Source organism: Ictalurus punctatus, chromosome 9, assembly GCF_001660625.3.
Source record: "Ictalurus punctatus breed USDA103 chromosome 9, Coco_2.0, whole genome shotgun sequence".
Classification (NCBI taxonomy): Eukaryota; Metazoa; Chordata; class Actinopteri; order Siluriformes; family Ictaluridae; genus Ictalurus; species Ictalurus punctatus.
This window is the reverse complement of record NC_030424.2, coordinates 11,509,327-11,567,500: the sequence shown is the minus strand read 5'-3', so window position 1 is coordinate 11,567,500 and position 58,174 is coordinate 11,509,327. Positions and strand designations below refer to the sequence as shown.

General features: G+C 39.1%; 6 protein-coding genes across 11 annotated transcripts; 4 read left to right on the top strand and 2 right to left on the bottom strand.

The window, feature by feature from the left end:
* The first annotated feature begins 1,660 nt into the window (after positions 1 to 1,660).
* Positions 1,661 to 8,946, top strand: si:dkey-13p1.4 (transmembrane protein 151B). Of its 2 annotated transcripts, none has more exons than XM_017475499.3 (2): positions 1,661 to 1,912; positions 6,255 to 8,946. In XM_017475499.3, the coding sequence occupies exons 1-2, from the start codon at positions 1,808 to 1,810 to the stop codon at positions 7,809 to 7,811; spliced, it is 1,662 nt and encodes a 553-aa protein (XP_017330988.2). In that variant the 5' UTR covers positions 1,661 to 1,807; the 3' UTR covers positions 7,812 to 8,946. The 2 variants fall into 2 exon arrangements, 1 of the variants encoding a protein (XP_017330988.2); XR_001813492.3 differs by having other exon boundaries at positions 1,831 to 1,912; positions 8,041 to 8,946.
* Positions 8,947 to 10,053: 1,107 nt separating this feature from the next.
* Positions 10,054 to 20,631, top strand: heatr4 (HEAT repeat containing 4). 3 transcript variants are annotated; one of them, XM_017477048.3, is made up of 17 exons: positions 10,054 to 10,201; positions 10,929 to 11,693; positions 12,327 to 12,514; positions 12,766 to 12,924; positions 13,065 to 13,271; positions 13,923 to 14,072; positions 14,362 to 14,538; positions 15,037 to 15,206; positions 16,908 to 17,012; positions 17,120 to 17,238; positions 17,349 to 17,529; positions 17,670 to 17,739; positions 18,105 to 18,294; positions 18,535 to 18,607; positions 18,736 to 18,883; positions 20,242 to 20,289; positions 20,509 to 20,631. In XM_017477048.3, the coding sequence occupies exons 2-17, from the start codon at positions 10,942 to 10,944 to the stop codon at positions 20,541 to 20,543; spliced, it is 2,772 nt and encodes a 923-aa protein (XP_017332537.1). In that variant the 5' UTR covers positions 10,054 to 10,201; positions 10,929 to 10,941; the 3' UTR covers positions 20,544 to 20,631. The 3 variants fall into 3 exon arrangements, with proteins under 3 accessions (XP_017332537.1, XP_047013549.1, XP_047013548.1); XM_047157593.2 differs by having other exon boundaries at positions 13,068 to 13,271; positions 20,242 to 20,631; XM_047157592.2 differs by having other exon boundaries at positions 20,242 to 20,631.
* Positions 19,897 to 23,905, bottom strand: haus2 (HAUS augmin like complex subunit 2). 3 transcript variants are annotated; one of them, XM_017477052.2, is made up of 7 exons: positions 23,628 to 23,905; positions 23,292 to 23,456; positions 23,089 to 23,184; positions 22,915 to 22,984; positions 22,687 to 22,819; positions 22,453 to 22,561; positions 19,897 to 20,785 (listed from the first exon to the last, which is right to left on the bottom strand). In XM_017477052.2, the coding sequence occupies exons 2-7, from the start codon at positions 23,376 to 23,378 to the stop codon at positions 20,681 to 20,683; spliced, it is 600 nt and encodes a 199-aa protein (XP_017332541.1). In that variant the 5' UTR covers positions 23,379 to 23,456; positions 23,628 to 23,905; the 3' UTR covers positions 19,897 to 20,680. The 3 variants fall into 3 exon arrangements, with proteins under 3 accessions (XP_017332541.1, XP_017332543.1, XP_017332542.1); XM_017477054.3 differs by having other exon boundaries at positions 23,884 to 23,902; XM_017477053.3 differs by having other exon boundaries at positions 23,535 to 23,645.
* Positions 23,906 to 24,153: 248 nt separating this feature from the next.
* On the top strand, positions 24,154 to 29,327 carry adprs (ADP-ribosylserine hydrolase). The gene is given in 6 exon segments (NM_001201119.1): positions 24,154 to 24,472; positions 27,024 to 27,120; positions 27,221 to 27,428; positions 28,076 to 28,263; positions 28,404 to 28,504; positions 28,663 to 29,327. Coding segments are annotated over 6 exon segments (1,164 nt in total). The 5' UTR covers positions 24,154 to 24,288; the 3' UTR covers positions 29,049 to 29,327.
* Positions 29,328 to 39,981: 10,654 nt separating this feature from the next.
* cinp (cyclin-dependent kinase 2 interacting protein) lies at positions 39,982 to 45,065 on the top strand. The gene is made up of 5 exons (XM_017475381.3): positions 39,982 to 40,128; positions 41,456 to 41,615; positions 41,719 to 41,851; positions 44,283 to 44,412; positions 44,733 to 45,065. The coding sequence occupies exons 1-5, from the start codon at positions 40,122 to 40,124 to the stop codon at positions 44,933 to 44,935; spliced, it is 633 nt and encodes a 210-aa protein (XP_017330870.1). The 5' UTR covers positions 39,982 to 40,121; the 3' UTR covers positions 44,936 to 45,065.
* Positions 45,066 to 47,318: 2,253 nt separating this feature from the next.
* Positions 47,319 to 57,943, bottom strand: znf839 (zinc finger protein 839). The gene is made up of 7 exons (XM_017476909.3): positions 56,800 to 57,943; positions 54,855 to 55,772; positions 54,497 to 54,685; positions 54,137 to 54,229; positions 52,255 to 52,401; positions 49,904 to 50,020; positions 47,319 to 48,728 (listed from the first exon to the last, which is right to left on the bottom strand). The coding sequence occupies exons 1-7, from the start codon at positions 57,676 to 57,678 to the stop codon at positions 48,054 to 48,056; spliced, it is 3,018 nt and encodes a 1,005-aa protein (XP_017332398.1). The 5' UTR covers positions 57,679 to 57,943; the 3' UTR covers positions 47,319 to 48,053.
* Positions 57,944 to 58,174: the final 231 nt, after the last annotated feature.

Below are 58,174 nucleotides of genomic sequence, written 5' to 3'. Positions count from 1 at the left end.
GAATATGCATTTGTGTATTTTTTCTTGATGACTGAATGACCGTGGCATCCACCTTAATTTTAGAAATAGTATATACTTTTATTTTTTGTAACTTCAATCATGTCTAACATAGGAGATATAATTATTTTATCAGACAATATATCACTAATAATATGTATTATTATAATATTATTAACAATAATTAGACATAATATTAGTATTATAAAACTTTGAGGTTTCTTTATATCTGGGAAATGGTAAAAACTTTCAGGGCCATTTGAATATTCTTTTATATTCTTTGGATTTTTAATTATAATGACTATTATATTTGAGCACACGTTCTCCTCACACCTCCAGGGTTTGGGGTTCGATTCCCGCTATGGCCCTGGGTGTACGAGTTTGCATGTTATCCCCGTGCTCCGGGGGGTTTCCTCCGGGTACTCCGGTTTCCTCCCCCTAGTCCAAAGACATGCATGGTAGGCTGATTGGAATGTCCAAAGTGTCCGTAATATATGAATGGGTGTGTGAATGTTTATGTGAGTGTGTCCTGTGATGGATTGGCACCCTGTCCAGGGTATACCACGCCTTGTGCCTGATCCTCCCTGGGATAGGCTCTAGGTTGCCCATAACCCTGTAGGATAAGCGGTATAGAAAATGGATGGATAGATGGATGGACAATTATAATTTTTAAATATTATGTTACTCCGGTTTCCTCCCTTAGTTCAATGACGTGTTGTAGACTGATTGGCATCTCTAAATTGTTCATGGTGTGTGAGGGATTGTACCCTGCAATGGGTGTCCGCCCGCTTTGTGCCTCGGGTCCCCTGTGATAGGCTCCAAGCTCTCTCTGTAGGATAAGTGGTAGGCTACAGAAAATGGGTGGACTATCTGTGAGACAAGTTAGACCCTATTATCACTTACATCAGCTAAACAGTCATTCCCTCATCAGCCTCTCTTTTCTCTCTCTCTCTCTCGAGGTTAAAAATGTAGACAAAAAAGACAAAAATGTAGCTCGTCATATTATAGACAAATCACAAAGAGCACATAATAGACTCTCCTGTGGTGGAAAAGTTACTAATAGTTACAAAGTGCTGACACTGGAGACTCCTTCCATAAATGTGAAGGAAAGCTTCACTACACCAATGATTACAATTTATTTTTATCCATTTATTATTAGCTTTAGATTTGGGCTATGTGCTGCACCACCTTATAAGTCCCTGTGAAAGAGTTGTTATTATTATAGAAGCAGTAAATTAGTAGAAATATAAACTTGTGGTTTCAATTGCAGGTTACTACTAGGGCTGCTATTAAAGAAAATGAATCAGCATCTTCTGACCAATCAGAACCGAGAATTCAACAGGGTTGTGGTGTTAACATAATGGGTAACAACTGCTGTGGTCATCCTGTAGAAAGAAGCTTGTATATAATTAACTGTAGGTTAACATAACCTGTTGCAGTGGTACATTATTATTTTTTTTTATCATGAGGAGTTCATCAGTTTGTCTCTACTCGAATGTTCAGTTATTTAACATCTAAGTTAGCTTTTTACGCCGGTTTCCATTCAGGTGATATCTAATCCGTTGTAAGTGAAAGTGAATGAAGTTCTGAACCCAGGCAGGAGTGTGGGATAAAAGCACCCTCACCTCCTCCTCTCCCCCCTCCCTTTCTGACTCAATGGGATCTCCCACAGCGGGATCTCCGCGCGCCTTGGCTGATTTCCCGCCATTCCCGCCCTGTGTTGCACAGCAGTGCGCGAGGAGCTTGTTTCCCTGAGGAAAGCGGGGTCTCAGAGGTCCAGCAGGAGAACTGACTGAAATGTCAGCTCAGGATGATGTCGACAGACGTGGAAGCTGATAATAGTGTGGAGGACACCGCGCTGAACAGGCCCAATGATGATGCGGAAACCCCGGCCAGCCTCGATACCATAGAGGAGGTGAGATAAGCAGCACGCACCGTTCCTTCTGTTCAGATTTACTTCACGTGCACTTTATAGTGGTGGATTTTTGTTGTTATTATTGTTGTTGTATTGTTTCTACAGGACGCTGCCTCACGGCAATGTTGAGAACGATTTTGAGTTCATTCTCTTTATTGACTCTGACTTGTACTAAAGGCTCTTAAGCTCCTCTCTTCTCTGTGATAATAAACTGCTAGCATTATTGATTGTCATTGATGCTCAGACCTATTTTAGTCCTTTGCAGCACTCCTTTGTGTCACAAGATCAAACTGGAGGCCTCTTAAAATCTCTTAATAAGCTTGTTTAAAAAAAAAACAAAAAGTTCGCATGGTTCACAAACAAACATTATTTGCATGTACAATGACAATCCAGCATGACTTTACAAGGAAGACAGGATCCACTCTGAACATCTACATTTTAAATCTGGGCTCCTGCATAGGTCTGGTAAGTACTAGTGATGTGTCTTTCATGAACCATCCGTTCATTTTGAACGAATCTTTAATATGACTCGGGAACAGCGAGTTGTCTGAGAGAATGATTCATTCATTTCTGACCGCGCATGCGCTGCAACATCCCCATAGGTTCCGTACCAGAAACAGAAATGATTAGTTCAGCACTCGAGTCTTCGGGTTCGAGTCGTTTGTTCTACCGGTGACCACCGCATAGGCAATGCACCATGCAATACCGGAAACGGGATGAACGAACGACTCGGACCCAAAGACTCGAGACGTATACTGATCATTTCTGTTTCCAGGAAACAGACCTGACAAATGTGACATGACAAAAGAAAGAACGACTCGGATCGGGAGGTGAGGTGAACTAAGAGACTGCATAGCCTGAAGACCAGCTAAGCAATTAATGAATCATTTATGTTTCTCATAATTCGGCCTTGGCTGCGTTGGCCTATAGTTTATTTTATAGTTTATTAAGTACTAGATGTGTTGGGGAATTTAACATGTAAAATTTTAATTATATTCCTCGGAAATGAACGAAATGACTCGAAAAAAAGATTCGTTCATTTTGCTGAACGAGAGTCAGTAAAATGATCCGGACTTCCCATCACTAGTAAGTACATTCACATTTACTCTTGGTGCATTAAGCACTTCTGACGTACGTAAGTGCTGTGTGTTCTTCATAAACACATCCTCATGCTAGGTACAGTAGGCCAGTGTCCAAGAACATCATCAAGCTAAATAGTGTTACAGAGAAGCAGCAGGTTAAGGTATTTTTTTTTTATATTAAACGTGCTCGTAGAGTGTATAAAGTATAAAACCATGAAAATGAAAAACGTTTCGGGATAAGCATGTATATTTGTTTAAAAATAATACACTTTTACACCAAGACACTAAGATTGTAGAAATCTGTTGTCTTTAGACATTCCTATATTCTCTGCAGTGGTTCTGGTTCTGTAATGCATATCACATTTACTCTTTGCCCTTTCATTACACAGCTAATGACCTTTACAATCAGCAAGATTGTAAGAACTGAATATATAAAGGACAAACTCCTGAAATGCAATAAAAAAAAAAAATTCTGGTACAGAAAAGGGCCAGAACCCTATGCAGGATCTGACAGATATACAAATGCTGCAGACGTTTACAACAATATTAGTTGAACACTTGAATATAATATACAGTGCATGGCCACATTGAGTACACACTCTGGCTGCCATTTTTACATTACATGCACCAGATGTGTGTGCACCGGCATTTTCCAGAATTCATCACTGCAAATGTTTTTGATAATGCTAAAAATTAGATCATTATTTGCCAGTTGAAATGTGCTTTTTACAAAGCTCATATTCTGAAAGTTGGGATATTGTCTTGCCTATATCTATTTAAAAAAAAGCACTTCCAAATTTGTGGTTTGTTTCTAAGTTTCTTTTGGCCCCTTGACCATTTTCAGCATAGCTGATCTGTCAAAATATTTTTGTTAGGTAGAACTGATTGCTGAATATGAATATGAGAACTTTAGATTATATAAATAACTGGAGCATGTGGCTGGACATATTGCTGTAACATGAGCCTAACCTGATTCATTAGTAATACCTAATTGAGTTGTGTTTTGGGATGCATGGAAGGCTTTGTCAAAACTGTATGTTTTATCAGTTATCTGATAATAACTATTTCATAACCACTTAGCCATGGACAAAGGAAGTAATGTAGTATTTTCCACACTGACCATGTGACTTGCTCACTTCCATGTCTGATCTTCATTACTGAGGGCTCATTTTCTGCTTCCTTAAAAGCCTCTCAGCCCTTCAAGTTATCAGCTGGTTAATTTCACAGACTGCATGACATTGCTCCACTGCTAAACCTGACAAGAAGATATTCTATTGGTCAGTTAGAAGTGATAGGCTTTTCTGCATGTGATCAAATGTGCAACTGTCAACTCAGTAATATCCTTTAATATCTTCTGAATATACACCAATCATTCATAACATTAAAACCACTGACAGGTGACGTGAATAGCATTGATTATCTCGTTATAGTGGCACCTGTCAAGGGGTGGGATAATTGGAACCAGGAAAAATCTGAAAGCGTAAGGATTTGAGTGACTTTGACAAGGGACAAATTTTGATGCCTAGACGACTGGGTCAGAGCATCTCCAAAACGGCAGGTCTTGTCGGGGTGTTCCTGGTATGCAGTGAGTGGTACCTGCCGAAAGTGGTCCAAGGAAGCACAAGCAATGAACACGCAAACAGGGACATGGGTGCCCAAGGCTCACTGATGTGAGTGGGGAGCGAAGGCTGGTCTATCTGGTTCGATCCCACAGAACAGCTACCGTAGCGCAAATTGCTGAAAAGGTTAATGCTGTCTGTGATAGAAAGGTGTCAACACAGTGCATCGCGTGTTGCTGCGTATGGGGCTGTGTAGCTGCAGACTGGTCAGAATGCCCATGCTGACCCCTGTCCACCGCTGAAAGTGAATACAATTGGCACGTGAACATCAGAACTAGACCATGGAGCAATGGAAGAAGGTGGCCTGGTCTGATGAATTATATTTTCTTTTACATCATGTGGACAACCTGGTGCATGTGCGTAGCTTGCCTGGAGAAGAGATGGCACCAGGGTGCACTATGGGAAGAAGGTAAGCCAGCAGAGGCTGTGTGATGCTCCTGCCATTAAAGTGGATGTTACTTTGACATGTTACTTTGGTTTTCCCTAGTGGCTGTGGCCTCTTTCAGCAGGATAATGCTCCCTGCCACACTCCAAAAAATGTTCAGGAATGGTTTGAGGAACATGACAGAGAGTTAAAGCTGTTGACTTGGCATCCAAATTCTACAGATCTCAATCTGATCGTGCATCTGTGGGATGTGCTGGATAAACAAGTCTGATCCATGGAGGCCCCACCTCGCAACTTAAAAGATTCTGACTTAAAAGATCTGCTGCTAATATCTTGGTGCCGGATACCACAGCACACCTTCAGAGGTCTTGTGGGGTCCATGCCTCAACAAGTCAGAGCTGTTTTGGTGGCACAAGGGAGACCTACACAAAATTAGGCAGGTGGTTTTGAGGTTATGGCTGATCGGTGTATTTATTAAGCTGTCTTTCCAGTGGTAAAGAAATTCCAAGGACCCTATTGTGATCACAGCACATATTTCATGTTAAAGGGATAGTTCACCTAAAAATGAAAATTCTGTCATCAGTTACCCACCCTCATGTTGTTCCAAACCCATAAGACTTTCATTCATCTTCAGAACACAAATGAAGACATTTTAATGAAACCTGGGAGATTTCTGTCCATCCATTTACAGTCCAAGTATCCAAAACTTTCAAACTCCAAGAATTCATAAAGGCATCGTAAAAGTAATTCATTAGACTCCAGTGGTTTAATCCCAATTTTATGAAGCGATATGAATGCTTTGAGTGCACAAAAAGCTAAAATTAAGTCTTTATTCACAAAATATCTTCACTTCCACATAGATCTCTGATGCATGTTCATGAGAGAACCACAATGCATATGTGTTGTGTTGACACAAGAGCAGACACCATGTTTTCCATTAGACATTTAAATAATGTAACATAAAAGCCATTGCAGATCTATTGGCGATTCTCAATATTATCCTCAGTTAGTCGAAGCCTAGCATTAAGGGACATGCAGTCCTCATATGAAACAGAGCCTGGTTTGTGCATGCTTTTTAGCTCAATGGAGTCAAATTCCTGGAGGGTCTGTGATAATCTAGTGCTGCCTTGTGAGTTTCCAAAGAGATCAATTCTATCCTTGTCTTGCAGCTTTTTCCAGTTCATAACACTTGAGCCTGATTTAGATGGCTTAAGGCATCTTCTGCATTCTGTCTCTCATGTCTTCTGTTTCTGCAGCAAAGGCCAGTGAAACAGTCCCTGAGCGCATCTATGCGTCGTGAGACACACTGGCGCTGTCTCCTCCTCTCCTTGCTCATGTACAGCTGCCTGGGTGCTGTGGCCTGGTGCCAGTTCACTCGTGTCACCAAGCTGAGCTTTGATTCGTCTAGTACCTCATCCTTGACTGCCCCTGCAAAAACTCTGCGAGGTGGAAGAGGGCGCTCCATGATATATCATGACAGCCCCTGCTCTGACGGCTACTTCTACATCCCACTTACGTTTCTGCTAATGCTCTATGCAGTCTACCTGATGGAGTGCTGGCACTGCCGTGCCCGCAGTGAGCTCCAGTACAAGGCCAATGTAGACAGTGTCTATGAAAGGGTGGTACGCATGCGTGAGGCTAGGCCATGTGTGTGGTGGAAAGCCATTGGATACCATTTTGTACGGAGGACACGGCAAGTCACACGCTATCGGAATGGAGACGCCTACACCACTACGCAGGTCTACCATGAGCGTGTCAATACACACATGGTGGAAGGTGAGTTTGACTACAGCCGTTGCGGAATGAAGGACATCTCACGGGACCTACGTGGCCTGGAGAGTCATCCAGCTACAAGGTTACGCTTCACCAAGTGCTTCAGTTTTGCAGGGCCAGGATCTGAGAACGCCTATCTCAACCAACGGTCCAGATTTTTCTCAGAGGTCGAGGGCTTGGACGACTACATGGAGGCACGGGAAGGCATGCAGCTGAAAAATGTTGATTTCAGAGAACACCTTATAGCTTATGTGGATCCTGATCAGCTACCCTGGTACTCTTCTCAGGTCGCCTTTTGGCTGGCTGCCGTCCTCATGTTATCCTGGCCACTGCGGGTTTGGATAGAGTATCGGACAGCCTACGTACACTACCAAGTAGAAAAGCTCTTTGGGCTGGAGTACAGTAACAGCAGCCCATCTTCAGATGAACTTCCATCTACAAGGAATAGTCATTGCAGTATCCCAAGAGGGGAAATGGTAGACAGCACAGAGCTGGAATGGCATATTCGCTCGAACCGCCAGCTTATCCCTAGCTACTCTGAAGCCATGCTGATGAACTTGGGGAACTCTAGGCCTGGACAAGGTGACATCAGAGCATCAAATGTCTTCCTATTAGATGATTCCCTAACCCAGAGCTATGGCACCATGCTACAAGACTGTGATCGTTGCTGCCAGCTTGAAGGAACGCGTCGGGCCACCATCAGCTCCAGCTGCTCCTCCATCTTCTCCCGGCACACTTTCCATTCATGCGTGTCTCAAGACACCTCCCGCTTTTCACTGTGCCGAATGTACGGATCTAGGCGCACAGTGGGGCTGTGGAGGAGCCATAGCAGCACACTGACTGAACGCTGCTGCCTGGATGAACAGTGCTGCAGGTCGTACTCCAGCCAACTAGCACTTAATAATAGCCCTCCCAATTACCAGGATGCCCGCTTCTTCCCTGTCCTTATAGTGCACAGGTCCGAGGGATGCGGAGATCCTTCAGAAGTGAGGAGATACTATGTCCGTAGAGGTTCTCTCTGTTTGGAGACTTCCCTTTAGAACTGTATGCATCCTGGTTTTACTGATCAAATATGGTGATCTGAAAGAGCGCATAATGACTTTCTGAATTATTGCCTTAGTAGAACTGGGAAGGAAATATGCAATGCCGGTCTGTTTACTGAATGTGATTATAACCCAAGTGCTTGATGTGAATGATAAACTGACTAAAAGCCTTAAACTATTTTAAATATATGTGTATATCAAATTTTGCATCACAAATTATGTACAGGTTGATTGGAGTAGCTTGGAAAAGGACTTCATACCCATTACTGGCACATCATCTGCAGTGGAAAATCATCACATTTGAAGTCTATAAAGTCATCCAAGAAGAATTGAGTGAAAATATATTGAAAGAATGACTGTATATTTAAAAGAAATGTTATGCATTGACCAGATACATCAAAGGTTCAGTTTTCACACTCATTTCACATTTAGGTCAAATTAATCTGCCCTACATCATTTAACTTCCATACATTTGTAGTGTTTCCTGTGCAGAAAACAAATAGTCAAATAAATATTGATGAAAGGAAATATTGGATAACCAAACAAAACAATAATTGAGAATTCCATTAGTGATGCACCGATGTGAAACTTCCAGGCCTTAACTGAAGCCAAAATGCAGGATGTTGCAAAAATTATTTTTATTTATATTGTTTTTATTTTAGTGCAATATATGTCCAAGATACAAAGATGTAATACCCTGAAATTATTTATGTATATATATTTACTTAAATATTTACATATATATGTAATATCCTGTTTTGGTATATTTCATACCCAATTTTAATATGAATATGAAATATGTAATATGCAAATGAAAAAAGAAATAACATTTTCATATGAGTGATGATTAAAAAATATAACTGACACCTGATTTTCAAAGGTTCAAAGCAATATTTCAAAAACTGCATTATAAGGGTTTTTAAAAAAAACAAAAACAACAACAAACAAACAAACAAAAAACACTTGTTAGACTTTCTTTACATTTCAACCAATAAAACTGATACTCTAAGAAAAAACTGAAAAAGTCTACTTTCTGTGACTGTCCCAGGCTCTGTAATCAGGAGCTCAGAAATCACATTAAGACTGAATGTGCTGACCAGTAGCACTTGGTGTTCTTGCATGCCTGACTGTCAATTATTTTGTGCATACACTGCAGTCATTGGGAAGCAACATACTGGAAAAGAGCAGTTGTGGGTTACTGTGAAAGCAGGACTTTCAAACTTACACCGTGGTAATTAATAGGTCAGAATGAACAGTTTCTACCCATTTCTCATGAAGATGGCATTGGAAATGGTGTGCTTGCAAAGTCTCCCTGTGAAATCAGTGCAGAAGACGGATTAACTTCTCATGGGAATAACAAAAATACACCATCAACCATCAGTGCAGCACCAGAACCACTTAGCACATTGCAAATATGCCAGTGTAAATATATTTCATGTGTTTCAGGGTGAGGGTTTTCTTTAATGGTGTGCAGTGGCAAAGTTTATTTACTGGCACTAAAAATGATTAGATTCACTATTATATCATCAGTACTTAAAACCTGCCTAAAATATGTATAGGCCTAATTTTTGGCAGCTCAAATAGACTGAATTAGGAATAACATTTACTGAGTTACCTAACCACATAGGCTCGGTCATAAAGTCTGATATTTTATCCATCGGTTATGGATTTGTTCAGTAAGAACTGGAATATTCAAGAATGCAACCACTGTATTCACCTGTTTTGCTTTACATGAGAAAATGTAGGAGAAAGAGAGATTGTTATTCTAGCCTACTGTGTGAGGGAAAAAGTGAAGGATGTCACATTTTGTCATCTGTAGATAAAGCTATAGTCTGGGAGGTTTTGGGGATTATTTTGTGGTGATTCATTGATATGGTTGTCTAATGTAATGAAGTTCACACATGGCGATCACATTATTGGATCATAAATGTATTGATGGGAAGCATAATAGCCTACTGTGTTATATGTGGATATAAAGAGAAACATAGTTGCCATTAGGATGTAAGAGACAGGTCGATCAGACTGTGAGGTCGCGCGCTCTTTTTGATTGCTGTGCGGTCCACCACACAAATAATATTAATAATATTTGCTCAGTGGGGGTCCTCTGGTGGATTTTTTCCCGATAGGAATATCAAAGAAAAATGTTAAAAGGGTAGGCGACTATTTTTTTTTGGGGGGGGGGGGGGGGGTTATACGCAAAATAAACCTTGTGTAGTTTGTAACCGTAAATAGGCGTGGAACTCTGTCGCGTGCGTTTTGTCGCCATGGAAACTTCTGTCGTGGACAAGTATAAATCGTTGAACGAGCCTGCTTTAGCATTAGCCGACTTTAACCGCGAAAAACATTTTAATGATCCAGCGACGTCGTGAGGTTAACCATCTGAACTAGTGAGTAATTATTTCATGTGATAATGGTGCTGCGACCTTTTTGTATTTAAAAGTAGTTTGAAGCATCGTCTTAGATTCACACATAGTGCAGCATCCTGACTGAAACGTCTCCTTAGTCCTTACTTCCTGAATAAGTTAACAACTGGTGTGAAATAATGACTTGCAGGAGTTTTATTTGGCAAATGTGGAGCTAATTTACTTTTTTCCTCCACAACTTTAGGTGTTATAATATTCAGTTCTCAACATTTGCATGATATAGAAACGTGATTAAAACAAGTGCTTGATATTTCTATGTATTATTATCACTTGGATGGCCACACCTTGATTATGTGTTCTTTGTCTGTTTTTTTATTTATTTTATTTTATAAAAAAAAATAACATCAAAATATCTTCTGATTCTTTTCTGGCAAAGATACATGACACATTACATCCTTTGAAACAGGGAAATGAATATGTTTTGTATTACTGATCTAATGTACATACACAACAGGTGCCCTAACTGAGACAAGTGCAGGAAGAGAGGAGTCAAAACTATAAATCTATAACACAGCCAATCTAAGTCAGGGAATGATGAATAATGTGTAATGTTAGAAGAAGTTGGGGTAAGGGGAATAAGGGGAATATAGATATATAAGCATTAAGAAGAAATGTCAGCATATTCAGTTTAGCTTATGTATTAACTATACATTTTCAAGTCAGTAACTCTTGATTATTGCCTGGTATCTAGCCTTTAAGTCCCCATGGATTTACAGGAGCATTTAAAAGGCATGGATCAGTGTCTCTCTCGCAGAAAGGAGCGGCTTTACAAGCAGCTCCTTACTAATGCCTCGAAAGGTTTAACTTTCTCTGAAGATGTCATGTGGGAGATGGGACCGGATAACATCCCATACAGCACAGCTAATTTCAGCTGGCTTTTCTGTGCTTCCGGCCCATTGGCACTAAGCACCAGATCTAAGAGCAGAAAGCAAGGAGGAACAAAAGCTTTGCCACACCATGCTCGACTCCGAGGCTCTGTGACTCCACCTTTACCAGCTTTGTCACTGTTGCAACCTGTACATCACCATTCACTGACCACTAATGAGACTTTTATGACGGTGCCTGGCCAAAGAGATGGATCATTGGACTCAGGTAAAAGGATAGGTTTGAAAGGAGTCTTAAATGTGTACAGTGTAATTCCCTATCAGTTCCCTACCATATTAGAGGAGGAAGAGCCGATTAGGACAAGCAAGGGAGACGAGTCTGTGCTGAAGAAGGTGACAAAGAATACTGCTCAGTGGATTGTCAGTCAGCAGATTCCTAGAGATTATAATTATAAAGCAAGACAGCAATCACCACTGAAAGATCAGTATGGGTCAGTCAGTGCCACCGATCTCGTAACCGATGAGTCCAAGGTTAAGGAGGAAGGTGGCTTCTACAGTGTGCCCAAAACCAGCACAGAGCCCAGAGCACTGCAGAGCAGCAAACCCGAGACATCGCTACCAGTTTATTACAGGCAAGTCAACATTGTTGTTCTTCTTTTATACAAGGAAAAAGAAACACTTTGACGCATACTGTTATAGGAAGATAATCCATGATGAGCTGGTGTGATTATGGCACAGTGTGAAGCTTTACAACCCTGAAGTGGATTATTTACTTTAACAGCACATCCTGACCCGTATTATTTCTCTTATACTATCCCAATTGATGGTTTGCCAACAATAAAATAATTTACAATTACTAATGAATAACACAGTATGCTTTTTATCTAAAATGTAATATTTGAATGAGAAGCTGTTTTGCATTATTAAGTATTAACACTATCAGTCTTAATTAACCAATCTGCAACATGTACATGATTTGGCCAAAAATGTGTGGACACCTTACCAGGCTTTCTCATTAGGCATCAGTATCCACCCTCTTGCACTCTTGTGGCTAAAGGAGCATAAATCCACACAGCCATGCTCCAAAATCTAATGGAAAGCCTTCCCAGAAGAGTGGAGGCTGCTATAGTAGCAAAGGGAACACAACTCAATATTTATTCCCATGGTTTGGAATGGGATGTGCAATGCATGGGTGTCCACATACTTTTGGTCATGCAGTGTATATTTGTGTGAAATAGAAAAAAATCATTAAACTCTTCTCACAGGATACAAGGTCACAGTGTCTCACCAGTTTGCATAGATGAACAAAGTGGGATCAATAGGACGGCGAATGACGTGGCCATAAATCATATTGAGACCCCAAAGCTGCCTCGCCTACAGGACAGCCTGAACCCACATGCTGGAAAATATGTTTTTCACACTGGCAACAACTTTGAACTGGAACTCTACACAGGTATTAGATAGACCTGGCTTCCTAATAAATATAACTATAAGTCTGTGAATTATAGGTCCAGAAAAACTCTCAAATTCAACTCTGTTAGTGACACTGAATACGTTACTGTGCTGTGCTGTGCTGATGGTCTGCAGGACAACAAAGCAGTGGTATAGAAAAACTTTTGCAGTTCATAAAACTTGAAACTAGGATCCTGTTAAAAGTCAGGGTGCAAGTCGCATAGAAAGACTGAGTGTTTAATTGACATTTAGGGATGGCCAAACAAGTGCATCAACAAGGCAGAAAGAATCAAGACCGCATCGTCATGGACAACAACTCAGAGTACCAAAAGAACCTCCAGGAGATGTTTCCATGTGGCCCAGAAAGGTGGACAAATTTGCCATCAGCTGGCTTGCTAAGTCGGACTGAAGGTTGGTATTTTTGTGTGTGCATCCACAGTACACTTTTGTGAACATTTGCATGAAAAGCTACAAGTATATTATCATGGATGTAGCATATGTTAGTATGCCTTATATATGTTAGTATGCTTACCTGCTTTTTTTTCCTTCAGCAGAAATGGGTAGACTGGAGAAAGGAGTACGGCGATGGGTGGGTTTGCCCACCAAAGCTGACTATGCTACAGAGCTGGGGCTCAGACCTCCTGATTACAACAGACAAGACACAAAATTGCACAAACAGCCAATTCATTACAACCCCATGCAGGGGCTTTCTTCTCTCCGCTATGCAGTGGAAGGGTGGAGGAATGCCTGGAAAATCAGTGAGTTCCTGTACTTGCTTGCGTTATGGTGTTCAACAAATCAGCACTTTTCATTCAATCAACCTTACTATAAAGGCTCAGAACGGTTAACATTAAAATTTGATTAATGCATATACCGTTTTGGGCGACGTGGAGGCACAGTGTAGAGGTGGGCGATATGACAAAAAAAATATCACATTTCTCAGACATTTCATACACAATGTGTATCACAGTATGTATGTACATTTAATGATTATTTAATGTCTACAAATTTTTTATGTATATATATATATATATATATAAACACTGAAAATCTAAAAAATTAATACAATTTTACATTTTAACATCCAATCAGCTGCTACCAATCAATTAGTAATTATGATAAAATATATGAAAACATATCACAATATCTCGGAAAAGTGTTTTGTGACATAATTTATCATGATATTGATATCATATCATCATATTGCCCAGCTCTAACATTGCTGCTTCACAGCTGTCCTTTCACCTCCCAAAAAACACGCCAGTAGGTAGAGAAGGTAGGTGGGAAGTAAATTACCTCTAAGTGTAAATGAATGTGTACATATGATGATTTCCACCTTGTGCTTATTGGGATAGACTCCTGATCCACCATAACATTTCTGAAGTGAAATTTACATACTGTCCTTCCAGAAACTAGCTGGCAGAGTGTCACAATTGAGGGTTTGAAGAAGGATCTCACTGACCTGCACTGCCAAGTGCGAGTGGCAGCTATTGCTACTTGTGCATCAGGAGCAGTTAATAGACCAGAAGTGGGTCCAGATCCAGATGAAACAGATCTGGGTAATAAATGTGACCATGGCTGGTTGACTGAACAGAGAATACTTAATCACCTCTTTCCAAATACCTTTAAAAATACTTTGCCTCTATAATCATTGGTCAAAGTTCATTAGAAAAGTGTTATTTAAGAAATGTATGTATATAAATGTGTGTGTATACAGTACTATGTCTTGTAAATATAACAGAAATGTCTTAGACCTAATATATAATATATTTGGACGAATTCAACCATTCAGTTTCTCTGTACACCATATCACACATACTGTAGCATCATTCATTGTTCTTCTGTTAGCTCAGTATGGTCAGAGCCATGAGGTAGAGGCAGTGCCTCCAGAACTGCAGCCCCTGCTTCTCATTGCCCTCGATGACCCAGTGAAGAGAGTTCAGCTGGCAGCTGCAGTGTGCCAGTATGCCATCGGTACACCCAATGCCCATGCACGGGATATACTGCGAAAAGCATTACAACATGGTATGTAGAGCTGGGCAATATGACTAGACTAACAATGATCGTGACAAATTGTGTCACAAGACAATTTTGTGAGTTATTCTGAGAATCTGATTTTTTTTTAAATCCCCCTTTTCAGTGTTAAATAATTTATTTAAAAGGAAAAGGATAATTGAACTCACTGTTTTGCTGTTAGTTTGTTAACAAACTTGTATATCAAGATACATATCATGCATCATAAAAATGTCTTCAAGTATTGTGATTTTTTTTTTGTCATATCAACCAGACATCCCTAAATAACCATGGCACAGTACTGAATAGTACTGTACATGTAATTAAGTGTTTGAGGATGAAATTATTACAAAAAACTTTATTAAAAACACAAAAATTTTATAAAATAAAACATTTTATTATACACAACTAAATTGACATGTTACTACATGTTCACATATAACTGAGTGAACCTGACATTATGTTTCCATGTGTGCCTTTCTGACTGGGTCCATTTGTCTGGTTTCACAGATTCCTCAGGAATAGGGGTAGATGGCTGGGTTGCAGCTCAGTGTTTAGCGATAGAAGGGGAGGCCAGTCAAACTGTCATAGAAAGATTACTCTCCCAGCTCTTTCTCAGCAAGGCTCCATCAGACCAAGAACAGGCTACCACCCTACTAGCCAGCATTAGTAGCAAGACTGTGAGTGAGTTTGTGTGGTCTTTTCAGGTGTACACTGGATATAAAAATTCTACACACCACTGTTAAAATTGCAGGTTTTTGGGAGGTAAAAAATGAAACCAAGATAAATAATGTCAGATCTTTTTCCACCTTTAATGTGATATAGCAATCAACAAAATTCAAGGGAAAAACAAATAGAAACATTTTAAGAAAAGAAAAACAGAAGAACTACAATAACTTGGTTGCACAAGCATGCACACCCACATAAATAACACATAACTAATACTTTGTTAAAGCACCTTTCACTTGTAATACAGCACTCAATATTTTTGTGTAGGAGTCTACCGATTCAGCGCATTCTCCATCCATTCATCTTCTGTACCGCATATCCTACATAGGGTCGCAGGGAGCCTGGGGCCTATCCCAGGGAACTCAGGGAATGCTAATCAGCATACAATGCATGTCTTTGGACTGTGGGAGGAAACTGGAATACCTGAAGGAAACCCCCGAAGCACAGGGAGAACATGCAAACTCCAGGCACAAAGGGCAGAGGCGGGAATCGAACCCCCAACCCTGGAAGTGCGAGGCAATCGTACTAAACACTGAGTCACTGTCGGCACATCTTGATTTGGCAATTTTATTCCACTGTTACTTGCAAAAAAAAATTCTGGGCTCTAAATGAGCCGTTCCTTTGTTAACTTAAATTGGTGCTTCGGGTCATTATCATGCTGGAAGGGGAAATGTTTCTTCATCTTCAGATGCCTAACACAGGCCTGCACGTTTTGTGCCAAAATTGATTGACATTTGAAGTAACCTCCATCTTGATTAGTGCCTCAGCTGAGGAGTATGAGCATGATAGCATGATTCTGCCACAACCATGCTTCACTGTGGTTATGGTGTTCTTTGGGTGATGAGCTGTCTTATTTTTGCAATAAAAATATCTTTCAGAATTATGCCAAAAAGTTCTATCTTGGTGTCATCAGATCATAACACATTTTGAAATGTGGTTTGGGGTGATTTAGGGAGGCTTGGATTTTTATTTATTTTATGTTTGTGAGAATGGGCTTCAGTCTAGCTATGGCTACCCCATGATGATGTCAAGAAAATCCTACAGAAACAGCTTGTCTTTATTCATCAGAGTCACTTCATTAATGACAGGTGTATGATAATTAACACAAGTTGAATATAACTGGTTAATTCTGAGCACAGTCACATGCCCCATTATAAAAAGGTGTGCAAACTGATTATTAGAAGTCTTTTTCTTCCTAAAACGTTTCTCACATGAATTTTGTCGGTTGCTAAATAAAATTAAAGGTGGAAAAGAGATCTGATATGATTTTTCTTGGTTTAATCGGTCGTGCAATTTTTAAAAGGGGTGTGTAGTTTTTTTTTTATATGCACTGACCTGCACCTCTTATTTTATGAATGTATTCTACTGCATTCTAGCCCTGCATACTGTTCTGTGTTGCACCATTGTCCTGAAGAAATGCCATTTCGTTCGAATAAATAACAAGCTATATAGAGGAATGACAAAAACTCACTTGATTTGACTTAAACAGGGTTTTTGTCCATTTTCATTTTTTAATCTCAATCTTGTTCTGTCTATTTGTTTCCAAATTGACAACATACTTTTTGGATGTCACTTTTGTTTTTTGGTTTGTTTTTTTTTGTTTTTTTTTACATGAAATTCTAACCAAAAGGACATAAACTGCTTCTCTTCAGATTCTAGTGCGCTCATTGCTGGGAGAGGAATTGAACTGCGCTGACTGGACAAACCGAGTTCTGGCCTGCAAAACAATCTCCGAGCTCAAATGCCCAATCAACAAAGTACTAACTCACACCAAACAAAATATTGTGCTTAACTTGAATGCTTCACAAATACTGTGCAGTAAACAAAGATTTCAAAATGATTTGTGATTATTGGTCTTCTATAGGATCTGACCAACAAGTTGCTGTACTTGATGTGGAATGACTGGAGTGCTTTGGTGCGTCAGGCAGCAGCACAGGCTCTAGGCAAACTGGGCTTGGGCAGTGACATACACAACGAGCTGAGGTATCAGACTCTCGGGACAGAAAAAACCTGCATAGCCACAGATTATTGTATTCCCACCATGCTTGATGTTGGTTTCATTTGTTTTCAAATATAATTTATTCTCTTGGCAGTGTCAAACTACATGAGGGTCCAACGCCTTTGCGTGTGGAGGCATTGGTCCTTATTGGTCAGCTGAAGATAATGACAGCCAAGCTGCTGCCCAGTTTCTTGTGCTGCCTAAATGATGAATTTGATGTTGTACGCAGGCAGGCCTGTTCAACTGCTGCCTCTCTCATGCTCAAAGATGAGATGGTGAGGCCACGAGGCTCATCATTCCCCACTGAACAACAAGATGGAGGGGCACATAGTAAATAAAGCTGGATGAATAAGAGAATGTTCTGGGCAAGGGCAGTGTTTTACAATTTGAAAGTTGCTTTTTTTTTCTTTCTCAGATCCAGAATCAACTGTTTCAGTTAATGCAGAATGACTCATCGTGTGATGTGAAGGTGGCAGCAATAAATGGTGAGCTCGATTCAGGTAGCACAGACCTCACTTTATACTGAGGTCTATATGTAGTACATATTATGAAAGTTTTTTTTCCTCTAAGACTTATAGGGGGAAAAATATTGCTTAGAACCTTTTTCCAACCATTTAAAAATGGTGCTGATAATAAACCTAGCAATGACCATTAGCTTTACACAAATCAATCTGACTGCGCCCAAATGATTTTCAGTCTTACTTCTGTTGGACATTACCGAGTACTCAAGCCATTCTACATTGGTTGCTTGTGCTGGTTTCCATGGTTTCACTGGTAGTGCCAGGCTAGTGTGATATCCACACAAGCTAGCTACAGTGAGCACAGGATAATTCTTGAATATTTTATGCAGCACTGGGAAAGATCGGTTGGCTGACACCTACGCTCCAGGGGCTTTTACTGTGGGCGCTACAATATGAGGAGGAGCCCAGTGTGCGCATTGCTGCCTGTGAGGCCCTGAAGATCTTAGGGGTGAAAAGTCCTGAGCTACAGAATCTTCTGCAGGAACGCTTTGTCTTGGAAGCCAATGCTCAAGTTCATAGGTCTGAACTGTAAATAAATTGCAGAACATAAAGAAGCATAGGACTCGAGGGAATTCTGTCAGGAAAGTAGCATGTAACAAAAATATTAACTAAAATATAAGCTAAACCCTAGCAGATGTACTAAGTGTCTAGCACATCAGTGTAAAACAGATACAAGTATATTCTTATATTTATTCATTTGTATCAGTTTGTTATAACATGAACACTGGTTATATGAACATTTCATTTCTTATTACAAAGGCACATTGAGGATCTGATGAAACACTATGGCTACAGCCTAGACAAGGGCATGGACCACATGATAACAGAGCAGGTAAGTGTACTGCATATCAGTTTGTTAGGTTTGACACTTGAGGTCCTTCTTGCTATACAAGAAGGCTTCTTGTGCATATGCATAATTTTGAGCTCAGTCCATGTACCTCTTGCTCTGCTGGTATATAGGTACAAAAGCTCTGCACAAAGAGTAATATCACAGCTAAATTGCTGCTACTAGAGGACCAGAAACAGCAAGCGCAGAGGAAGATCCTAAGGAAAGAGAGCCGGCCAGAACCTACAGTCATGTCTGCACTAATTCAGGAAAGATTCAGAGGTTGGAAGACCCTGGAAGTTATTTGTTTCAGCATTCCTATCGGTCATAGCTATCCATCATATGTGCGGCATGTATCTCTCTCTGTCTGTCTGTCTGTCTGTCTGTCTGTCTGTCTGTCTGTCCACCAATCAGCCATAACATTAAAACCACCTGGCTAATATTGTGTAGGTCCCCTTTGTGCCACCAAAACAGCTCTGAGCCGTTGAAGTCCATAAGACCTCTGAAGGTACTGTGGTATCTGGCACCAAGACATTAGCAGGTGATTCTTTAAGTCCTGTAAGTTGCAAGGTGGGACCTCCATGGATTGGACTTGTTTGTCCAGCACATCCCACAGATGCATGATCGGATTGAGATCTGGGGAATTTGGAGGTCAAGTCAACACCTTGAACTCTTTGTCATGTTCCTCAAACCATTCCTGAACAATTTTTGTGATGTAGCAGGGAGCATTATTCTGCTGAAAGAGGCCACTACCATTAGGGAATACCGTTGCCATGAAAGGGTTTACTTGGTCTGCAACAATGTTTAGGTAGGTGGTACTTGTTAAAATAACATCCACATGAATGCTAGTACCCAAGGTTTCTCAGCAGAACGTTGCACAGAGCATCACACTGCCTCTGCCATGCATCCTGGTGCCATCTCTTCCCTAGTTATGTGACGCACACGCAAATGGCCATCCACATGATGTAAAAGAAAACGTGATTCATCAAACCAGGCGACCTTCTTCCATTGCTCTATGGTCCAGTTCTGATGTTCACATGCCCATAGTAGGCACTTTCAGCGGTGGTCAGGGGTCAGCATGGGCACTCTGACTGGTCTGCAGCTACACAGCCCCATACGCAACAAGCTGCAATGCGCTGTGTTCTGACACGTTTCATAGCATTAACTTCTTTCAGCAATTTGTGCTACAGTAGCTCTTCTAGAACCAGAGGGGCTAGCCTTCACTCCCCAAGCACATCAGTGAGCCTTGGGCACCTATGACCCTGTCGCTGGTTCACTGGATGTCCTTCTTTGGACCACTTTTGGTAGGTACTAACCACTGCATATCACTAACATCCCACAAGACCTGCAATTTTGGAGATGCTCTGACCCAGTTTCTTAGATATCACAATCTGGTCCTTGTCAAAGTCACTCAGATCCTTACTTGCCTATTTTTCCTGCTTCCAACACATCAACTAAAAGAACTGACTGTTCACTTGCTGCCTAATATATCCCAGCCCTTGACAGGTGCCACTGTAACAAGATAATCAATGTTATTTACTTCACCTGTGAGTGGTTTTTAATGTTATGGCTGATTGGGGTGTTGTAAATGAATGTGAGAGAGACAGAGATTTAGGCATGTATATTTATTTATATTGCAGACACACTCATCAATGAAGAACTGATCAGCAGATGGTCCAGACAGTCAGGTATTATAACAGTTTACAAGATCTTTGTGATGTATGTAATTAATTCTGGTGGTAAGCATGCCTATTCATAGTTTAGCCCATAACAAGCCCATCTTTGTAATAAGAAGTGTTATTTATTGATGCATTGAGGAACAAAAGTAAACCACTCATACATAAAATATTTACAGAGACTGTGTATATTACTGTTTTTTTCTGTTCTTCTCCAACACCTGTCTTTAGATTTCAGTAACTATTTATACCAGAAGTTCCCTTGACACTCAAAAGGAACCACGAGCCAACAGTGGTCATACCGCTCCTACTGAAGAGTACTGACAGATTGTAAATAAAGCAATGATTACTGAATTATTGTTTTAATGTGATTATATTGTGACAGCCGCAGTTTACCATTTTCTCAGCTGGACATATTGTCCTTTGGCTTGCCACTCCGCTGAAGAACTTGCCTCGTCAGACTCTCCACCTCTGTGACTTGAGCCAGGAGCTGAGTCATGCCATTATTCTGATTAAGAGATAAAAATAGAGATGTAAAGGGTCTGTATACATAAAATTCTGGTAACAATATGGTCAGTTGAAGACAGTTAAGATGAGAGCCTTCTGAAGAGTGAGATGTTTTACTGTATGTTAGGAGTTTCCTGGAGGTCCAAAAAGATTTGTGTTCCTCTTCTACCACACCAAACTTAGCCGATAAAGCCTTTCTACTAAGCTGATCAGGTGTGTCAAATGAAGCTGAATACTAAACGCTGTGCTATGGACTTCTAGGTATGAAGTCTGACATCCCTGGTGCAGTTACGCTTTTTTTTTCTTTTCTTTTTCTTTTTTTTTAAATTAAAGCCTCAATATCTCTAATGAAGGAGAACGCTTAAAGGTTTTACAGAGAACCCTGCAACAAAGTGTTTCTCTATTAGAGATCCAAGTAGAATTCCTTAAAAAATTTACTTTCCAAAAACCTTTAAGAAACATTTTTTCCTTGAGAGTCAAACTTCTACCCTTTTTGATTTATATTCTCTTTGTCTGAATAACAAACACATATTTGGAGTTAAATTTTCAGCTCAGTTCAATTTCAGCAAACACAGTCAGTCTGTACAACAGGAGAGAGAGTTATTTTTGCAATTGTTGTGGCCAAAAATGCTTGACATTTTTCAAAATTTGTGATACAATTTGCTGAGATTTTTTTATTTTTTTGTGGGAAACTACTTGAATTGGTGAAATTGCAATCGCACGAAATTGTGTAGCTCCATCTGTCACAGTGATGTTTGTTGTTGAGACCTTTTAGCTGTTCGACGCACGTGAATCGAAGAGGGCTTTGGCCGAATGTCCATTGTGATAATGTCACATGACGCATCGTGACCCAAATTTGTGGCTACTTTGAAAAAGTTTGCTTGATTTCATATTCATTTCTGCACTCGCAAAATCCTGGAGGGACTGACTGACTTGCAAATAATCATACTTAAATAAAAATAAAAATCCATGCTGAAAATGAACATTCTACTCTACCAAGGCAGTAAAACAACCTGTTTTATTCAACATCTTAATTTTATTTATGCAACATGAAAACCTATGCTTGCATCCTAACCCAGCATTTCCCAACCTTTTTTCTGTCATGGCACCCTTTGAAAATGTTAAAAAATTTGTGGCACCCTACACAAACACACTAATGCTAGACAGCATTAGCTACATGAAGATGAAGTTGATGGTCCAGAAGCATCTGGAGGTTTTCTTTTAAGAAATGTGTCCATATTCTTTTGCACTACTTTGACGTGTTGCTGACTTGTCAGTGAGGGGGGGGATTATTATTTTTTTATACATATAATTTAGTATTATTATTATTATTATTATTATTATTATACATGTGTGTCATTTCAGACATCAGACATTTATCATATATATTAAATGTTTTATACACATTTTAGCATTTTAGAAATGTTTGAAGGATTTTTACATGGCACCTCAACTCTCATCAGAGGTCACCCCTGCTCTCATCAGATGGCACCCCTGTTGGGAAACACTGCCCTAACCTATACAATGATAGCTAGAAATTTAATATAAAATTCGTACTCGCAATGTATACATGTAAAACAGAAAAGGCCCAACTCATGCCAATAAACAAGTCGTAAGAGATTACATTTTAGTGGTGCAACATCATGTGTAAGCATTAATGGTACTTACCAGATTACGCATAGATTCATCAGTTGTTGGAATTGAGTGAACCATCTTCGTTTTCATTTCCAAAGTCTCTATGAACTCAACCACCATTGCCATGAGTGTAACCACATATCTGTGATAAAACAGATATTTGCAGCCAATGTTGGTAGCATCGGGTTAAAATACACTTACTGAAACGTTTCTAAATCAGCATCAGAACATCATATAAGCTCAGTACACTGACTGAAACTCTCTTACCGATGAAGATCAGCCTGTATAGGCAAGTTCTGCTGGCAAAGAGGTTTCATAAGCCTTTGGCGCAAACTTGTCTGTTCTCTCAGCATTTCCTGAAGATGAGACGTGAATTGCTGCAAGGATGCAAATCTCTGACCTGTATTTAAAATAAATAAATAAATAAATCAAACTTCAGTTTTAATACCGTAATACAGAATGAGTGAACGCAAAAAGGTATCGCACAGTACTTACTTAGATAATAACTGTGAGTAACATCTGCACTGTTTTTCTCAAGTCTTAGCAACTCCAAGTCCAAGCTCACCTGAAATGCATACAGTTATGACATACCTTGTGCTACAACTAACTTCAGGAGTATGAACACATAATGTATACTGAAGCAAGATATAACGTGTCATGCTTTCCAACCTGGTCAATCTCTTGTTTGATTTTATTCAGTTGCTCAATTTCATGCAGACGAGAGGAAAATATCTCTGGCCCTCGTGGTACATCATCAAGCTCTTTCTGTAAACAAACAAACAAACAAAAAGAGATTTGTCAACATCTCTAAATAATAACTTTTTTTTAAAAAGGTTCACATCAGAGTATACATATTAATGCCATCTGCTCACCTGAGACATTGTGCCTGAGGCTACACATCTCGCCAGGACCTTCTCTGCTGGAGAGACTGAGTGACGATTTAGTTCCCAAGTATCCATGAAGGAAGAATCTGACCTGCGTTTTAGTATCCGAGGCTGGAAGCGGACAGTCTGATATAATCCAATGCCTGTAGCAAACTACAAGTCAAACTAGTTAGCTTGCTAACTTAAATACCACTATGGGTTGACTTTATTCGCAACACAGTAAAGATTTACTTTTCTCCCTTCCTCTAGAGCACGTCTTCAGTGCCACCAGCCACTGTTTATAGTTTAAATTACTTTAAAACAACACCAACAAAATAAACTTACTCAGACCCGAAGCGTCTGTTAGACAAAGTGGAATTTTGAATAAACCCGCCTCTTTAGGTGTGTTCAAAATGTCCAATGTGCGCAGCACATATCTCACTCAGGACTATTCGGAGACATCCGACATCATTTCTACAATTCTCCAAACCTAGAGTTGATCATTTATCCACATTAAAGAGATTTTACATTAATTACACGGGCTACATTAATGAGAGATGTGTTGTGTGAGCTGTGTGAAGCGAATCTGCGCAGTACACACCTCTGGAGATATTTCCTTGCTCCTCTAGATCCCGTAAAACACATAGTAAACAGGCCTCTTTTTTTTTTTTTTTTTTTTTTTTGCCCTGTGCCATTATAATATTCATCAGCAAACAAATAACTTCGAGTTAAAGTTACTTTGGCACATTTTATTCTTGTAAGACTAAAAAAAAGCATTCGAGTGACAAAAGCTCACTAAAATAATTTTAATGCCGTGTATATTTGATGTTGTTCGGTAAGTAAACAGGTCAAACAGTGACAACATATACGCGACAGGAAGAGAATCGAAAGTGTTGCTGAGGACATAACAGCGGTTTATTTATACATGTAGGCTGCAGAGTATATCGCATTTAAAAAATAAATAAATAAAAAAGAGGAGTGTGTGTGTAAAGTGATTAGTTGAAGAATGTCGGCAGCAGCACGGTTAGCTGGAGGAGCTCCGGTGTCGCTGCTGTCGCGGTTCCGCGGCGCGCTGGTCGCTGCAGTGCTGGGGGATTGTGTAGGCGGTGAGTTTGAAGGAGCAGAAGATGTTCCACTAGACCGAGTTCTTCAGCATCTCAGTGGACTGGAGGATGAAACACGGGGTGACGGTGAGGACTCGTTCAGCAAAACACTTGTAATGTCAGGCCAAAACAGTCGTGGGTTTAACCAGTAGTGTTATTCCACTCCATTTACTGGTGAACCTCTCCATGTTATTTCAGGTGGAATATTTATTTACTGGTTTTGACTTTATGCCACACTCATATGGCAGTAATAAAACTGAATGAACATGAGCACTTACATTACCATGAGAATGAACATTACCATATAAGAATACAAATCCAAATAAAAACAGCTTGATTAAAAGGTTGATCGAAATCTAGTTTAATAACACAAGAAAGAGATAAATTTAAATAATCCTGTATTTAAAATTCTTATTATTGATGGCAGCAGTGATATTCCTTATTTCTCACTCCTCTTTAATTGATGTCCTGATGTTTTTTCTTTCTTTCGTTTTTGTTTTGTTTTGTTTTCTTGCCCAGATTGGTTCGAGCTGCCAGGAAGTCTATAGTAAGTCAAAGAATCACTCTTTACAGCTGTAATGAGCAGAAAAGCATTTCAGCATGCACAAAACATTGAAACTTGAGATGGATGGATTAGAAGACCAGATTGGGTTTCACTCCCGTCAGTCAGGAACAAGAATCTGAAGCCATCATTGGCACAGATTCATCCAAACTGGACAGCTGAATATTAGAGAAAACGCGGGGGGAATCACTCAAAGAGTGAGTCTGTGCCCATGATAGCATCAGATACTTGTTCTTGTCTGATAGGAGTGGAACCTGATGTGGTCTTCTGCTGTTGTAGCTCCTCCACCTCAAGGTTTGATGTGTTGTGCGTTCTGAGATAATTTCCTGCTCACCATGGTTGAAAAGAATGATTATTTGAGTTAATATAGACATCCTGTCAGCTCAAACAAGTCTCACCATTCTCCAGGTGGAGGATGTGTTTTGTTGTTGTTTTTCACACCATTCTGTGTAAACTCTAGAGAATGGTTTGTGTGTGTGTGTGTGTGTGTGTGTGTGAATCCCAGGAAATCAGCAGTTTCTGAAATACTCAAACCAGCCCATCTGGCACCAACAACCATGCCGGAGTCAAAGTCACAGAGATCACACTTTTTCCCCATTCTGATGTTTGATGTGAACATTAACTGATAAAAGTACCTAATGTTAATTCTACGTGGTAAAAATGTTTCATGTGAACATTAATTGAAGCTCTGGACCCGTATCTGCATGATGTTATGTATTGTGCTGCTGCCACATGATTGGGTGGTTGGATTACTGCATGAATGAATTTGTCACATATACATTACAGCACAGTGAAATTCTTTTATTCACATACCCCATCATGTGCAGGTGTTCCTATTAAAGTGCATGGTGGATGTATGTAGAACATGATAAAAAAATAATAGTTTAAGTGTTGGTGTCAGCACAAGTGTATTATGTGACTGAGTAAATCCTTTTGGGGACAATCCAGTCAAGTGCGGACTGCTTGTTTCTGTTTACACAGGCCTCCTGTTTTTTATTTTTTTATAGCCACACCCCAATTCTCCTTCATTACAGAAAGGAATACATGGTGGACTACCAAAAAAAAAACCTCAACGATTCCAAACGACTTCTCAAGAAACGTAGTAAAACAAAATCAAAACAAAACACTGGTAGCACTTTTCCAAAATGGAAAAATGTATTACCGGCGAAGGGGATGAGCTTGGATGCGGATTTAGCAATGTTCCTCTGCAGATAAATGCAGTTTGTATAAAGTGTTGAACTATTTGAAGAGCTTCATTTTGTAGCGAATCTAGTAGATACATTTTTAACACTTAGTAGTAACATTAGGTACTTTTTATCATCTGTGTGCAAATAACATTAAGTAAGGCAATGCCCTTAAGAAACATTCTACATCATCATTTAAAAGTGATGTCATGACAGTTCTTGATAATGCTGGTAACTTGGTAATGCTAACCGAACTCTCTGGCCACCTTAGATTACAGGAACATGTGTTGTTTATGTGGAAAGTAATGAAAGGTGGGTTCAAGGAGTAAAAACAAAAAAAAAATTATTCTGATGTTATTGTATTTCTCCTACTCAACAGTTAGAGACCTAATCTTGACTAATCTTTTCTAATGCACCTTTAAAGGGAAGCAACCGTTCTCAAAAAGGTAGACTTGGTAGGCATTTCGGTTTTCTGGAGCGAATGGTTGCAATCGTAGTCTCAAGTCATTTCTCAAGTCGCCAACCCACTTTTATCAGTTTTGTAACATTAAAGATATCAGAAATCTGGGTATCTTTCAAAACCTATTACTGATCTGATACTGATACTTCTCTTAGTAACAGATTTGATTCTGCCCATGTTAAGGCAAACACCACAGGTGAGATGGGAGCATGCGTTAATGCAATGCACGCTTTAATGTAATGTATGTTAACATGTCAGTCAAACATCACAGACTTTCACAGCTTACACCACGCTGGTGAATTAGATGATTTGAAAATGATTTAGATGTGATCTGATACTGGTATCATACTCCTGTTTGTTTAGTAGAACATACAGAATGTAAGCGGTATAATTAAACTGAGAGTGTCTACGTATTTATGTGCTACTCCTCAGGCATACTGCAGTACAGTGATGATACAGCCATGATGCGCTGCGTAGCTCATTCCCTTCTAACCAGGATGGGCTTTGATGAACAAGACATGGCTCGCAGGTACTTTTCAGAAATGATATTATCAATGCAACTTTAGGCAGAAGTCTGTACTGTCCAGTGTGTGCTGTTTCTACATGCTTTTGCTTCACTTTAATTACAGTTTCGCAAAAGAGTACAGCCTCGCTCCAGGCCGTGGCTATGGATCAGGAGTCATTCAGGTTCTGCGAAAGCTTGCCTCGCCTCACCTCAGTGATGTCTTTCAGCCAGCACGTGCTCAGTTTGGTGGACGCGGCTCATTTGGCAATGGAGGAGCGATGAGAGCTGCACCCTTTGCCCTTGCCTTTAGAAATGCTGCTGACGTGAGGAAGGTGAGGATCAGACCGAAATCTAATTTGATGATCTCAGTTGCAGCCCCATCCTGGTGCCCCGCTGAACTTTTTATGAAGTCAGTATATAGAAATAAATAATTAAATACATATAGAATGTAAAGGAGCTGTCTGAACCGAAGAGGACTTTGGCTGAATGCACGTTGCGATAATGCCACATGGTGTTTCGGCCCAAATCTGCGGTAATGCGGCAAGAATATTGTGGATTTCTGTGATCTCAAAATCCTGGAGGGACTAGTTTGTACTTTCCTCTTTGGTGTATGTATTTGAGAGCCAGTAACCGGTGCTGTGTTCCTGACACCTCTGAACTTGCACGTGCTTTTTGGTAATAGGGCAGCAACCAATAGGCTGTGCTGTTTAATGGGGCAGAAAGGCTGATGCACAGACTTAATGCATGAGTTCAGGAGCACAATATGCAGCTGCCGTCCCTGGCAAGTTCCTGCCTTAGGCAAATGCCTATGTTGCCTTTGCCGGAGTTAATGCACGAACAAACATCTTGTTCAGAAATGCCATTACTGAGTTATAGCTTTCTATATTCATGATCTACAATGATTGTATTATCCAGATTTGAAATTGATTCTGTGCCAAGCCTACCCTGTCTCTTTTTCCTCCCTTCGTGTCACTGGCAGTATGCAAGGTTTGGTGCAATGCTCACCCACTCCTGCTCTCTGGGCTATAATGGTGCTGTGCTACAGGCCATCGCTGTTCATTTGTCACTGCAAGGTGATCTGGCCTTACCACAAAAATTCATCAATAAACTCATCTCTGAAATGGAGGAAGTGGAGAACGACGAGACGGCCCGCAATGACGCTAAAGTGTGAGTCATCACTTTATTGGTGTTGCAGAGTTTTTATCAAAAATGATTTTTGATGGAGAATCTACATTATGTGACTTAGTGAGTGATGTTTTGTTTGTTATGATTTTATTAAAAAATGCACTAATTGGTTTGTTTTGCAGGCTTAATTTAGCTGAATTTCCATATTGTGCACGTTTGCACATAGTCAAGGAGCTCATGGAGAGGAATAACGTGAGCATCGAGGAGGTCATATCAGAACTCGGTTAGTGGGATTTTTTGTGCAAGCTTAATTTCTTGCTATTTGCATCCTCATTCGCATCACTGGTAAAGCAATATCTACTATATCTAATGGAACGCAGCATGTAATTGATGTAGTGTATGTTTATGTTTAGTGATGCTACTAAATGTTTCTGTACACAGGGAACGGCATTGCAGCCCTTGAGTCTGTGCCCACAGCCATCTTTTGCGTGCTGCACTGTTTAGAGCCTCGAGAGGGCCTGCCGGAGCGTTATGGTGGCCTGGAGAGGACGATAGCCTACAGCTTAGCCCTGGGAGGTGACACAGACACCATCGCATGCATGGCAGGTGCTATCGCAGGTGCCCACTACGGCATCAGTGCCATTCCCCAGAGTTGGTTGAAGAGCTGCGAGGGGTCAGAGGAAGCTGAGCATCTGGCTGAGCGTCTCTTTAAACTCTACGACATCACACAGTCAGACGAAGTCAGGGTGACTACGAGCGACAGCGACCAGCCACATGACAGCCATCATCATCATCATCATCATCATCATCTGAAAAATACTGACTGATCCATTACACATTACTACATACATACATTATATGCATGGAATTTGATTCACAAGCATATATACACAGCTGAGAAAACACAACCCTTGCTCGTAAGAATCTGTTGTCTTTGTTGTGCAAAACGATTTACAAAGAAATAAATCAGTTGCACGTTGTCTGTTAAAAGGTGTGAGGCCAACATTTTTTTTTTTTTAAATAAAAAGAGCTACCCATTTAAAGGTTAAAAACGTTTTGTAATATTTGGTGTATTCCAACATCTGCAAATAAAGCATCTGCTTAAATGAACAACTCCAGTCTCTTTGGCACTTTGGGCTTTTAAAACTTGGAAACTAAAAAAATCATGAATTTCCAGCGCACCTGGAATACAAGGTGTCTTAAATACTTCTCTTAAAGTCAATTCTCCTTACTAATCAGGTGAAATGCTGTAAACTTCCATACACAAAAATGTTTGAGATTACACTAAGGTAAAACCAAAGTGAATCTGGCGCGTGTTGTGTCTAAATGCAGGTTATAAGTGACTCAAACTCACAGCAGAGAGAGATGAAGTTACTGTGACCCGAGCTGCTCTAACACACACTGAGTGCAACACAGTCACACACAGGGTTTACCATCTCAAACAACAAGAAGCCAAAATAAAATCGAAATCTTTGAAACATGTATTTAAGACATTTTAATGCTAATTAAGACCTTATTTTTACATTAAGGAATTTAAGACAGTTTAAGACCTTGAACAAGACAATGAGGGGTTGTTTTACTGTGCTTTTTATTTGTGCCTTTTATGCAATGTAGTACATGCTAATCTCCACAAATGACTTGGAGCACAGTAATTGTCGCCTTGAGAAATGCCTCCATTTCTAAATAATTATTTCACGAATTGTTTATTATTATTCAGTTTCTTATACGGATTTTACCTTCCTGTAGTTACGTCAACACGCCTGTAGATGGCGCACTGACGCACAATAATATCTCTAGTGATGTGGTTTTTACTGGGCTGATTTAATAGTAAAATTACATTGACCAATTGTTTTTCAGTTTATTAAAAAGGTACAGCCAGTGAGTTTTGGTGGATGTTAGTCCATATATATAAATAATATAATATAGAAGGAATGAAAGAAAAATACTAAATAAAACCTGAGCTCAGAATGCCTGAACGCCGTTGCCAACTAAAAAAAAAAAAAATGTCTTCTTGCAAAAATTATGTACATATATAACACTACTTGTTACATTACCCTGGCATTAAATTACAAAAAAAAAAAAAACTTGTTACAAAAAACACTGCTGCGAGAGGGTTTCTAATACAGCTGCTGACGGAGTGATAGTAAATTTGACATCTTTTTCTCTTTTGACTGCCGTAATCCATCTCTCTATTTTTTTCCCCTGGATATTTTCTCTTTCACTGTTGGAGCAAATGGTGTGGTATGTCTCCCATATACCACTATAGTAGTTTATCCTGCTTTAGTTTACTTAAACCCAGAAATGGATGTGTATGCATGAACACAATTCTTTACAGGTGGTGTATCACCTGTATGATTGAAGTGACGTGCAGGTCTTAAATTTGTTTTGGGTATTCTATTAAAAAGGATTCCATTTGAAGTGCAGATACACAGTTCTTATTTAAGTAACTAGGGTTATGTCTTAACAAGCTAGCCCTAGTTCAGTAGTCAGGGCACTGATCAGGACGTCGGCCATTTTAAGGGCTGTTTCAATTGCAAAATCCTTCCAGTGAACTGGAACACCTACAAACTCCCACAATGCACCGCAAAAACCAGGAAGCATTGATGCTCACTATTTTCTCTTACTGGAAATGATGTCATGTTTTCTGAAAACTCTCAGCCAGCTTCATCTACAATTGTAAGCAACTGAGTGAAGACACCAGTTAGTTAAGTTTAGCAAGCAGAATTTTTCCCCATTCATCCATTATACATTTCTTAAGCTGCACAATGGTACGGGGCCTTGGTTGCTTTATTTTGCACTTCATAATGCGCCACATGTTCTCAATCGGAGACAGGTCAGGACTGCAGGCAGGCCATGCTAGCACCCGCACTCTGCTTATGCAACCATGCCCAATGTAGTCCGGGCAGAATATGATTTGGCGTTGTCCTGTGCTGGATGGCAGCATAAGTTACTCCAAAATGTGTACATATCTTTCTGCATTAAAGGTACCCCCACAGATGTGCAAGTTACCCATGCCATGGGCATTGACACACCCTCATACCATGACAGATGCTGGCTTTTGGACCTGATGCTGATAACAGCTTGGATGGTCCTTTTCCTCTTTGGAACACGACGGCTGTTTTGTACAAAAACTATTTGAACTGTTGATTCATTGGAGAACAAAACAAGATTCCCACCGTTTAATCGACACTACCGGTATCACTGGAGGGGTCAGGGCTGGGGCCAGGGGGGTGTTTTTCCCCCTCACTTATTAATGCCCTGCACATTCAGGGGCAGCAACTGCTTGATTGGCGGGTTCATTATTATTCTTCATGAAAAACACAACTACAAAACAGTACAATGGCAAACTTGCTTATATTAAACATAGAACTTTTGAAACCAAATCTTCCACCATCGTCCTGTCAGTCAGCTCGCCTCAATCTCACTCGTACTAAATGAAAACTGACTCCTTCTGATCTGTGCTGCGACTCTGGCTCATTTGGCTCATGTTGAGTAGACGCGTTCAGTTTTTAATTGTAGCGTCCGTTCTCTAATTGAACTAAATGATTTTTATTACTATAAAAAGGCAAAATGACTGTGGGGGTGGTGCCACGGTGGGCAAGTGATGTAATCGGTTTGTGTTTTGAACACTGGGAACACCATCTATCGCAGCAAGCCTAGTCGGCGAGCCTCTTTGATGCATCACTGAGTAGTTCACACATAACGATCGACCACTGATCGGCGAGCGCCGACTGCTCAGCAACTTGCAAATCGAGCTTAAAATCGTGTAGTGTGTACTAGGCTTGACAGATCGAGATCACACACATTCACAAGTGGTTTTCGGCCTTGCAATTTACGCACCAAGATTTTACCGGATTCCTTGAATCTTTTAATTATATTGAGCGCTGTAGAAGGTGAAATGCCCAAAATCCTACCGATTTGTCTTTGGGGAATGTTGTTTTCAAAGTGTTGGATTATTCGCTGATGTATCTGTTAGCAGATTGGCGAGCCTCGACCCATCCTTGCTCTTGAAGGACTAGGCCTTTTTTGGAGATTCCTTATATACTATGATTAGACGATTACCTCACCTCTTTCACATCAGCTTCTTATTTCAACTTGTCACATTGCTATTAATCCTAAATTGCCCTTGTCCCAACTTTTTTGGAACGTGTTGCATGCATCTATTTCAAAATACATTTATCAACATTAAACATTTACCTTAAAAACATGCAGTTGATTAGGTAAAACATCAAATACTTTGTCTTTATATGTTTTTTTTTTGTTGTTGTTTAAAGTCAAAGTACATTTACAAATCACTCTGTTTTTATTAGCATTTTCCATACTGTCCCAACTTTTTTGGAATTGGGGTTGCATTAAACATACAAAACTTTACCCTGGTGGGTACCACCTCAAGGTACAAGGAATGGTACCGTTTAAAACTATTGTTTTCTGAGCGTGTATAAACAGTTGGTCTGAAATTAGCATTGGTAATGCTTATTAAAGTAGTCATTTGCTGTTAAAATATTTTTGATACATCTTGTTCATCTGTTCCATAGTTAATGTTCTTTGTATGCAGAAAAGTGTCTCAGTGTGGTGTGTTTTCTAAATCATGTATTTGACACTCTTCCCAGACTTGATAACACAAATATTTCAGCACATGTTTACAACTGATTTGCCTGGAATTGTTGTGTAACACTGACAAATTATAGGGAACACCTTAGTCAGGACTTTGCTAAGAAGATTTTGTACTGCATTCACCCCATTGGATGTGTTGTAATTACTAATAACCAACATGATTAAAATGATAGTCTGTTTACATGTATTTACTAATACCATATATATATATATATATATATATATATATATATATATATATATATATATATATATATATATATATACACACACATACATATATATATATATATATATATATAGCGCAAAGACTGCTGCAGAGTGCGCCTGCACGAGACTCTTATATACGCGCGGATCGTTTGTTTTTATTCACTCCCTGTTTGCCATTGGTTGTTTCTCGAGGGTGTGTCTTAAATTAATCCAGGTGTCTATGTTTTAGTTTGATTGTGTTAGTTATTTAAACCCCTCATGTGGCTGCGCACTTGGCGCAGTATTTATGTTAGTAATGTTTAACAATTATTCGTATATGGTCATGTCAGTAGCTGAATGAGTGTTTTCCTGGCGAATACGTTACGTTCGCGAAGCGGTCTTATTTCCATGCCCTGTGCTCGTGCAATGCCTAGACTTTAGTTTAATGTTTAATCTAGTTAACCTTGATCAGTATAGACCACTGTCCCTGTGTTTTGTCTGCTTGTGTGTGAGTAAAGACATTGCTCCTGCACTTACTTCCTGCATATCGTCTCGAGTCGTTACTGTGTGTGTGTTTGTATGAGGTTTATGAGCTACTTTGAGGTACTGTGTGGCACGTTGTAGCAAAGGTTTACAAAAGTGCTAAAAATCATAACTTAAAAAAAAAACATTCAAGTACTATGAAACAAATACTATGAAAAGTTGCTGTGAAGAATTATTGGGCTGAGGGAATGTAAAAAAGAATCAAAAGCTAAGGACATGCCAAGCTGGGACACTGCAAAGAATAGAGTGTCTCACAAAAGTGAGTACACCTTTCACATTTTTGTAAATAATGCAATGGTTATTTTAGGAAGACAGAACTGAAATTCCTTTACTTTTGTGCTATGCTTGTGTGGTGGTTTCCTCTAAACAGCAGTTTTCTTCTGGTGGTCAAAGATATTGACTTGAGTTGGAGTAGACTTCTGGCGTTTTTCGTTGTTTTGGTCAGCTGACTTGTGTTTACCTGCTCCAAGTATGACTTTTGTGCATAGGAAAATAAACTTCTGTAGCTTCCTGTCCTGCTTTTTGGTCTGTTTATACTCCATACAAATGGTGCCTCGTGTGTATATTTGACAGCCAAGCATCTCCTGAGCCAAATCAATGTGACATTCCATTTCAGGAATTTGGTTGAGCATCTCTCTGAAAGATGCATTTAGAGTTGATAAAATCCAGCTGTGAGTCATAAATATAAGACCTATTATATTATTATTGTTATGTATATAAAAGAAAAATATTCGGGATACCAAAAAACCCATCATATGGGACCGGGAGATCTATGACGGTCCACTGGGGAAACTGGATTGAGTCAAAAGCTGGCATGGTTTCTTAGTTACCCTGGCATTACATCTCTTCCACTTTCTTGCTGCATCCATGGTGTAGGCAAAGTCTTCTGTCATGTAATGGTTTTAGAGAGAAGGATGCAAGTGTAGGTAAGGCAGTTTTAATGAGAAGAACAATACCAAGTGTAGTGCAGAGATCAAAAACATTAGACAGACAAGGTCAAGTGCAAACGGACTGGAATAGGTATGGCAGAATATCAGAGTCGAAAGCAAAACAAATCAAAACTAGATAAGCAACAACAAAGAATGGCTTGGTATAGACAGAAACAATGGTAACTGAGCATGCTGCATGCTTCTCGCTCAGTGCGAGAGGAAATCTTGACAGTCAGGAAAAGGCTGTTAAAGTGTGGGCTAATGACAGTACAGTGGCTTTGCAGGGGTGCTTTGAATGTACACACTTTTATATAAGCAATTTATTAGATCCTTAAAATAAAAAGACAGCTAAATAGTGAAAAAAAATTGTTGGAATTATACGAATGAATGACAATAACTTGCTAATAGTCCATCGACCTGAATCTTTGTAATTGGCATGGGCCTCCAGTCAGTGTTATTCACGTGGAATTCATTCAATTTTATCTTGATGAACTTTCTACAGTGAAAAAACCTGCTCATTTAAAAACAGTTAGATGAGCTGAGGCTCGAAACCTGTTCACTGCCATACTAAACCTGTATGTTATCCTAGCACGCACACAAAATCTCCTTAACTTAAATACTATACTTATTGAACCGGTACTATGAGACGCGACCACGCTCACTTTATATTTTACATAATTTTGTAATTAGAAACTTAATCATAAGTTTTGATGAGAAACGTAATATTTTTATATTGTGTATGTTGTTTATATATGCCAATCGTGATTTCTGATGTCTGTGTGATTATGCTGCAAACCCATTTTCCCTACAGGGACAAATAAACTAACTGTCTAACTAACTAGATACAGATCTTGTGTGTTATGTAATGAAAATACAAACAATCTCACATGACAGAGTAAAGGGTCACAGAGGAGATTATTACATGGAGGCTGGAAAAACAGATTTAGTTACACTTTTACTTTCATGACATATTAATAACTTCATGAACATGACTTCTCACTAGTTTCTTCCAGTGTTTCTCAAATGAGATAAATAATAAACAGATAATAGGAATTTAATCCAACACTCTTTAGGGATCCTCTCCCCAAGTGTACCTACACCTACTGCCTGAATATCTAGAAACGTACATGAATCTGGTACACATACACATGAGTGACACATTTAAAAAAAAAAAAACAGTAACAAAAAACAATAGAAAGTGTTTTAGTAATTTTTTGGGACAACACAAGCCACCAAAACAGCTTCTGTATCCCCTTGCTGTTGTGTTTTATTATTCTGATAAAAAATATATATATATATTTTTATTATTATTTTGTTCTAATTGTTTTGAGAAAATCTGCCTTCTTCCAGTAACATGTTTCAGTTCAAATTATGATGAAGATCCAATGAATATGCAAATAAGTCTATGACATCATTTGGTGACTTCTAGTAACTTTTTTTGAACAAGCATTAGCTACTTTCTCCTGAAATGAGGAGCTCCTTCCCTGATGGCACCCAACTACTCTCACTGATAGAGGCCAGACAATTTATGTACTGGTTTTGTAGCCAAGAACAAAATAGTGAGAATTTTGGCTGTGTTCTCCCCACTGAAAAATCCAGTTCAGCCTGACCAGATACCAGCTGCTACAACAGAGGCCTGGATACTCAAACTGGTACACCATCTTTGTCAGCTCGTAAGTGTTGGAAGTTTCTGACTCACTGCTATTAATACACCATCATAGACAATAATAAGGCAATTAGAAAATTAAAAAATTGTATTGATCAATTTATATTTGTAATAAGATAGATGGAAAATAATGCACCAGCTAAAAATGATGTACAGCTTGAATAGTGTTTTGGTGGTTGGTAGCTTGTGAGAACAAACTGGAGTTATTTAATAGTTCATAGTTTATTTCTTCCTTTGATTAGAAAGCTGCATTTTAATTTATAGTCAGCTCAGAAAGATACTCTATGCCAGGGGTGTCAAATTCATTTTAGTTCAGGGTCCACATACAGCCTAATTAGATGTCAAGTAGGCTAGGCCAGTAAAATCATAGCATAATTACTTATAAATAACAATAAGTCCATGTTTTCCCCTTTGGTTTCATGCAAAGAACTACAAGTACATTAGGAAAACCTTCATATTTAATGAAATATCCTTTTACAAAATATATCATGAACAACCTCAGATTTCTTAAGACAAAAATGTGCAATTTGCTTCTGATTATCATTTACATATGTGCATTACAACTGGTCACAGTGTTTGTACAAATGCAAAAAACTTCACAGGTATTTGGAACTGAAATATATAGTATTGCACTTTAAAATTTATGGCATTGCATGAACAATAGGATTCAACCAAACCAAACTCTTTTGTAGTGAAGCTGTTGACAAACATTAAACTGCATATTTTTTAACTTTTACCCATTCATCTCTGTGAATAAATAGGAAGCGGCCCATTTTTCTTGGAAAACTCTACACTCTGTATCAACTTTTCTCTTTTTGACAGACATTTTGGCTAATGAGGGTGTGGTTACGAGTAGAAAACAGGGTAGACTACACCGTAATAACAAACAGAAAAAGGCGCATTGCTGCCATCTGCTGTTCGATCTGAGTCCCAGGATTGTGTCGCGTCTTCTACTCTGACTAAAACAGTGCACTCCTAACGGATAATTTAGGAATAGCATTTTTTTCACTTGCAAAATTCATCCTGCGGGCCTGATTGAACCCTCTAGCGGGCCGGTTTTGGCCCTCGGGCCGTACGTTTGACACCCCTGCTCTATGCTCACTTAGAAAACGTTTAGCCTGTATATTCATAAATACTGTGAATTGTTGTAGTGTTCGTTTAGTTAGCTAAGATGATTTGGTTGTGTAGGGGCAAGTTTTTGGTAAGTGTCTTTAAAAATAAATAAACAAATAAATGAATAAAATAACCACACCCCTAAACGTTAAATGCGGCTAGATTAACCGTGATTTCACTAAGAGCGTCTGGTTTAACCGCAGGCATTTTATAGGCTTATTATGCAATAAACAAAACAACATAAAATAAAAACAGTCCCTTCAAAAAAGCAGCCAGATGAAGGAACATCAGAATACAACACTCACATACGCACACACACACACACACACACACACACACACACACACACACACACACACACACACACACTTTCGACCTAAAAAACCACCTCTAGATCTATGGTATTAGGTAATGAAAATATAAAGCAGACTGACATGGCAGAGCAGAGAGACAGAGGAGATTACTTCTCTAAGGAGGCTTTAACAACAGATTTAGTTTCGCTTTCATGACCCGTTAAAAAGATTGTGGGCGTGGCTATGACGCAATAGATTTCCAGTGGGGCTTTAATAGAGAGAAAACTGCAATTTACAGGTGTTCATCAACAATTTCACAGTTCACGCTATCAAAACTCTGGGTACATGTTACACATGTTTATATTTACTATTTTCTACTCTATATAAATTAACATAATTATTTTTTAAAACTGAACAAATTGTATATTATATGTAGAGTATAATAAATTTATAAATAAATGAATAAATCTGATTGCCAATTTAGCTGAAGACCTACCCAGGTGTTGTTGGACATCTTTAGACCTATGATTGTGCAGGGAGTCCATTCATTCTGTCTGTGTGGAGTTTCACATGTTCTCCTTGTGGGTTTTGTCTGCGTTCTCTGGTTTCCTCCAACTTCCCAAAAACATGCCAACCAGCAGGTGGACTGCTGAGTCTAAATTGCCCCTCGTTGTGAATGACTGTGAATGTGTGAGAGTGTGAATGTGAATGTGCTGGCATTCCTTCCAGGGTATATTCCCACATAGTGCCCAGTGTTCCTGAGACAGGCTCTGGATCCACCTCAACGCTGACCAGGGTAATGCAGTTAATGAAAATGAGTTAATGAATGAATGTGAACCTAAACCAGCATAGAAAAGCACTGCACTGAAAAGTGATACATTGTATTGATCTGATTAATCATTTCCACATTAAAAAAAAAACCATCAACACAATTATTTGCAAAAGTTAATAAACTGAAAGAATGAATTGTGTTAATATTTGTGTTAACAATTTATTTATGCAGTGTTTATGTAATCATATGACAGCATATTCCAAACTTTATTCAAATTAAAATGGCAATTAGAAGTTGCTAATTCCATCAGGTATTTGTAACTGCGTTCTCTCTCTCTCTCTCTCTCTCTCTCTCTCTCTCTCTCTCTCTCTCTCTCTCTCTCTCTCTGTGTGTGTGTGTGTGTGGGTGTGTATGCATATATATATATATATATATATATATATATATATATATATATATATATATATATATATATATATATATATATATATATTTTCATTTTCATTAACAACAATGAACAATGGCTGCCAAAATTTGAAAAGAAACAATTGCAAATTTAAACTCCATTTGACATTGAAAATGAAATGTTAAACATTCTTTGCATTTACATTTTAATTTGGCCAAACACATAGAGAATGCAATTGCCAATATTGAATTTTCTAATCTATATTTGTAATGTACCTTAGTTTAGGCACATGGACACCACAAATCTGTTGAGTAAAGTGTAAATCGTTGAATATCTTTTCCAGTGTAACAGTTTAGTTATGATCCACCTTGATAAAAGCCCCAGAGAAAAGCAGCCCTAAAGCATGAAGCTACCACTGCCATGGGTATTGTGTTCTTTTGGTTATGTGCTTTTTTGCACCAAACAAATCTTTTGGAATTATTATACCTTTTGGAATCAGACCATAATGCATTTTGCCACATGGTCTGGGGTGATTTAATTGTGCTTGGATGTTTTTTGTTAGAAAGGGCTCCCATCTAGCCACCCTACCCCATAGCCCAGAGATGTGAAGAATACGAGAGATCTTTGTCACATACACAGAGTAATCAGTACTTGTCAGATATTCCTGCAGCTTCTTTAATGTTGTCTTAGGTCTCTTGGCAGCCTCCCTAGTAAGTTTTTGTCTTGTCTTTTTATAAATTTTAGAGGGTTGTCCTGTTCTTGATAATGTCACTGTGCTGCTCCATTTTCTCTAGCCTATTTCTAGCCTATTTGTTGACAATGGCCTGCACGGTGTTCCATGGCATAAAACAATTTCCATGTTTTGGAGAAAAAAAAATGTTTTATACCCACCACCTGATCGATTCCTTTGACAGTGAGATACCGTACATGCTTCGACATTCTCAGTTTTAAAAGGGTGTGCAATTGTTATTATTGTACATTTTTTACATTTTTCCCTAAAATGTTTATTTTTCGCTTAATTTGTATATGTTGTCATTCCATATTCATGGTGGAAAAAAGTTTTTACATATTATATATCTTTTATAAAAAATTTTTTTTAAAAATCCCCCACAAAAACCTGCCATTTTAACAGAGGTGTGTACACGTTTTCTATCCACTGTGGAAGTCTGTGGAAAGTTCGAGACTAAAAAGCTCTATGGCTGTTGGAGTGTGTCTCTTCCAGCAGGTGGCAGTACTGAGTTTTTCAGCGTTTAATCTACTACAGAGAAATAATCAGCGAGAAAGACGGACAACGTGCATCATAAACAAGATGTTTGGAGATTACTGACTGTATAATAGCTTATTGTGTTGCTCCTATGACAGAGCTACGTTTGAAATGGATGGTAGGTTTGTTTTTCAGGAGTTTGAGGAGACCTCTACAACTGAAAGCATTTCTGATCGTCACTGCTTGCTTTTAAATGACCAGTTGACTAATCTAGTGAATACTGAATTCTGATAATGATTAGATTATTAGTGTGTATTTGTACCTGATTGGATGAAATGCGTTGTATCTGAAAACAGCACAACAACTTGTTTTTGTTTGTTTTAATTATGGTTTCGTTTTCTTCTGTTTGATTATGCTGCTGTTATTTAAAACACTAGTAATAAAAATAAGAACTAACAAGAAGTTAATTAAGCTTTAACACTTATAACATTCATTGTGTAAAGAGTCTGTCTGGCCTTTAGATATTTAGTGAGATGTACAAACACAATTAAAAACACAATGTGGTTAAGTTCCCACTCTGGTTAGTGCAGTTTAGATGGTCTCTAAAGGAAATTGACTGACATGTATGTCATAATGACATGTAAATTTTGAGTACTGTGCAAAAATCTTTGGCACATGCAAAGAAATGCTGTAAAGCAAATATTACATCAAAAATAATGAAATTAAGTTTGTGCATTTAAAAAAAAATACTATAAAGAGCAGAAAATCGTAATAAACTAAATAAAGTTAAGAGACTTTGGCTTGCTTGTTCCTTTACATGCAAAACTCAACAGCCTTCATTATGTTTTTTGCCTGAAAAGCGGTCTGTTATGTAGTATGTTGTGTTCTTTACTGACATACAAAAAAATTCTGTATTTTTTTTTGTTGTTGTTGGAAAAGTTATCTTTAATATAAAATGTTTTGTACTAACTCGGTAATGCAGACGTCATAAAAGTAAAAATCTATAACAAAATTTGTACAAAGTGAGTGCATTGAACAGGACTGTATATCAAGAAACAAGCTGTTTCAGATATTGTGGTGGTCACGAGTGGACAAAAACAATGAAACAAAGAGTACTACAGTTTAAGAGAAGACATGTTGTAGATGACATTTATCCTAAAATCCGACCAAAAAAAAAAAAAGCCATTTCTACCTGTAAGCTTAAAATCTGTCACACCTTACTAGAAATGTCAGTACACCAATTTATTTTCATACCGGTTCCCTTGCTGCCTTTTTTTGTTCAAGTAAAATACCTTTATTCTGCCTCCAAATTATGATGACAGTAATGTCCTGCTTGTTTAGATGTAGACTGCCTGTTTAATGCCATTTTACCTCTCTTCTGTAATTTTTCATGACCTCCTATAAAACATATCGCAGATTCTTATAGTCTTTTAACAAGCACAATAACGAAAACAAGGAAATTTGCTCCTGCAAAAAATGTAGATTCTGTTTCTTCGTGTAATCAGAGGCCACAACCCCTGGAAGAAAAAGCAACTTGACTGGAAGTGCCAGAAAACTGAAGGATAACGCAGCAGACTGGCATAATTTAATCCTGAAATGGGATCGTCTGAGTGATGAAGGATCCACTGTCGCAACCAAAATAGTCAACTTCAGACTGAGCAAAGAGTAAGACTCATAACATTAAACTAACAGTGTTTTGTTTAAAAAAAAAACATTTTTAAAGAAAAGCTCAATACTGTTTTACCCTCGTCCGTGTTCTCTGAATTAGGTCTTTGAAGGACCCAGAGGTCATGATGGAGGGCGAAAGTTTGTCTGCAGCTCCTGCAGAAAGAAGTGCATATCAAAGCAACCCAGAGCTAGAGGAGGAATGCATCAAACTACAGAATGTTGTAGACAAAATGGTAAGGTTTGAGGAACAGAAATGTCAGGTTCTGTCATAAATGTTAGTTCCAGGCCCAGTGTGTACTGCTTTAAGAGAACCTCATCTAAATTGTGACTGGATATTTTTTTTGCAGTTAGCATTATGTTCAGCTAATTTAAAAAAAGAATAATAATTGAATTCAAGGCACACAGGAATGAGAAATTAACCTTTTTTTCTACAAAGACTTGACCCAAAACCTAGGTTAGTCATAGCAGCCAATGAAAATAGAGAAGGTGTGGCTTATCACAGTGTCAGTTCAATAAATAATATATTCTGGTCTAGTTTCACTTTTACTGAATAATTTTATCATTATAGTTCTCAAGAAAAAGACCAAAGTCCTTATGTTGTGATTATACAATACCTGTGTGTGCATGTGTGTGTGTACAGTGCTGTGAAAAGTATTCATTTATTCTGTTCATTTATTCTGCATCTCATACTAAATTATTTCAGAAATTAAAACAAGATAAGATCAAACAAAGGCAACCTTAGTAAACACAAAATACAGTTTTTAAATGATAGTTATTTATTGAAGCAAAAAAGTTATCCAGAACTAACTGGGCCTGGTCTTACCCAGTAACACACTGTGCCAAAATTGAAGGAAATTCCAGAAATTATGAGGAAGAAGGTTATTGAAATACTTCAGTCTGGGAAGGGTTACAAAGCTATTTCAAAGGCTCTGGGACTCCAAAGAACCACAGTGAGAGCCGTTATCTCCAAATAAATGAATATAAACCGTATTGTTTGTTTACTCTGGTTGCCTTTGTTGTAAGTTGTATTTTGTTTGAAGATCTAAAACTATTTAGTATGAGATAACACATAGCCCACTAATTTTGGCACCCTTGGTAAATATGAGCAAAGAAGGCTGTGAAAATTTTTCTTTATTATTTAACCTTTTGCTCTTTGTTCAAAACATTCACAAAAATACTCTTCTCTCATATATATATCAAACAATTGCGAACACAACACAGGTTTATCTAAAAAATATCTTTGTTAAATATAGGTGGGCAACAATTATTGGCACCCCTATGACTTCATATGAGAAAAATATATTTGAAATATATTCCCATTAATATTTTACTTTTGTTTAGTACACCTGGGTAACTAGGAATAGGTAATTGTTCAGCCATGACTTCCTGTTTCACAGGAGTATAAATATGAGGTAACACATTGGCCGAATTCCCTTAGTCATTCATAACAATGGGTAAGACCAAGGAATACAGCTGTGATGTGCAGCAAAAGGTTGTTGAGCTTCACAAAATGGGAAAATGGCTAAAGCATTGAAAATACCCATTTCTACCATCAGGGCAATAATTAAGAAGTTCCAGTCAATTGGAAATGTTATGAATCAACCTGGAATTGGACATGTGTCTATATTGTCTCAACACACTGTGAAGAGGATGGTTCAAGTGGCCAAAAAATCTCCAGGGATCACAGCTGGAGAATTGCAGAAGTTAGTTACGTCTTGGGGTCAGAAAGTCTCCAAAACTACAATCCGAAGTCACCTACATCACCACAAGTTGTTTGGAAGAGTTTTAAGAAAAAAGCCTCTACTCTCATCCAAAAACAATCTCAAGCGTCTGCCAGACACTACTGGAACTTCAAATGGGATCGGGTTCTATGGTCAGATGAAACCAAAATAGAGCTTTTTTGGCAATAACCACCAGAGGTCTTTTTGGCGCACACAGTGAGGTAGCCATATGGAAACGTACCTCATGCCCACGGTTAAATATGGTGGTGACTCTTTAATGTTTTGGGGCTGTTTTTCTGCCAGAGGAACTCAACATTTTGTTAGGATACTTGGCATCATGAACAAATATCAACAGATATTAAATAAATCCCTGACTGCCTGAAAGCTTAAAATAGCCTATGGTTGGATCTTCCAGCAGGACAATGGTCCAAAACATACATCAAAATCATCACAAAAATGGTTTACTGACCACTGGCATGGCTATCCCAGTCCCCTGATTGAAACCTATAGAAAACCTGTGGGGTGAACAGAAGAAGAGAATCCACCAGCATGGACCTCAAAATTTGAAGGATCTGGAGAGATTCTGTATGGAGTAATGGTCTCAGATCAGGTATTCTCCAACCTCATCAGGCATTATAGGAGAAGACTCAGAGCTGTTGTCTTGGCAAATAGAGGTACTAAAAGGGTGCCAGTAATTGTTACATACCTACACAAATGTTATTTAGGCCCTGATAAATAAATAACAGAATTGAAGGAGGGTGTAGTTTCTTTTTCTCATGACTGTACTGTACGTATATATCATTTTGATTTAAGTGCCCTTATCGAAAGAATGTCTTTAGCCATTTATAGCTTAGTGTTCGTTTAAAGCCTAGAAATTATTACACATGCTATCTTTGAAAACGCTGTAATGTGTATATAGACTCCAATGTTTTTTTCTTCAAAGGCAAACATTCTGTCTAAAATGGAGAAAATGGTGTCTGCTGAGAAGGGGATATGTGAACTGGAGACATTTCAGTATGGAGAGAAAGGAAGACCAACGCCACTTTTTCAGACTTGGTCCACACGGCAGTTTGGTAATAAACTATTGTTTATTTCATTAGAAAAATACTGACCTTTTAAGGGAAAAACACATCATGTGGCATGCCAAAAGAGTCTTTGATTTGGCTAGCTGGTGAAACCCTTAATGATTTAATGCAGAATCCTACAAAAAAGGATTCCCCTTTTAGAAAATGTTAACCATTCAAAGAACCCTTGATGAACCATTTTTCAAAAGAGTGCTCTGGATTTATTATATATTTATTATATAAGAAGCTGTGAAAGTACCTGTTGATCTATACATTGTGCCTTATGATTATTATATAATATGCACAGTGTATTTTGCTGTCCACTGCAGCTGAAGTATCTTCTGGTCTTTATGAGGCTTACAAGCAGGAGCTGGCCCTTAAGAGAACTATATTACGAGAAGTGGCCCACACAACTAACCCAGATCTCTGCATGGTGTATCTGACCTGCTGGCTCTATCAACCCTACATCCAGGATAACACCAAACTTCTCCTAGAGAGCTTACTGATGGAGACAGGCTTCAGAGCTGTCTAATTTATTTATTTATTAGAAGTTTTTTTCAAATTTAATGGAACATGAGGAAGTGTATGCTATAGAATAAGCTTCAAATTTGGTAACAGTACAGTGGTTTATGATGCAATAATAAAATGATATCCACAATTTATACAGTCTCTTGGTTATGGTATACGGTGTATGTATGTATTATATCATGTCTATGAAGACATTTGGGTTTGAGATCAAAACATGAATGAGAAGATGGATCAGAATTTAGACTTCCTGATATTTACATCTGTTAAACAACTTAGGACATGGCAGCTTTGGTGGCAGACCACCCAATTTTTAGGTGAACAAAATTCGAACAGATTTGCTTTTATATCAGTTCCTTGCAATAATTGCATCAAGCTAGCAACCCACTGACATCACTAAACTGTTTCATTCTTCTTTTATGATGCTTTTCCACACTTTTACTGCAGCTTCTTTCAGTTTTTCCTTGTTTTGGGTGTTTCTCCCTTTGGTCTCGTCTTCAGGAGGTGAAATGCATGCTCAATTGGGTTAAGGTCTGAAGATTGACTTGGCCAGTCTAAAACCTTCCACTTTCCCCCCTGCTGAAGTTCTTGGTTGAGTTGGCAGTATATTTTGTGTCATTGTCTTGCTGCATGGTAAAGTTCCTCCCAATTAGATTGGGTGCCTTTCTCTGTAAATTGTCAGACGGATTGCTTCTGTAGACGTATGAATTCATTCTGCTACTATCATCATCAATAAAGATTACTGAGCCAATTCCAGAAGCAGCCATGTAAGCCCAAGCCATGACACTACCTTCACCATGTTTCACAGATGTGCTCGTATGTTTTGGATCATGAGCAGATCCTTTCTGTCTCCATACTTTCCATCAGTTTGGTAGAGGTTAATCTTGGTTCCAGAACTTTTGTGGCTCATCTCTGTATTTCTTTGTGAATTCCAATCTGGCCTTCAGATTCATACTGTTGATTTAAAGGTTTATATCTTGTGGTATGGCCTCTATAATTCTGCTCTCGAAGTCTGCAAACAGTGGCTTGTAATACCTTCACCCCTGCCCTGTGAAGGTTGCTGATGATGTCACTGACTGTTGTTTTTGGGGTTTTCTTCACAGCTCTCAGTGTTTGTCATCAACTGCTGTCATGTTTCTTGGCCAACTTATTCAATGTCTGGTAAATCAGATTTTAACACTGATTTATTGTATAGACTGTCCTCTGCACAATCCGTGTTTTTTCATGTAATACCTAGTTTCTATGAACAGATGGGTGAAATGATTATGAAGTCTGACCATTTTGAAACAAATGTTATAGTTTCATCTGTTTACACAATTTTAGACTCCTTTCTTTGGCACATCTGTGTACAAAAATAAAATCTACATTAAACTCAAGCATGTTAATGGAAGACCCATTTGTGCTTTTCTCCGAAATAATTCCAGCTACATGGTTCATAATAATTCATGTTACATGTTTTGTCAAGTAAATGCAAACCACATCATTAAATCAATTTGAAAGCTGCTGATTATTGAAACCATTTCCATTGTGTTGGTGACAAACAAAATCATTTGGATTTAATATACTTCAGGAAAAAGGGAGTCAAAATCACTTTGGATGAGCTACCAATGTAGATTTTGTTATTTTTTAACCTTTTGTAATCATTTCCCTGTTCTTTATAGTAATGATATCCATTATAAGATTGTCAGTATACATTACTGCCCTAACGTCTGGAAGTAATAAATGTGTTAACAGGAAATGTCAAGGAATAAGACAGTAATGTGTATTGACGTGAAGCAAAGACATTTGGCTAAATGCCACAATTTATAATTTACTTTTTACCACACAATGTAGAGGAATTAAATGTTGTGGCCTCTCTAAGGCTCCACATGATCAGTGTGCTAAATTAAGTTTATAATAAACCATTACAAGCTGTAAGGCTGTAAGGCAAAAATGTTTAACAATTAAAACCTTATAGACCCATCTATCCACCTTCTACCGCTTACGCCTTCTTCAGGGTCGCGGGGGAACCTGGAGCCTATCCCAGGGAGCATCGGGCACAAGGCGGGATACACTCACACACCCATTAATACACTACGGACACTTTAGACACGCCAATCAGCCTACCATGCATGTCTTTGGACTGGGGGAGGAAACCGGAGTACCCGGAGGAAACCCCCGCAGCACTGGGAGAACATGCAGACTCCACACACACATGGCCCCGGCGGGAATCGAACCCCGGACCCTGGAAGTGTCATTGGGGTAGAATTGGGGGCAGAAAAAAAGGAGAGTAGAGGAGCTGCTTATATGACTTGACTACTGGAAAAATGGGACATCACATCACCAAAAACTGAAGTTATTTTTTTTTTGTAGATTGGTCAGGTATCTAATACAAAGCCCCAAATCCCAAATCTCAATCACAAATATTGATTTAATGTCATCTGTTTATGTATTCTCTTTGTATTACAAATGTTGAGATGTTTGAAAAAACACAGTATGCCAAAGAGTATATAAAAAGTAATAAAATAGTGCTTTTTAAACAACTATTGAACTGGACAACTAGTAGTTGCAAACTACTATTTAACATTTAACAATGAAACAAGAGGTAACCTGGGATTTTACACACTTAAGACATGTTTATCCACTTATTAACTTCTCATCTCATTCTGGGCATTTTGTACATATTAGTTTAACAACAATTCAATTGCTTTTTCTCTCAAAAAGAACTAAATGCACATTTTGAAGTCCATCTTCCGTAAGCAGTTTAAAACCAAACCACATACCAAGAGCAGTTCCTCATTGCTTAAAGCAATTTTCTATTTATACTCAGCATTAAGTATTTCACACTATCATACCGTACATTTTTCATAGTATGCGGTGTACAAGGTACTGAGTTCTGCCATGGTTATAGTACATTTGCAATGAAATGTAAAGGTATAAGGTCTACGTGACCAAACTCCTACATCTTTTTAAACAAAAGACTGAACCAAAACAATGCACAAAATCTGGAGCAATAATAATACTTTGTTTTTACAAATGTACAAAAATCTGCAATAAAAAGTACATTGGGGAAAAAACACCAGGCTGATAGAGTTATCTTGAAATGGCTGACAAATTTCAGAAAGGTTTCAGATGCTGGAGCTTACTCAAGTCTTTCTCTCAGTTTCAATACCTAAAAGAGCATGGACAGTCTCTAAAGGAACGCCTTCTGGAGCCTCGATGTGTACTGTGCTGCCATCAGGCCCGTTCACAATCACTATTCCCTTGGAAGCAAGCTCCTCAGCACTTTGTCGGACGAGGCCCTCTGCTGTTTGGATAAAAACTGGTGTCTCTTCCTGAGCCTCAACAGACTGCATCACCACCTCATTGACAACAGGTTCTCCTAAAGCTTCTGGCACATCCAAGCTTTCCGTTTGTGGAGGGTTATAGTTTTCATTTTTCGGCATGATTTCCTTACATGTTGTTTCTGAGCTCAGCACTTGTTCCAGCTGTTTCACCTGATCTGCAATGTCCACGCTCCCACTGCTGTTGAGAACTTCTGAAAGCTCTCTGTCAGGGTCTTCTTGTGGTTTGCTAGCTTCAGCATCAAGAAGACATTCTCCTGTGTCCATAGCTGTTTCTTCTGTCCTTGCAGGGTCTGCATCAGTGTTTAAGTTCTCTAGACGGGTCAGGACCACCTGTGGTTCCCGGAGCAGTATGGAGTCCTCGTTAGTCTCATGCTTCTGAATACCGTTCTGATTAACCGCAGAGGAGGAGGAGTTGTTTTCTCCGCAGCAGTTTTCCATTTTGAACCTCTTTGCTGGAGGCAACATCTTGGTATTCTAGAAATCGGAAATCACACAGGAGTGAAAGTATGTGAAATAGATAGAGTGTGAAATAAAGGTATATATTTGGTATCTATTTGCATATTTTCTAAGAGAGGACATAACACTACTGCAGGAACTCAATTAATTGGTTTAGGAATTCAGAGGTAGACAAAGCGGTAGCAGCCTGGGAACCCATGAGCAGATTACATGTCCGGGCTCTCGGTTTTTAATGAATACTTATTGGGTGGAGAAAAAAATTCAATCTAAATAAGATGAACATCTAAATAAGAGTCACCCCCCCCCCCCCCCCCCCCTATTGACTTCTGCAAACATTTTTCCCCACTTGTGTTTAAATGTAACACACTCAGTGTATATACTTCTTGCTGGCATGAAAATTTGTTGCTGTAACTGTAGCCATTCTACTCATTTCTTGAATCCCATTGTCTGCTAGACATCAAAAAAGTAGTCCCCGCTCAGATTATTCATTTTTTATGTCAATATACATATTGCTAGCCTTTAAGAATGCTACTAACTAGCTAAATAGCCATTTGTTTTTGGTGGTAAATTACATCAGCTTTTGGGGACCTAGACCTAGTATATAGTAATCCGTATGAAATTAAGACAAGGTGTTTTTCCACACATTGTGTGGAAAAACACAAGGTGTTTTTCCCTCCAGAGGAAGTGCTAGCTGGAGCACCTTTCATACTAAAGGGAGAGAAAACAAAAAGTATACTGTAACCATAACAATTACTAACCAGTATCAGACAGCTTTTGGCTAGATTACATCTAGATTACATGCATCAGTAATAAACCTTAAATGAAGATATTTGTTGTTATATTGCAATTCTGGAATATTGGCAATGAAATATTTTCAATTTAACATTTTATAAATCTCCTTAAACTCCCTCACTAACAAGAACCTGTGTTTGTTTTTTCTGCTCATCTCCCAGTTTGCAGTCTGATTGTTCACAGGGTTCACATTCCCATAGATTTTGTGTCAAACTTGCCTTAGCAGGCAAGAAAAAATGAGCCAAGTCTGAAAGCACTGAAAGACATACTGCACTGAAAGAAAACACAAAGATTGTTTGTGTTATATGCAGTTGTACCAATAATGATCTGGTGTGACAAAAAAAAAAAAAAAACCGTTCAACGGCAATGTCGTGGATAAGAAAGTAAAACTAGATGTTCACCTCAATATTCCGTGGACTCTTTGTAGCTGGACTTCTTATCGTACTCGGTTGTCCATTAGAGGAGTTCGGGGATGTTAAAGCACTCGACGGATCAGTAATACCCAGAGATTTTAAGACCTTTAGAGACACAGAAGCCATTTTGATTTAGCAAGTAACAAGTTCCTCTGCACAAGTCAGTTTTTGACAGTGTTCCCTACTTTAGCATTTTTATTTAGTAAGATTTATTTATAAAATGCACATTTTGCCCAAAGTGCTGTACATACACAGGAATAAAATTCAGACTAAAAATACCAAACAGGACACAATAAATAAGAAATTATCGTAAAAGATGCAACAGTCCTAAGAATAAAATATCAGTCCGTACAGGATTTCGCAGAATTTTTTTTATTGATTGTTACGGCCAAAAACGAGGATTTTTGCAAAATTTGTGATTAAACTTGTGGAGAATTTTGTGCTTTTTTTTGTGCAATTGCACAAAATTGTTTTGCATTGACTTTTGCAGTGTGAGACCTTTTAGCTGTACTCATGTTCGACATGTGAATCACAGGGGGCTTTGGCTGAATGTGTGTTGCGATGACATCACACGATCAGTCTTGGCCCAAATCTGAGAAAAATTGCAAGCTCCACCGTATATTGCAGAGTTCTGATTTTGCATTCATTTCTGTGATCGCAAAATCCTGGAGGGACTGAAATATAAAGGCAAAGTTCAAAATGCGAGTGTGATAAGTGATATCTTTTCAGTTTTTATTTGAAAATGGTAACTGATGAGACACTCCTGATATCTAGGTGTAGGCTGTTCTACAACCATGCCCCCATGACCGCAAAAGCACGGTCACACTTTAGCCTCAACCGAGACAGTGGAACAGCCAGGAGTGACTGTTCAGAAGACTTTAGAGACCTAGGAGCTGTGTATTGAGAGAGCAAGTCAAGGGGTTAGCCCATTAAGAGCTTTAAAAATACATTTTAGAACCTTAAATTGGATACTGTATGGGACAGGGAGCCAGTGCAGAGAGGCTAAAAACAGAGTGATATGATCCCTTATAGATGGGATAGAAGGCAAAAGAAGACTTACAGAAAGCGAGCCACTGCTGAAGTATTGAGTCCTCTGAATAACAAATTACAATAATCCAAGCGTGAAGATATGAAAGCATGAACTACCTATTCTATATCTTGATTGGAGTAGAGTGGTTTGATTTTTGCAACTACTCGAGTTAATTTGTTGGTCAAATCTGAGGTCAGGATTACAAAAATAAATAAATAAATAAATAAATAAATAAACAAACAAACAAACAAACACACCAAGATTTCGAACATGAGGCTTCATAATCCTCATGTCATCTCTCCACATCTCTCCACAGTTAGATTGCATTCCTGGATGATTTGATAAAACTGGCTATGTGTTTGGAAGGGCTGTTTTCTGTTCTTGGCCATCCAACTTTTGACATCTTTTATCGTCTTTTGATACTCAATGAGACGCTGCAGCGAGCACAAGTTATCGGGCTTCAGAGGGAGATAGATGTGCATGTCTTCAGTGTAACAGTTAAAAGAAAATTTATCCTTCCCAAGGATGTTACCCAACGGAAGCATATACAGTACTGTGCAGAAGTCTTAAGCACCCTATTTTTTTTTAAATACAATTTTTTCTTAAATATTTATTTTATGACTTCTGCATTATTAAGTCAAGATTAAAAAAATAAATCAAACATTACTTTTAACAAAAAAATTAACTGTTACAGGACAATGTTTGTGTGGCAGTAAAGAAGGCAACATATTACATAACATACCACTTTTCTGACCAAAATCATAATGAACTTTGGCCTGGTTTATCTGCAAAAACAGGAACATGTGATCGTCAAGAAGATCTCTGGCAGATTCTCCAAGATGCTCAGAAAAACTTACCAGTTAATTTCCTTATAAAACTGCACTTATAAAAGCGTACCTGAGCTGACTGATGCATTTTTAAACAGCAAAGGGTTCTTACACTTAATATTGACTTTGTTTACTTTATTATGGTTTACTGCTTTTAACAGTGGATTTTTTCATGTACAAATGTTTAATTTCATTATTTTTGAAGGCATCTTTGCTTTATAGCATTTCTAAGACTTTATGCACAGTACTGCATGTTGAAAAATGGACAGGTCCCAACAAAGAACCTTGTGCCTATTGTATCAGCAGATGAAAAACAACTGCCAACATGAACTGAAACATGAACTGATCCTCTGACAGAGGTAAGATTTGAACCAGTCTAGACCACCTTGTGTGCTCAAGGTGTTCAATAGGAATTATAGTTACTAGAATCTTTTGTAGTAATGAATCAAATTTAAAAAAGTGTTTTATAGCAGGTTACTTACTTCCATATTGGTGACCTCTATATCTGCTCGGGAAGCTGGTGAAATACTAAAGTGCTCCTGTGCCATCTTCTTCACCTGGCTGTGGAGTTGCTCAAATTCATGATATACACTGGGAAACTGCTGCTTGGACAAATGGCCATTTTCTACCTTCAGGTAAAGAAAATGTGATATACATCAAACACTGTCCTCACGTTTGACTATTTTGCTTTAAACTTAAGCCTATTTCAACTGTGTGTTTTTTTTTTTTTTTTTTTTTTTTACTTGTACAAAATGTTCCGACTTGAGCTTCAGGTTTTGAATCGTATGACTAAAAGCTGTTGGCTATCATAGCTATTGCCTGATTGTTTGAAAGCCACTGTATTCGGGCTGCACAATTAATTGAATATTGATCTCGATTACGATTTTAACTGCCCACGATTACATGAACATGATCGACTGTGATACTGACGTTTAAAGTTCGTCCTCCACTCATAGAAAACTCCGCTGCATATCAAATCAAGCGCGTCCTAAACTTACAGCCAATAGAGTGATCGAGCAATAGAGTGGTGCCGGGATGATGTCATTTTGCATGCCAAAACCTGGAAACGAGTTAGCATTTTAGCCCTTCCGGTTCCATCGCCCCGAATCAATGGGTTTTCTGAATGGGATTTTGGTTAGAAGCCTGAAATAAGGTCTGTAGTGAACACAAGCTCAAAATATTTTCATTTTTTTATTCTACGACAGTAAAACCGCACTCGTGAGTTGTTACGCTTTTACGTGTATTTAAAAAGGCGGTTGCTAACATGTTGCTAAATGGGACTACAGATGTTGTCGGGGACATTAAACGTCATCACGCCGAACAGGAAAACACTTTGCAGATAAACTGGTTCAGGTATGCTGTGCACAATTCCCCCCAAAAAAACGATGGCTGAAGATTCATCCACAGAGTAAATCTGTATTATGGAAAATGTTTTAAATCAAGTTTGGAAAAGTTGTCGGAAGCTCGGCGATGGTGACGAAGTCGAGCGATCGTGGTGTAGTTCGTTTATAGCATGCGGTTAGCTGATTATTTCTGATGATTGTATTTAAGCTTCAGATGTCATGAAAGTTGTGCTCATTTGTGAAAATTATCTTAATGGACAAAACGTGTTAGTATTGTAAACTTTTGTTGATCACAGAGCTTTTTTTTTTTTTTTTTTAACAATAATACAGCCTATGTGAAAATCCTATTGGGTTTTTGTCGAGGGAACAGGTGTGATGAGAACTTCCGGGTTCCGGTACAAAATGACGTCATCCCTTCACCACTCTATTGGGTGATTTGGCTGCGTCTCCCCCCCTGTAAACAACGTTATTGCCTTTTATGCATATGCCTGAATTGTTTTCATTTGGTTGACAGCATTTTTATTTTTACTTATCCTATATTTTGGGTACAATTTTATGTATATTTTGCTTCTACGAGATGATGCACTTTAAGGACCAGTCTAATTTGATGCAAAGGTTTGTACATTAGCAGGAATGTAGCACAACATGGAGGTGAAAGCAGCAGTATGTTTATTTAAATGTGAAAGTACAATAAAAATATGTTGTCCCTAAAATCAATGAATAATCGTGATAAATAATCCTGATCTCAATATTGATCAAAATAATTGTGATTATGATTTTGACCATAATCGTGCAGCTCTACACTGTATATAAACTTCCATAAAATGTGAAACACCAAATGATGGAAAACTAACTGTTATGCTATAATCACTAGATTAACTACAACAATAACTTGAATGCTATATTTTGACAGAGCTGGGAACATATACAGAGCACGAACGCATTTACGAACTTCTAACATTAGATTAGAATGACCGTATCCCTTGAGCAAATCTAAATGTAAAGTGTAAATATTCATTACCTTCATTAGCACAAATTCCCATACAGTCATGACCTTAGCCAGGCGAGGAAGAACGATCTCCATCAGGTCCGCATCATCATACTGCTGTATAAACTGGAGAGAGGGATCATAAATAAATCAGTCCTCAGTATTTCTAATTTATTCTCAGGAGTTTCGTTCATTCTAAGCAAGTGTGATCAAAGAACATTCATCAACATCCAAACAGTTATTCATAAGCCTCAACAATGACTGTGAACCAATTAGCCACTAAATTCGAGTAAATCCACAGTTGTCCAAATTAAATGAAGCGTTGTGGTTGTATTATAGGAATGCTATAATGATTTGGGATGTTTTGCAAGATTCCAGTTTAGCCAGCGCTACCTCAGTGAGTCGACTTCTCCGTCTCTGTGCCTGCTGCTCCATAGTAAGTGCCGTTTGGTGTTTAGGTGGTCGACCCGGTCTCCCTCTCTTTGGTTTCCGTCCAAGCCTTTTGGGAAGATTAGACTTGCCTGACCCCTTAGGTCTCCCAGGCCGCCGGGGTGCGATCTGTCTTGTAGAATCTGCTTGCACCTGTTTACATTTGAACAGAAACGTTCATGAATTTGCCATGTCTATTGCAGTGCAGAGTCTCTGAAGCTCTCTTGTATACAAACAGTTATTTAGCAAATCTAAAGGAAAAAAAATAAAATAAATTTTATACTCCTATCCGTACGCATACATAAAGAAGTGACATCTTAACTTTTTGAGTCATGGCTTCCTTCACAGGACTCATTTTAGCCACTTCAGTCTGTGTGCGCTCTTCTGTGGGTTTGGAGTCTTCTTTCACAATTGGAGTTGATGTCTGGCTTTTGTCATGAGTGGGATTGAGTTTATAGTGTCTGTTCAAACCCGCAATGCCTATGTAGGACTTCTCACATGTTTCACATTTAAAAGCTTTGCTGCGAAGGGACAAACCATCAACATCCGTCTTCTTCTTGCCTTCATTGCCCTCTTCGTCTTCCACGCTGATTTCAGAGTAGTCATCAGAATCTGACTGATGGCTCTCAGCCAAGTCCTCAGTTTTGATGAACTTGTAGTCCTTTACTTTATGCTTTGGTGGCCGAGACACTCGGCCAGAGCGCGTCTGGATTTTCAGAGGCCTCTTCTTGCGGTTCTTCACTTTGGGTTTCTCCTTTTCAACGGCTGGAGCCGAAACCTTGCTGACCACTGTTGTGGCCTTAGTGGGCGGAGTTAATACCTTGGTGGTTGTGGATGAAACACTAGGGGAAGGGGTTAAAATCAAGGTGGGATGGATGGAGACCGTGGCTGGCTTGGCTGCAGGACTCTTTATGGTAGTGGCCGAGTTAGAGGAAGTGGCAGGAGCTTGGACTTTATGCACAATCGGAACTGAAATGCTGCTAACTACAGGAGCCGGTTTCTGAAGGAGAAATTGAATGGGAGGTTCTCCTGAATTCTGTAAGAAATATTGCTGCTGGCCAGGCACGGGTGTGATGTGGATAATCTGAGGAGTACTGACTGTGCCTACAGTGGAGACTTTCACCACAGACTGGCTTACTGGCAGGCTTTGAGGCTGGAGGATGGTGATTGGAGCAGCCTGGCGTTGCTTGATTTCCTGTTTCGGTGGAGCCTGTACTTGAATGTGGATGGGTTCAGCTAGCTGGAGATTCAAAGATAAGAATATTTTAGAGTTTAACCTACACGCATTCATACAGAATTATGCACTTTAAAGCTACAGTGTATAGGACGATTTTGTTAAAAATCAAAGTTGATTGAAAACATGATCAGTACAAGCCTTTTCCCTTTAACCAGATCTTATATTTTAGCTAGCTAGCAAACATGAGGAGGATAGTAATTACTTTGATACATAGCATGCTTAATGCAGTTTGGGGCACAGTTTGGGAGCCTTCTTTGGATTCTCTGTGAATTTGTGCACTCACCACCATGAGAATAATCTGCACCGTGCAGGAAAATGCAACATAATGCAAAATAGTCAAGACTATAACTAAACTACTGACATATCAAGACTCAAAACCAGCGCACATTTCAGCGAGTAACCATAAACATAGAAAAGTAATAACCGTAGGAAAAAACACCACATTGTTCCTGTACCCATGTCTCTTTGACTCATAACACATTAAATTTAATTTAGCACTAACTGCTGCAACGTCACTCTGAGCTCTGCTTCCTACGGAACTAGATTATGGGAGGGAACATATTTCATTATACTGTACACATGTGGGACAGCATGGTGGTTCAGCAGGTAACATTACCTGCTCATAGCTCCAGTTAGAGCCTGAGCTCAAGCTCAAGTCTGTGTGTATTCCTCCAGGTTCACCGGTTACCTCTGAAAAACATGGTGGATTGGCTGCTCTAAAAGTGCGAATGTGTGCGTGTGTGAAAGAGAGAGAGTGAATGGTGCCATGCAATGAACTGGTGTCCCGTTCATGGTGTGTTCCCTGAATAGTCTGGATTCACTCCGACCCTAACCTATATAAAACAGTTTCTATAGATGAATGAACTTACATGTGTGTATATGTATGATCAGGGTCATCGGTAAGTATTTTAGACCCCTTGAGAAGTTAGTGCGCTCGGCCACAGGGCAGTTTTTGTACCATTGGGTCCCCTGCTTACTCACGGACCATTGATTACAGTAGAGGGTTTGCAGTTCTTTACAGAAGCCTTACCTTTTGCTGAAGAGGTGGTGCTCCGTTCTGTGACTGATGAAGTGCCACCTGTTTGGCGACACTCTGTAGCTGCTGTGATGCGTTCTGCACGATAGTAAACGGCTGGGGCTGTAACGTGGTCGTCAGCTGTCCTGAAATGACATTCCCCGCCTCCAGAGTGATATATGAGGGAGTCTGAGCTTGGACGCTCCTCTGCAGGATTTTAGGGGTCACAGTGTGGGAGCGGGTCAGCTCAGCTTGCGCGCGCACTTGCGACTTGTTAACGTGATCTATAACCTGTTGCACGTCCACGCTGGATATAACGGCGGGTTTGGAGCTCTGGGTAGGTTTGGGTGCCGGTACCGGTGCCTGGCTCTGCTCGATCAGTCGAGTCGCTTCGTTTCCGGTGACTTGCACAAGCTGCTGTTTGGACAGCTGCTCCAGTAACTGCTGCTGCTCCTCCACAGAGAGCCCAGAGCTCTCCACGAAACTCCCGTCAGGCTGCACGTAAATGATGGTGGTCGCGGGCCCGAGAGCATTCAGAAAATCGCTGCTGATTGTCGTACACTCTGTAGTCATGGTGTCCTCTGCGTGATCAGACGCTTGCACGTAGGACGTCAGGACCTCGGCGCCCAGAATTTGTCCGATCACTTCTGAAGACGCGTGAGCAGCTTTGGCGTCAGCACTTGATTCGCTGTGTATGGTTACTAACTGTGACAGGCCCTGTTCACCGCCCCCTTCACCACTGACTACCACTTTAACGCCGCCATCACCATTCTCACCCTCAAGAGAGATAGTGGTGGCCGATACGTTCGCTTGAGATCCACTCACACTTCCAGGACTGGCCTCTGTCAAAGCGGTGCCGTTCGTATTATTGCTCTCATCTTCGTTGTCCGCCATTTTGATTATGGCAGCAGCCTAGACAGTCCGTCTCAAAACGTTCACGTAAAAGCTCTCGGGTGGAGAACCCTACGCCACAGCCGGCTATAGTTTAATCTTTAAAGTGTGCACAAGTCAGAGATTTGACCAAAATATGTTAGCCTGCAAATTAAATAATCCTGTATAGCATTGTAACGGTAGCTAGGCGATAATTCACTCGCATCCATGCTACAATGGCGAGGGGGTGGGCGCGGGATAACAACAAATGGCGTCATTTCCGCTTCCGGAATCTTTAAACGTGGCGTTACGTGCCTCCTGCCACCTGTGTTTTTACATTCTCGTTTTATTAAACTTACACGACACAGCTGGGCATCATTCCCAGGTGATGGTTCAGTACTGAATAACGGTAGAGTTTAACTGTAGTCGTATTTATTTATTTATTTAAAACGATATATACTATTACGATAAGTAGTTGATATATCTATCTCTCCATCCTTCTGTAAAATCAGTATATATA

Coding starts and splice junctions, on each gene's coding strand:
- znf839 (XM_017476909.3), bottom strand. CDS start 57,678: ATGGCGGACAACGAAGATGAGAGCAATAATACGAACGGCACCGCTTTG. Junction 54,686..54,854: donor AGGAAGCCATGACTCAAAAA/GTTAAGATGTCA, acceptor AAATGTAAACAG/GTGCAAGCAGATTCTACAAG. Junction 54,230..54,496: donor GGAGAAGTCGACTCACTGAG/GTAGCGCTGGCT, acceptor CCCTCTCTCCAG/TTTATACAGCAGTATGATGA.
- heatr4 (XM_047157592.2), top strand. CDS start 10,942: ATGGATTTACAGGAGCATTTAAAAGGCATGGATCAGTGTCTCTCTCGC. Junction 14,539..15,036: donor GCGAAAAGCATTACAACATG/GTATGTAGAGCT, acceptor CTGGTTTCACAG/ATTCCTCAGGAATAGGGGTA. Junction 18,608..18,735: donor ACCACATGATAACAGAGCAG/GTAAGTGTACTG, acceptor GCTGGTATATAG/GTACAAAAGCTCTGCACAAA.
- haus2 (XM_017477052.2), bottom strand. CDS start 23,378: ATGGATACTTGGGAACTAAATCGTCACTCAGTCTCTCCAGCAGAGAAG. Junction 22,562..22,686: donor ATACAGGCTGATCTTCATCG/GTAAGAGAGTTT, acceptor GTTTTATCACAG/ATATGTGGTTACACTCATGG. Junction 20,786..22,452: donor ATGAATCTATGCGTAATCTG/GTAAGTACCATT, acceptor TCTCTTAATCAG/AATAATGGCATGACTCAGCT.
- si:dkey-13p1.4 (XM_017475499.3), top strand. CDS start 1,808: ATGATGTCGACAGACGTGGAAGCTGATAATAGTGTGGAGGACACCGCG. Junction 1,913..6,254: donor GCCTCGATACCATAGAGGAG/GTGAGATAAGCA, acceptor CTGTTTCTGCAG/CAAAGGCCAGTGAAACAGTC.
- cinp (XM_017475381.3), top strand. Junction 41,616..41,718: donor AACTTCAGACTGAGCAAAGA/GTAAGACTCATA, acceptor TCTCTGAATTAG/GTCTTTGAAGGACCCAGAGG. Junction 44,413..44,732: donor TTGGTCCACACGGCAGTTTG/GTAATAAACTAT, acceptor TGTCCACTGCAG/CTGAAGTATCTTCTGGTCTT.